The sequence below is a fragment of the Rutidosis leptorrhynchoides genome, chromosome 3, assembly GCF_046630445.1.
Source record: "Rutidosis leptorrhynchoides isolate AG116_Rl617_1_P2 chromosome 3, CSIRO_AGI_Rlap_v1, whole genome shotgun sequence".
Taxonomy (NCBI): domain Eukaryota; kingdom Viridiplantae; phylum Streptophyta; class Magnoliopsida; order Asterales; family Asteraceae; genus Rutidosis; species Rutidosis leptorrhynchoides.
In genome coordinates, this window is record NC_092335.1 from 101,189,564 (window position 1) to 101,261,652 (window position 72,089).

General features: G+C 30.8%; 1 protein-coding gene, 1 long non-coding RNA gene and 1 pseudogene across 5 annotated transcripts in view; all 3 read right to left on the reverse strand.

The window, feature by feature from the left end:
* Positions 1-35,974: 35,974 nt before the first annotated feature.
* LOC139896578 (uncharacterized) lies at positions 35,975-39,866 on the reverse strand. The gene is made up of 6 exons (XM_071879225.1): positions 39,551-39,866; positions 38,260-38,760; positions 38,030-38,161; positions 37,497-37,630; positions 36,927-37,400; positions 35,975-36,668 (listed from the first exon to the last, which is right to left on the reverse strand). The coding sequence occupies exons 1-6, from the start codon at positions 39,753-39,755 to the stop codon at positions 36,036-36,038; spliced, it is 2,079 nt and encodes a 692-aa protein (XP_071735326.1). The 5' UTR covers positions 39,756-39,866; the 3' UTR covers positions 35,975-36,035.
* Positions 39,867-43,581: 3,715 nt separating this feature from the next.
* On the reverse strand, positions 43,582-49,825 carry LOC139896579 (uncharacterized; annotated as a pseudogene).
* Positions 49,826-70,506: 20,681 nt separating this feature from the next.
* Positions 70,507-72,089, reverse strand: part of LOC139896580 (uncharacterized) — a 2,896-nt gene continuing 1,313 nt past the window's right edge. The window contains exons 3-4 of one of the 4 annotated variants that reach the window (XR_011776281.1): positions 70,966-72,089; positions 70,507-70,734 (exon numbers count right to left, since the gene is read on the reverse strand). The exon at positions 70,966-72,089 is cut by the window's right edge and continues 159 nt beyond it. This is a non-coding gene — a long non-coding RNA (uncharacterized lncRNA). Of the gene's footprint in view, positions 70,735-70,759 lie in introns of those variants that run through there. The other 3 variants (XR_011776280.1, XR_011776279.1, XR_011776278.1) reach the window with 3 other exon arrangements.

Below are 72,089 nucleotides of genomic sequence, written 5' to 3' on the forward strand. Positions count from 1 at the left end.
AAACTATAAACAGAAGTGTTCTAGTAGCAGTTAAACGATCGTATAGTAGCCTAAACAAGAGACTATAATTAGCAGTTGGGTATGATGTTAATCAATAACAGAAAACAGAAGGTGTTTGATGGAATGGTTTCGATGGTTACATGGGTTGTGTGATGGTGGTTTCGAGAATTGAAAGAAAGAAAATCTAGCGAGTGATAGTTGCAGCAAAGGCTGCAGTTTTACGCTGAAATGGAAACAAGTTATTAGAGAACAAATATAGCAGTGAGGGTAGTGACTTATGGTGATTTGTGAAAGGTGTGATTGATCATGAATATGATTGTGGGTTTGTGATAGGTTAAGAGAAGTGGTGGGTTGTTTAACTCAAGGGTGACGTGTGGTTTTACTTAAAATATAAACGGTAGACACAACAGTGGCATAAGTGGTGTTGATAGAAGGTGGTCTAGTGTTGGTGGGTTCACGATGGGGTGTTAGGGTGGTTGATGGTGGTATCAGTTTCAATTAAGAGAGAGAATGAGAGAGATGATTGGTTTCAAAGGTAGTCGATGGTGTTGGAGGATGGTGATGGTTTATTAAAGTAAGGAGATAGATGGTGGTTCTATGCATCCGAATGTATATGTATATATATATGAAGATGAAGATGTGGTGATTTACCTTGGTGATGGAGAGCGGTTTTACGTAGTATAGGTGGCGGAGGTTTTGAGAAGAGTTCATAAGAAAGAAGGTGTTCGTTCATGGTGTCGATGGTTGATCGTATAAGTGTTTGTTTATGAAGTGTATGTATATGTAAATGATAAATCTATATGTGAGGTGCAGGTGATTGAGATTTCAAGTGGGTTTAGTTGTTTATTGATTGGGAAAAGAATTTAAGTAGTAAACAACTGTTATATAACAGCTGCAATTTACACTGAGATTATTTGTTAAATGATTGTAATAGAATTAAAGGACGCTCGATGCTTTAATTTGTAGGCTGCTCTTGGTAGACACTTAACAGAATTTCAACATCAAGATAAAGGAAAGAAGAAAAGCAGATAATGATGCTTATCACTGAATGGCATCAAGTATATATATCCAAATTGATCAACAGAATTGTCAAAGCAGAATTGTCAAAGCAATCGTAAAAAAATATAAAAAGGACATCAGTTGGTATTTGAATTTGTTGTGTTCCTGGATGTGAATCTTTGATTAGTACGATTTGAAGATAGAAAAATCAATTTAACACAGATGAAAACGATGTGCAACTGAATTCAATAATTTCTGTACTTATATATATATTTAATCATATTTACATGTATGTAAATATATATTTGTATAAATATTAGTATAAATATATATATAACTATACATATATCAATATTTATATATATATATATATATATATATCTGTATTTAATATATATTCGTATATAAATATATAATATTTATTACGTAATACATATTTGTATATATATATATATATATATATATATATAATAGTATATATGTAAAAATATATCTGTTTTTATATATATGTATATATATATTTTCTGTATATTATAATTAATCTTTTTAATTAATCAATATAACTATAATAATACTCTTATTGTTGTAAATAATAATAATAACACTATACACTAATAATATAATAATTTATATTTATCACACTTGTTCGTGAATCGTCAGAAATGGTCAAAGGTTAAATGCATTCATGAAAAATAGTTCAATCATTTTGGAACTCAGTTTAATAGACTTTGCTTATCGTGTCAGAATCTTATAAAGATCAAGTTTAAATTTGGTCAGAAATTTCCGGGTCGTCACAGTACCTACCCGTTAAAGAAATTTCGTCCCGAAATTTGAGTGAGGTGGTCATGGCTAACAATAAAAATGTTTTCATGACGAATATGAGTTGATAAATAGAGTTTTATCCTTTTTTGATTATGTGATGACCCGGAAATTTCTGACCAAATTTAAACTTAATCTTTAATGTTTCCGACACGATAAGCAAAGTCTATGAAGTTGAATCCTAAAATTCTTGAACTATTCAAATACCCTTCGATTGTTCTCAACGATTTGCGAACAAATATATGTAAATAGATACATATATATATACTATAACTTGAAAACGTAACAAAGTGTTATGAAAACGATACTGTGCATTAACCTTATTGGTTTGATTATCTGATTTATATATTTAACTACGGAGTTAAAAGATTATGCCAAACGATTGAATTAAAATATATTTATTGAGTCCCTTAAAGATTATGATATTATTACGAGTCTCTGTTGTGAGGTCCACGTTGATTTGGGAAATCGTTCATTTTTAACGATATTCGAAATAAATGGTAAAGTGTTAGTTTAAATAACGTAATTTGGACACATACAATAATAAGGAATAATAACTGTTGGAATTAGATATATGAATAACTTGCGACGTATATTTAAAACGTGTTTTTAAATATTAACTTGGTTACAAAACGTTTTGATTTAAAACAATATTATTAAATATACTTTGTTAGATAACGAGCCATTGATTTATAGAAATAAATGACCAAAACACTCAATTGTATAAGTTATATCTTAAGTGGTAAAGTTTTTGAATAAATTAAATCTATATTTTGACAAAGGTACGAGTCACGAAAGGTAAAGTGCCAGTTTTCTTAGTGTACGAAAGGGCGTTCGAAAAAATCGGAACCTGGACATAAGTCGAGTGACAACGTACGACTTATCGGAACAAAAATTACAAGTTAACTATGCACGTGAATTTAATATAATATATAATTAATTATTTAAATTAAATATATTATATATATTATATAAAAATATGTCGACAAGCTAAAAGTTAAACAAATGTGAGCTGGATCAGAGGGTCATGCGATCGCATGGCCTTGATGCCCAAAAACCATGCGATCGCAGGGTGGGCTGGGACAAGTCAGGTACTATAAAATGTGAAGCCTGGTGATCGAATTCAATATATATTTCATCAATCTATCTCTTGCTCCGTATTATATTTATATATTATTATTATTATTATTATTATTATTATTATTATTATAATTATTAAGATTAATATTATTATTAATCTTATTATTATTATTATTATTATTATTATTATTATTATTATTATTATTATTATTATTAGTATTATTTTTAGTAATATTATTACATAAAATATTACGACGAGGTTATGAGCGTGTCACTTTCAAAATGGGTTTTCAAGCGGGATAGAGCTAAGAAAATTATGGGTTATTACTAGGGAGGTTATGGGTATTGTTCGAGGGTTTTGCTCGTGAGTCAAACTAGTTTTTATCATCTCCGTTGCGTCTACGTACTTTCCTGCAATATTGAATCACAATATTGATACGTGAGCATTCATATCTTATCTTTTATATATTAATTGTGTATCCATGTCTAGTGCTCGAGTATATATATTTATGCATGCTTGTATGCTAAATTTCTTCGCTAAATAGTTTATGATGAATCACGAATTAAATACATATATTACTGATAAAAGGTATATGATATGCATGTTTTTGGAAAGCTGACGAAAAATCAATAACTTTTCATTTAGATATCGAATAGTTTCGATGAACGGATTAAAAGATATGATCAACTGAATTATGATTGACGTTAATTAAAATTGCTTTTGAATCTGCAATTAAGATTTAAACAACTTGTTTACGAGATTGATAAAATGGATTTTTTAAATATTACCAGCCGAGTAAATGAATTCTTATATAAAGCACGTCTCGTTTTGTTGAACTATTATCAAAATTGACTTTTTGAAACGACTTTGGATAACTTTTGTATGTCGATCTCGAGCATTAGGATTGTGATACACTATGACCTGACCTAGCATGATAGACATTTATTGACCAACATATGTTCTCTAGGTTGAGATCTACGGTTATTGATATTCCGAGTTTCGGTCGCATTTCGGTGAACGACTTTATATGCTGCTAAGGTAAGTTTCATATGCTCCCTTTTTAATTGCTTTTGCTATATATATTTTGAGCTGAGAATACATGCACTTTATTTTAAACGCAATGGATACAAGTACATACTTAATTCTACACTAAGTTTGAATCGAAAATCCCTTAGCTTTGGTAACTAGTAACTGCCAGTTATAAGAACTGGTGAGCGCGAGTAGTTGTATATGGATCGATAGGGCTTGACATCCCCATCTGTTCCAGGTATAGAAACCCTAGCCTGAACTATAAAACAGACGTATGCTATTTGAGTTTAGTACACGTTGGATTGAGTGTATTGTACATGTTGGTTGCATGTATGTTAAAACAGGGGTACTTATTATATATACGTTAAGTTTAGTTACCAGGGTGCTCAATCTTGTAGAATATTTTGATAAACGTTTCTGGATGAAACAACTGAAATCTTGTGATCTACCTTTATATACAGATTATACGAAACAATAAAACTATAAACTCACCAACCTTTGTGTTGACACTTGTTAGAATGTTTATTCTCAGGTTTCCTAGAAGTGTTTTGCTGTTTGCTTATATGTTAGACAAGCTATGTGCATGGAGTAATACATGGCATATTTTTCAAGGAAACGTTGCATTCACCAAATCATTACCATGTATCTTATTTTGACTGCATTGTCAACGGAAGTACTATTGTAAACTATTATATTACGATGATTGTTTATATGTAGAAATCATCAGATGTCAAAAACCTTGGATTTAAATATTCATTTACGGTGTGCCTTTTCAAAAGAATGCAATGTTTACAAAACATATCATATAGAGGTCAAATACTTCGCAATGAAATCGATGAATGACGTGTTCGTTCACATGGATTTGGAACGATCGTCATAGTTGGTATCAGAGCATTGGTCCTAGTGAACCAGGTCTTGCATGAATATGTCTAACTGATAGTTGTTAAGATGCATTAGTAAGTCTGGACTTCGACCGTGTCTGCATGTTAAAAGTTTTGCTTATCATTTCTTGTCGGAAATTACATACTTATCATTCTTAAGTCTAGACACGTTTTCCTGCATTTATTGCATAAATAGTGTATAGATAAAAAAAATTCATATCTTAGCGTATCTGTTACTGTAAACTTTTCCTGACACCTTTCGAAAATTTCTCCGTGATTTATGGAATTTGGTATTATATATACATATGTAAATTATGTATTGAAGAATACCAAACTAAATTCTAAAATCTAATTCATATCAAAAATCATCTCCCTAATTATACAAGATGGATCCCGTATCTAGTTCAAATTCCTTAAACTCCGACAGCTATTTCGATATGGATATTCACCTGAATTCTGAAGACAGTGTAACCGGAATGGATCAACCAATCAGCCATCACCTATTCTGGATGAATTGGGGATGGGTTCGTAGCCTGCTTAGTCATTGGAGACAAGAAGAAGGTGATCCCTTCCATCCACCACATTGCCCTCTTGGCGAAGAACCTGAAGCACTTACCGGCGAACCTATTCGAGACACCATTTTCTCTCTCATTTCCAGAGTGTCTCGTCACGATTATATATTATCTCAAATTCTAGATCTTATTCGTCCACTTGTCCGAACCGACAATCACCCCGGTGTAATAGAAGAAGTCAACGAGCTTCGCGCTCAGGTAGTGGCTTTGGAGAATGTGGTGCAAAGGTTACAAGCACCAGCAGCAGCACCGGCAGCAACAGTACCACCATCAGCAACACCAACAGTACCATCACCACCACCACCAACAACATCCGCATCCCACACCTCAACATCACAATCTGTACCTCGAACATCAACGTCATACGCACCATAGATACCAAGGAATACCAACAACAACAAACGATGAAGTATTGATTCATAACTTCATCGAAGAAATATTTTTCAGAGAATATGTAGTTTCTAAAAGTTTTAGAGATTATATATTCTAGTCCTAGTCGAAAACTAGATGAGATTAATATTATGTTAACTCATTAAATTCATGGTTACATCTAAGGAAAATATATATGTAGGTATATTTTCATAAAGATTGTAATTAAGAAAATTCTTTTGTACAAACTGTTAATGGTGAGAATATTTTAACGGGTAGGTAATACCCGAGAGATATATAAATTCACAATTAATATGTTACATTCTTCGATTCTGATTCAACAAATCATCAACTATACTCACTACTTTCACAACAATATATATTCTTTTATAAAAATTAAAGCAACCATCCTCATCCAAATTTGATTACATATTTTGATTTTGACAAATCAAAATCCAAGTCAAGATTTAACAAAAGACATCATTCTTAGATTCCTACATCTTTCGAAGCTATACTTTGACTTCAAAACTGTGCTAGAACATCATAGAACCCAGAAAAGTATTTGTATCATTCAAATTCCTAGAACATCATATGAATATTAACGATTACAATCTATGTTCAAATCCCTCGAAATTCCTGAAGACACTTCAAATAATGAATCATCGAGATGATGATCCAACCACATGTTACCGCAGTCTTGTACCTAAAAAACCCTCGAAATCAAAGTCATAGTTAAACACGTATCCGTGTCAGATCCTTTGGCATTTATTAGCTAAAATAACTTTTCAATCCCTTTTCAAAATAGACAGTTTCGTCACCACTCCAGCAAATCACCTTCAATTGTTCATTCGAATAAGCCTTATTATAACGATTACCCCTTCATCATTTTTACCGGGGAACCTTTCATATTCCACTACATTAGCAGTAAACTTATCAACAACTTCATTGATCATTAAGCCTCTCCGAAAAATCACGATAATTATTCATTGAAACTCTATCAAGTACCCATATACAACTTGTAACAACAATTGTCATACCAACTACTGGGAATTAGCAAATCAGTATTTTGAATTTCGTAGCAATTTTTCGTCAACAGTTATATATATACATATAACGTTTACCTTCAAGACTTACAGACTTCGAATGTGAAGTTTCTGAAAAACACCCTAAACTACGAACTAGTTCTCGAAATCTTGAAAAATGCTGATAAAGCAGCACAAACTGTAAACGACTTTAACAGTCAAAAGTTTGATGATAAAGAGTAGTGTGTTGGAAAAACACAGAAAAAGAGAAAATTTAGTACTGGAAAACGAATTGAGAAAACCATGAAGGAGGCTGTGGACAAATCACAAAGACTAAACCTGCCTTCAAAGAATCCAAATGATTCAGTGTCTGCTGAAGTCATTAACGAATACCTTGCTCCTGACTCTAAACCTTTACTAACAAATCTTCTTCATCATTCTTCAGTATTAGAAATTCTAAGATATCATCGTATCTTTCATTATAAATATCTTCGATATTCCTGAAGATATTTTCACAACTATTCTTATCTGAAATCATTTATCTCTTTGCGCTATTTAAAAAGAAACTATTTTAGTTTCTAAATCCTGAAAATTTCGAAAAATGGATGTTTTTGAAGTAGTTGTTGGGAATTGAAGCATGAGTTAGTATAATATAATGACACTTGATCAACGTGATTATATTACACCAAGTCATGCTGAGTTTCTAATGGAACGTGATAAAGGTTCATAGATCCCACCCTCATCATGAACAATGTTACATAACTCTTTCATTCCATATAATCTTTAAATATATCAAGAAAATATATTTCTTGATGATTCGGTCTTTTCCGAATATTCTGGTAATTTGCCAAATCAAGATCGTGCAATTACGATTTCTTTCTTAGAACATTAACTATGTTCATCCAAAACTCCATATCTACGAATTCTGGACCATTATTCGCTTGACTTAAAGTCAGGAAGAGAAAACGAAAGCATGAAGCTCCGAAATATAATGGAAAATATAAAGCCCTATAACAACCCCGAAATTACAAACCGTGTATATCAATGCGTATAGCAATATAAAGACACGAGAGAATGAAAAACACTATAACTCCAAGGTAATGATAGAAGAAAATAACTTCCTCTGGTGGTAGATGAAAAAGAAGAATGACAGATATGAAAGTTAGGAGTATATCAAGAATCAGAACTGGATGAAGCATTTCACAATCTTTTGGAAGTATGAAATGAGGAAGAAGATATAGGAGTGGTGAAAATAATGAAACGGAAGTGGTTAATTTATAGCAAAATATCAGACATAGCAATCGAGGCAGATTACGCATTTAATCAAAGAAAATCCTAATTTCTACAAATTCTAAAGAATCAAATCTTATTTAGATTATGAAGATTTTCTATTCCTTAAATTTCGGAAATCAATCGTTACTACGTCAAGAGATAAGACGCATCTCTATTCTCCATTTCACTCTATTACGATAACTTCCCTCATGCGCTTCGAGTAATTGAATTGTTTTATCCATATTATTCAACGGTGATAAAAATTCTATTTATCAACTCATATTCATCATAAAAACATTTTTATTGTTAGCCATGACGACCTCACTCAAATTTCGGGACAAAATTTCTTTAACAGGGAGGTACTGTGATGACCCGAAAATTTCTGACCAAATTTAAACTTAATCTTTAACGTTTCCGACACGATAAGCAAAGTCTATGAAGTTGAATCCTAAAATTCTTGAACTATTCAAATACCCTTCGATTGTTCTCAACGATTCGTGAAAAAATATATGTAAATAGATACGTATATATATACTATAACTTAAAAACGTAACAAAGTGTTATGAAAACGATACTGTGCATTAACCTTATTGGTTTGATTATCTGATTGATATATTTAACTACGGAGTTAAAAGATTATGCCAAACGATTGAATTAAAAGATATTTATTGAGTCCCTTAAAGATTATGATATTATTACGAGTCTCTGTTGTGAGGTCCACGTTGATTTGGGAAATCGTTCATTTTTAACGATATTCGAAATAAATGGTAAAGTGTTAGCTTAAATAACGTAATTTGGACACATACAATAATAAGGAATAATAACTGTTGGAATTAGATATATGAATAACTTGCGACGTATATTTAAAACGTGTTTTTAAATATTAAATTGGTTACAAAACGTTTTGATTTAAAACAATATTATTAAATATACTTTGTTAGATAACGAGCCATTGATTTATAGAAGTAAATGACCAAAATACTCAATTGTAAAAGTTATATCTCAAGTGGTATAGTTTTTGAATAATTTAAATCTATATTTTGACAAAGGTACGAATCACGAAAGGTAAAGTGCCAGTTTTCTTAGTGTACGAAAGGGCGTTCGAAAAAATCGGAACCGGGACATAAGTCGAGTGACAACGTACGACTTATCGGAACAAAAATTACAAGTCAACTATGCACGTGAATTTAATATAATATATAATTAATTATTTAAATTAAATATATTATATATATTATATAAAAATATGTCGACAAGCTAAAAGTTAAACAAATGTGAGCTGGATCAGAGGGTCATGCGATCGCATGGCCTTGATGCCCAAAAACCATGCGATCGCAGGGTGGGCTGGGACAAGTCAGGTACTATAAAATGTGAAGCCTGGTGATCGAATTCAATATATATTTCATCAATCTATCTCTTGCTCCGTATTATATTTATATATATATATATATATTATTATTATTATTATTATTATTATTATAATTATAATTATAATTATAATTATTAAGATTAATATTATTATTAATCTTATTATTATTATTATTATTATTATTATTATTAGTATTATTTTTTAGTAATATTATTACATAAAATATTACGACGAGGTTATGAGCGTGTCACTTTCAAAATGGGTTTTCAAGCGGGATAGAGCTAAGGAAATTATGGGTTATTACTAAGGAGGTTATGGGTATTGTTCGAGGGTTTTGCTCGTGAGTCAAACTAGTGTTTATCATCTCCGTTGCGTCTACGTACTTTCCTACAATATTGAATCACAATATTGATACGTGAGCATTCATATCTTATCTTTTATATATTAATTGTGTATCCATGTCTAGTGCTCGAGTATATATATTTATGCATGCTTGTATGCTAAATTTCTTCGCTAAACAGTTTATGATGAATAATGAATTAAATACATATATTAGTGATAAAAGATATATGATATGCATGTTTTTGGAAAGCTGGCGAAAAATCAATAACTTTTCATTTAGATATCGAATAGTTTCGATGAACGGATTAAAAGATATGATCAACTGAATTATGATTGACGTTAATTGAAATTGCTTTTGAATCTGCAATTAAGATTTAAACAACTTGTTTACGAGATTGATAAAACGGATTTTTTAAATATTACCAGCCGAGTAAATGAATTCTTATATAAAGCACGTCTCGTTTTGTTGAACTATTATCAAAATTGACTTTTTGAAACGACTTTGGATAACTTTTGTATGTCGATCTCGAGCATTAGGATTGTGATGCACTATGACCTGACCTAGCATGATAGACATTTATTGACCAACATATGTTCTCTAGGTTGAAATCTACGGTTATTTGACATTCTGAGTTTTGGTCACATTTCGGTGAACGACTTTATATGCTGCTAAGGTGAGTTTCATATGCTCCCTTTTTAATTGCTTTTGCAATATATATTTTGGGCTGAGAATACATGCACTTTATTTTAAACGCAATGGATACAAGTACATACTAAATTCTACACTGAGTTTGAACCGAAAATCCCTTAGCTTTGGTAACTAGTAACTGCCAGTTATAAGAACTGGTGGGCGCGAGTAGTTGTATATGGATCCATAGGGCTTGACATCCCCGTCTGTTTCAGGTATAGAAACCCTAGCCTAAACTATAAAACAGACGTATGCTATTTGAGTTTAGTACACGTTGGATTGAGTGTATTGTACATGTTGGTTGCATGTATGTTAAAACAGGGGTACTTATTATATATACGTTAAGTTTAGTTACCAGGGTGCTCAATCTTGTAGAATATTTTGATAAACGTTTCTGGATGAAACAACTGAAATCTTGTGATCTACCTTTATATACAGATTATACGAAACAATAAAACTATGAACTCACCAACCTTTGTGTTGACACTTGTTAGCATGTTTATTCTTAGGTTTTCTAGAAGTCTTTCGCTGTTTGCTTATATGTTAGACAAGCTATGTGCATGGAGTCATACATGGCATATTTTTCAAGGAAATGTTGCATTCACCAAATCATCACCATGTATCTTATTTTGACTGCATTGTCAACAGAAGTACTATTGTAAACTATTATATTATGGTGATTGTCTATATGTAGAAATCATCAGATGTCGAAAACCTTGGATTTAAATATTCATTTACTGTGTGCCTTTTCAAAAGAATGTAATGTTTACAAACGTATCATATAGAGGTTAAATACTTCGCAATGAAATAGATGAATGACGTGTTCGTCCATATGGATTTGGAGCGATCGTCACAGATTAATATAGATAAAACGATTCAATCATGTGAAGTATACGAGTGAAGCTATCACAAAAGAGTGAAATGAGAAATAAAGATTCAACTTGACTTTTGATGTAGTCACTGTTGAATTCCGGAATTCAAGGGATTTAAAGAAAATCTTCGAATCTTTAAAAGATTTAATTCTTCGGTAATTCAGGAAATTAGGATCTCTCTAATTAAATGCGGAGATCTGTCTTGATTTCTTTATCAGATTTTTCATTATAATTTAACTTCTTTCGTTCCATTACTTTTACCATTCCTATACTCAATTCCCAAATTCAAAAGATTGTGAAAATGTTTAATCCAGTTCTGATCTTTGTCCTTATCCTGACTATCGCCACAATCATTCTCCTTTTCCAACTTCCACCAGAGGAATCTGTTTTCTTCTACTTCGCCCTTAGGGTTATAGTGTTTTTAATTCTCCCGTGTCTTTATGTTGCAATAAACATTGACATACACGGTTTGTAATTTACGTGTTGTTATCGAGCTTTATATCCTCCTTTATATTTCGGAGCTCCATGCTTTTGTTTTCTCTTCCCGACTTTAAATCAAGCGAATAATGGTTCAGAATTCGTAAGTATGGAGTTTCGAATGAACTTAATGTTCTAAACAAGAAAGAACGTAATATAACGATTTGATTTGTCAAATTACCAGAATCACTGAGAATAGAACTATCAAGAATATACTTTCTTGATATGTTCAGAAGTTGAGCAGAATGAAAGAGTTATGTAACATGGCACATGATGATGTTATGATCTGTGAATCATCACGTCTCATTAGAAACTCAGCATGACTTACTGTAATATAATCACGTTGATCAAGTGTCATTATATTATACTAATTCACGCATCAATTTCTTTACATTTCTCCAAAATTCATTCATAAATTAAACTTAGATTTTACAGAAGTTTCCAATATAATGAAACACAGGAAGCACGTAGAGGTATATAATTTCGGACGAGAATATTTATGAAATATCCTCAAAAATATCGAAGATATTTATGATGATATTTTGGAATTTCCAAGTTCGAATATTGATGAAGAAAAATTTTCCGCAAGATTTTAACATGACTTCGGAGAAAGATATTCTCTAAAGATTTCAACGGATCTAGAATTACCTGGATTCTTTGAATATAGGGTATGGTCCTTGTATTTGTCCTTGGTCCCCTTCGTGGTTAGCTCAATCCGTTTTCCAGTTCCAACTTTTCTGAGCTTTTCCAACATACTATTCTTTATCATCAAACTTCTGACGATTTAGGTCGTTTACGGTTGTCTACAGTTTCAGCTTTTTCAAAGTTCAATGTATTGATTCGTAGGCTGGGTGCTTTACAAAATTTCAGAATTGAAGATCGTAATTCTAGGAGATAAATGTTATATGTATACATATAACTGTTGATGTAAAAATGTTACAAGATTCAAAATAATGATTGAAGCTTTTTGGTATGACAATTACCGTTACAAGATACAGATGAGTATATGATAGGGTTTTAATGAACACGTATAATGGTTTTTCGAAAAGACTTAAGCCAATGAGTATTGAAGTTGCTGGTAAGTTTACTGCTAATGTGGTGGAATATAAACGGTTCCCCGATAACGATAATGAAGGGCGATCTTATATATCAAAGTTATAGTAGAGTTCATTCGAATGAAAAGTTGAAATTGATTTGCTGAAGCTGTGACAAAATTGGCTACTTTGGAAAGGGATTGCAAAGTTATTTTCGGTAATACCGACGCCAAATGAGTTAGCACATATACGTGTTAAACGTTTACTCAGTTTCCGAGAGTTTTTCAGGTGCATCACTATATGCATAAATCTTTCGTTCCGTAGATGAAGTGCGGATGGTTCATCCTCTCGATTGAGGTGTTTTCAAGAATCATGAAAGGTTTGAACGCAGATTGTAATCGTCAAGATACAAATGAGGTTTAAGATGAAATCAAGTGGAAAACTTGAAAAATTGTTTAGTTTCATAAGTTATAATCAATATTTTAATTCATTTTAATTATCCAATGTTGACAGTCCACAGTTAGCAGTCCACAATTTGTAGTTCAACAATTCATATATAGTTTAATATATAATATTCGAATTAATTAATACATATCGTGACCCATGTACATGTCTCAGACTCGATCACAACTCAAAGTATGTATATTATTATAGAATCAACCTCAACCCTATATAGATAACTCTCGCATTACTGCATATAGAGTGTTTACGGTTATTCCAAATAATATATATAGATGCGTCGATATGATATGTCAAAACCTTGTATACGTGTCCCGATATTTAAAGTGCGTAAAATAAATAACAGAAATTAAATGACGATAAATAAAACTGCGAGAATAAAAAATTGCGATAGTAAATTGCAATAAATAAATTGCGATAATTAAATTGCGATAATGTAATATGGAATTAACAGTTAGTTAGGAACAGTTAGCTAGGATTTTGTTAGCGTGGATTCTTAACACAATTTCTCATAGTTAATTTGTTTGTTTCTAACAAATTTTATTTTGTTCAATGTTTTCTTCATTATGCCACTTGTTGGATTCTGATAGGTCAAAATCCAAATATGAAATTGAATGAAAATGGTTATTCTGTGTTGAACGGATTCATACTTCTGTGGTTGTATGTAGGATAGTAAATGACGATTGAATCAGATTCGAAGAATGTACAGTGTAACTTATTAATGTGAAATCTAAATATTTCTAGGGTATTACCTACCCGTTAAAATATTTTCACCATTAACAGTTTGTACAAAAGAATTTTTTTTAATTACAATCTTTATGAAAATATACTTACATATATATTTTCCTCAGATGTAATCATGGACTTAATGAGTTAATATGATATTAACTCATCTGATTTACCGTTAGAACAAGAATATATAATCTCTAAAACATTAGAGGTTACATAACCATCATGTTGAACGAAGATAAATGATGTAGAACGTCATGTAGAATGGTGATTATACTCGAGGTACAGAATGAGATGTTGAGGCATGGATTGTTGATGGTACTGGTGCTGTTATTGATGGTACTGTTGGTGTCGGTGATGTTGCTGAAGCTGATAAGTTTTGCACCATGTTTTTTTTTTTAAATTGATTACTAGAGCGCGAAGCTCGTTGACTTCTTCCATTATTCCGGGATGATTGTTGGTCGAAATGAGTGGATGAATAAGGTTTAGAATTTATGGATAGAATATAATCATGTCGAGCTACTCTGGAAATGAGGGTGAAAATGGTGTTTTGGACTGGTTCACCGGTAAGTGCTTCAGGTTCTTCGCCAAGAGGTGAATTTGGTTGATGGAAAGGATCACCTTCTTTTTGTCTCTAAAGATTAAGTAGGCTACGAACCCATCAGATGAATTGGTTGATTCATTCGGGTGACACTGCTTTCGGAGCTTAGGTGAAACTCCATATCGGAATAGCTGTCGGAATCCGAGGAATGAGGGATTCATCTCGTACAATCAGATGAAAGATTTTCGATATGAAAAAGATTATAGGATGTAGATTAGTACCCTGCAATACATGATTTACATATGCATATATAATACTAAAATCCCATAAGTTACGGAGAAATCTACGGAAGCTGTCAGGCAAATGTAACAATAACAGATACGCTAAGATATGAATTTATCTATACACAGTCTATGCAATAGAGGAAGTAAGATGTGTCTAGACTTTAAGGATGATAAGCAAATAATTTTCGACACGAAATGATAAGCAAAACTTTTGACATGCAGACACGGTCGAAGTCCAGACCCACTAATGCATCTAAACAACTATCAGTTAGACACACTAATGCATGACCTGGTTCACTAAGACCACCGCTCTAATACCAACTAAAAGGACCCGTTCATATCGATTATAAATGATTCACAATAGTTGATTACATCGTGAGGTTCTGACCTCTATATGATACATTTTACAAACATTGCATTCGTTGTTAAAAGACATACTTTCATTACATCGACAGTTTACGGCATGCATACCATTTCATAGTATATCCAACTATAATTGACTTAATAATAATCTTGATGAACTCAACGACTCGAATGCAACGTCTTTTGAAATATGTCATGATTGACTCCAAGTAATATCTCTAAAATGAGCAAATGCATAGTGGAAGATTTCTTTCATACCTGAGAATAAACATGCTTTAAAGTGTCAACCAAAAGGTAGGTGAGTTCATTAGTTTATCATAAATAATCATTTTCATCATTTTAATAGACCACAAGATTTTCATTTTCAGTTCTCATAAATATACGTCCCACGCATAGAGACAAAAAATAGCATTCATATGGATTGAACACCTGGTAACCGACATTAACTAGATGCATATAAGAATATCCCCTATCATTCCGGGACATCCATCGGACATGATAAAACAACATCAAAGTACTAAAGCATCCGCTACAACGGATGGGGTTTGTTAGGCCCAATAGATCTATCTTTAGGATTCACGTCAATTAGTAGACTGGTTTATTAATTCTTAGGCTACCAATCAAAGGGGGTATATTCGGCTTCGATCATTCAACCATATAATGTAGTTTCGATTACTAGTGTCTATTTCGTAAAACATTATAAAAGCGCATGTATTCTCAGTCCCAAAAATATATATTGCAAAAGCATTTAAAAAGGGAGTAATGAAACTCACAATACTGTATTTTGTAGTAAAAATACATATGACGTCATTGAACAATTGTAGGGTTGGCCTCGGATTCACGAACCTATATCATTTATATGTATATTAACATATATAATGGTAATTGAACAAATTTAGGTATTATTATTAATTGTTATTTTAGTAACTTGTACGTTTCATTAACTATATTTATTTTTATATACATTAAATAGATAATTAATATTTATTACAAACATATTAATATAGATATGTTTTATGTAAATAATTTATTTTTATATAGAAAATCTTTATTTGATATATTAATAATACTAATAATAATAATGATAAAAATAATAATATTAGTGTTAGAAATAATAAAAATGATAATAAAAATAATAATGATAAAAATAATGATAATTCTAATAATTGAAAGGACCCGTTCATATACATTATAAACGATTCACAATAGTTGATTACATTGCGAGGTATTTGACCTCTATATGATACATTTTACAAATATTGCATTCGTTTTTAAAAGACAATCTTTCTTTACATCGAAAATTGACAGGCATGCATACCATTTCATAATATCCACTATCCAACTATAAATTGATTTAATAATAATCTTTGATGAACTCAATGACTCGAATGCAACGTTCTTCGAAATATGCTATGAAAGACTCCAAGTAATATCTTTAAAATGAGCAAATGCACAGCGGAAGATTTCTTTAACACCTGAGAATAAACATGCTTGAAAGTATCAACCAAAAGGTTGGTGAGTTCATTAGTTTATCATAATCATTTATTTCCATCATTTTAATAGACCACAAGAATTTCATTTCCAGTTCTCATAAATATACGTCCAATGCATAGAGACAAAAATAATCATTCATATGGTGAACACCTGATAACCGACATTAACTAGATACATATAAGAATATCCCCTATCATTCCGGGATCCTCCTTCGGACATGATATAAATTTCGAAGTACTAAAGCATCCGGTACTTTGGATGGGGTTTGTTAGGCCCAATAGATCTATCTTTAGGATTCGCGTCAATTAGGGTGTCTGTTCCCTAATTCTTAGATTACCAGACTTTAATAAAAAGGGGCATATTCGATTTCGATAATTCAACCATAGAATGTAGTTTCAATTACTTGTGTCTATTTCGTCAAACATTTATAAAAGCGCATGTATTCTCAGTCCCAAAAATATAAAGGGTAAAAAGGCAAATGAAACTCACCATACTGTATTTCGTAGTAAAAATACATATAACGTCATTGAACAAGTGCAAGGTTGGCCTCGGATTCACGAACCTAAATTAATTATATATATTTATGTGTTGGTCAATATTTATCTAACAAATTAGGTCAAGTCATAGTGTACCACAATCCTAATGCTCGAGACTAATATGCAAAAGTCAACAAAAGTAAATTTGACTCAAAATAATTTCCAAAAATCTATACATGATTAATATATAGTTTAAATATCGTCATTTTATATTTTTAAATATTTTTAAAAGATTTATTAGAGTAAATAATATAATTTATTTATTAATAAATAAAATTTTATATTAAATTTATATAATAAAATATACTTTTATATATATTAAGTAATAAAATTTATAGGGTTCATTTAATATCATAAAGATAATATGATAGGTATTATTAAAGTAAGTTATTACACGTAGTAAAATATGTTTGTATCACATATTTATTTGATAAAATAATATCTATAATGTTAGTAAGTAAAAGTTGTATTATTTTATAATAATAATTATTATTATAAAAATATCAATATTTATAATTACTAAGATGACATTATGATAAAACGATAATTCTAATTATGATAACTTTAATATTTACAATAATTTTTAATATTATCTTTAAAATAATAATTCTATTTAAAATAATAATAATAATAATGATATTTTATAGTAACAATGACATTTCTATTAAAATGATCATTTTTATTAAAATGATAGTTTTAATACTAACGATACTTTTAATAATAATAGTAATAATAAAAATAATAAGAACGATAATTTTATCTAAATCAATATCTTATAATATTTTAATTTCATCATGATACTCTTACCCATTATTTCCTAATCGTTTCGTTTAATAGCTTTTAATCGTCTTTTATATCGTGTTCATAATAATGATAATAATAGTAATCAAAATAATTAGGTGTTACAAATATTTGTTTTAATTACACTAATATTAATAATGATAGTTACTATAACATTATTAACGATAATACTAATAATTATCTTAATGATAATATAGTAATAATAATAATAACAATAACAATAACCATTTTTAAATAATGATATATATATATTAATAATGATAATAATAATAATAATACCAATAATAATAATAATAATAATAATTATAATAATAATTGGATAATAATAATAATACTAATAATACTTTAACGATAATAACGATAGTAATAATAAAAAAAAATAACATTTTTTAATGATAAATCCCTTTTATTGATAAAGATAATAATAATGATAATAATAAGATAAAACTAGAACGACGATAAAAGCGACGATAATAATAATCATTTTTAATAAAAATATCGAAAATTCAATTGATTATAACTTCTAATCCGTTCATCGAAACCATTCGATATCTAAAGGAAAAGTTCTTAATTTTTCGCTAGTTTTCCAAGGACATGCATATCTTATACCTTATCTCAACCGCAAGTGTAACTAATTCAAGATCCTAACCTGTCTAAGAGCAATATCAAAAGTACAAGCATGCATAATCCTAAATACTCGAGCACTAGTCAGGGATACACTACTAGTATGTAAAAGTTAAATTATGAGTACTCACGTATCAATATTGAGATTCAATATTGCAGGAAAGGTACGTAGACGCAACGGAAATGATAAACACTATATTGACCTCACGAGCATACCCATGAACCATACTCAATCACCTCCATAGTTATAACCCATAATTTCCTTAATCCTATCCCACTCGAAAAACAATTTCGAAATCACTCGGACAGCACTCCGTCGTAATATTTTATGTATACTAATAATATCTTGAAATAATACGGAGTAAATATATATATGTAAATCGATTGAGAGAGTTTAGAGAAAAATATTTTCAAGTTTCTATGAAATAATGAAACCTATTGAATTCTATTTATAATAGATTTTTGAATTTTTAAAGTGAATTATTAAAGTATGAATTATTAAAGTGAATTATTAAAGTATGAATTATTAAAGTGAATTATCAAAGTATGAATTATTAAAGTGAATTATTAAAGTATGAATTATTAAAGTGAATTATTAAAGTTAAAGTAAAGTAAAAATAAAGTAAAGGTAAAGTTTAAGTATAGTAAAAGTATAAAACTATGTACGTATAATACGCGTATAAATATATATAATATTAATTTAAATCGTTATATAAAATTAATAAAATAAAATATAAATATCGTTATCTTTATCATACTAGTTAAGTAATGAGTTGTCAAAAGTGGTTCTAGATATTTATAAAAGTTATATACGTTTTAATAATAAAGTTCTTTTTAAACTGAAAACGTTTTTGTACGTTTGAAACTAAATAGATCAATCGAGTCTTTATGAGATTCAATCTTCCACTATCCTTTGTCTAGTTCTCAATGATTGACAATTTGTTCTTATTTATAAATCACTTTACCATTTTCCGAATATTGTTAAAATGGAAAGATTTCTCAAATCAACATGGGCCTTTCAACAGAGACTTGTAATCATAATTCAATATATCTGATAATTCAATCATTTGATCTTATCTTATAATTCCATTGATAAACATTTTGAAACAGATACAATCATATAAAGTATTTAATCTAATATTTTGTTTACGTTTCAAGTTATAATATATATATACATATACATATATAATCATATTCGTTTAATGATTCGTGAATCGTTGGAACTTGGTCGAGGTTGAATGAATGTATGAACATAGTTTAAAATTCTTGAAATTTAACTTTACAAATATTGCTTATCGTGTCAAAAACATATAAAGATTAAAGTTTAAATTTGGTTGGAAATTTCCGGGTTGTCACAGTACCTACCCGTTAAAGAAATTTCGTCCTGAAATTTGAATGGAAAGGTCGTGAATGATAATAAGTATGTTTTCATGATGCATACGGGCTGAAAATTAGAGTTTTATCATCAGCGAATAATTTGGATAAACAATCCATTTATATGAAGAGTACGAATGAAGCTAACATAGAAGAGTGAAATGAGTAAGTGTAGATTCATCTTATCATTTGACGTAGATATGATTGATTCCCAGATTTCAAGAGAATTGAAGAAAATCTTCTTAATAAGATTTGACTCTCCGGTAATCAAGGGAATTAGGATCCGCTTTAAATGCGATCGTCCATTTTAATTGTTCCGTCGGAGATTTTCTTATAAATTCACCTCCTTCATTTCCTTACAACTCACACCTTCTGTTGATGCATTTTATGCAAGTCCCTAGACATCTATCCACGTCCATTGCAGGTACAACAGTTTACAGGCCACCATGATTGCTCGTTATTATCCTATCCGTGTTTGTATGTGGTTACAGGAACTGCAGGAACGAGATTTAGATGTTTGACTATGTTAGACTTAGTCAGACGTACGAGTGAAGCCTCACTAGTACGGCTGACAGGCTCATACGCACGGTTGATGCTGAGCTAAGTCACAATTACAACCTAAATGAGAAGACACGAGTGAGTGATCACCAGTACGGCTGATGAAGCCAACTCGTACGTGTGATGAATGAATCGTATGGGTGAGTCAACAGCAGGGGTATATAAAGTCTTATGTTCTTCATTTTAGGTTAAGCCTCTCATTTGTTACACACACTCAGATCTAGTGAGCTCCTCCGATTCTCTCTCAGTCCAAATCACCCAGGTGGTGAATAATAGCTCTAGGTGTTGATCTAATCACACTTGATTTAGTTGTGGTTTGACTAAATTAATCAAAAAAAAAAACTTAACATATTCACCAGAGGGTTTGATTCACTTATTCCGCCATTGTGTGAGTTAAATCTGTTGATTTCTAAGTTCCTAGTCATGTTTCATCACCTTCTATTCTTTCCCCCTCAACTCATATTTTAAAGTATTCATCAATATGCTCCATCCAGTTCTGATTCTCGATATACTTCTAACTTTCATATCGGTCATTCTTCTTTTTCATCTACCGCCAGAAGAATCTATTTACTTCTACTATACTCTTGGGTTTATAGTGTTTCTAGTTCTCCCGTGTCTTTATATTGCTATATGCATCGATATATATGGTTTATAATTTCTGGTTTATCGTTGGGCTTTATATGTTCCCTTATATTTCAAAGTCTCTGCTTCTGTCTTCTATAATCATTATCATTCACAGTTAATGCTCTCTTTTATTTACTGCAATTTATACCCCAATTTCTATTTCAGAGTTTTGTCCTTTCGTTTCTTCTTCTTGCGATTAAGCACCGCTTGTAATGGTCCAGAATTCACAGATATGAATTTCGGAATGAACATTGTTAATGTTCTAGGAAGAAAATTGTGATGGCACGATCTTGACTTGTCAAATTACTAGAATACCTTGGAAAAGGCCGAATCATCAAGAAATATTTTCTTGATATTTTAGAGGTTAAATAGAATACAAGAGTCATATAACATGGCACATGATGATGTTATGATCTGTGAATCATCACGTTCCATTTAGAAACTCAGCATGACTTACTGTAATATAATCACGTTGATCAAGTGTCATTATATTATACTAATTCATGCTTCAGTTCCCAACACTATTTCAAAATATTCCTATTTTAAACTTGAATATTTCAGAATTTAGAAACTAAAATAGTTTCTTTTATGATGTAATACAGATAGCGCGAAGAGGTAAATGATTTCAAATAAGAAAAATTAAGAAAATATCTTCAGAAATATGGAGGATATTTATAATGAAAGATTTGATGATATTTTAGAATTTCTAATATCAGAGGATGATGAAGAATATTGTCCACAGGGGTTTAGAGTCAGGAGCAAGGTATTCGTTAATGACTTCAGCAGGTACTGAATCATTTGGATCCTTTGAAGTTAGGTTCAGTCTTTGTAATTTGTCCACAGCCTCCTTCCTACTTTGATCAATCCGTTTTCCAGTTCCAAAACTTCTCTTTTTCTGCGCTTTGCCAGCACACTTCATCATTATCATCCAACTTTTACCGTTTAAAGTCGTTTATAGTTTTTTGCTGCTTCATCAGCATTTTTTTTTCATTTTCGGAGAACCAATTCATAGGTCGGAGTGTTTTTTAGAAACTTCACATTCAAATTAAGTCCAGAAGATAGACGTTATATATACACATATAACTGTTGGCGTAGACATGCTGCGAGATTTCAAAATACTGATTGCTAATTCCCAATGATTCGTATGGCAATTCTCATTACAAGATGCGAATGATGGGGTTTCAATAAATAATTATAATGACTTTTTGGAGAGGCTAAAGTCAAAGGGTAATGAAGTTGTTGGTACATCTGCTAATAATGTGGTGGAATGTAAAAGGTTCCCTGGTAACGATGGTGTATATCTCAAGTTTATAATAAGGTTAGTCTGACTGAAAAGTCAAAGTTGACTTGCTAGAGCTGTGACAAAACTGGCTACTTTGAATAGGATTCGCAAAGTTATTTTTGCTAATAAATGCCAAAGAATCTGACGAGGATACGTTGTTTAAACTTTTACTTTGGTTTCAAGAGTTTTTCGGGTACATAACTGTGGGTAACATGTGGTTGGATCATCATCTCGATTGCTCATCATTCGAAGTGTCTTCAGAAATTTTTGAAGGGTTTGAACACAGATTGTAATCGTTAACATACATTTGATGTTCTAACACAGTTTTGAAGTCAAAATATAGCTTGTGAAAGATGTAAGGATCTTAGAGTGATGATTTTGGTCATATCTCGAGTTGAATTTTGAGATTTCAAAATCAGAATATGTAATTAAATTTTGAATGAGTATGGTTGTTTTGATTTCTATAAAAGAATGTATATTGTTGTGAAAGTATGGAGTATAATGGATGATTTGCTGAATCAGATTCGAAGAATGTAACATATTATTTGTGAATTTATATATCTCTCGGGTATTACCTACCCGTTAAAAAAAATATTTTCACAATTAATATTTTGTACAAAAGAATTTTATTACAGTCTTTATGAAAATATATATATGTATATTTTCTTCAGATGTAACATAGATTTAATGAGTTAATGTTAAATTAAACTCATTTGATTTACGGTTGAAACTAGCATTGAATAATCCCTAAAGGCTTTAAAAAGTACATAACTTTTACGCAGTATTTCTTTAATGACATTGAAATTATGAATCAATACTTTGTTATTTGTTGATGTATGATGTTCGGTTCGTAGATTTCTTGTGAATTTCGCAAAGTACGAATGATGTTATCTGAAAAGTTTCGGGTACATTGATGATGAAAGTGTGAAATCAAATATATACTTGATTTATTATGAATTGGAATTTGTTGAATTGCGACAGAGATTGTAGTTAACGCTGGTTAAGTTGCGGCCGAAGGACGTACATTATTGCATATTTGTAAATATGAATTAACCGAGTAGTTAAGATTCACACACAATAGCTTAGCACGGAAAGATTTATTTCAAAATATATATATATATATATATATATATATATATATATATATATATATATATATATATATATATATATATATATATATATATATATAATATACATATAATTTCTTCAGAGGGAATGAGTTAATTCTTCATAACTCGTTGTTACAATATACACGTTATTGATTCGTAATGATGTCCACAGTGATTCTTGAAATGACGGAGTTTGTGATGTTATCGGTGTTGTTGATTCGGATGTTGACTGTACTGACGATGCTGGTAACGCTGACGGTACTGTTGATGCTGTTGGTAAAGCAAGTTTAGCTTGTTAATCACACACCATTTTTGTCAGGGTTTCTACTCTTCCTTCTATCATTTTGGTTCGCTTAACTGATTTATGGTTAGGGCTAGATTAGATAATCTCTAAGACTTTAGAGATTACATAATCGCCGCGGAAAGTTTCTCCAATGAAGTTATGAATTAATACTTCGTCAGTTATTGTTGTTGGTACTCCTTGGTATCTATGGTGCGTATGACGTTGATGCTCGTGGGACAGATTGTGAAGTTGAGGTTTACGACGCGGTTGTGGTTGGAGGTAGTAATGGTACTGTTGGCGTTGATGATGGTGGTACTGGTTATGCTGCTGATGCTGCTGCTGGTGTTTGTAATCTCTGCACCATATTCTCCAAAGCCACTACCCGAGCGCGAAGCTCGTTGACTTCTTCTATTACACCGGGGTGATTATCGGTTCGGACGAGCGGATAAAAAAATTTAAAATTTGATGTAATATATAATCGTGACTAGATACTCTGGAAATGAGCGAGAATATGGTATTTCGGACAGGTTCGCCGGTAAGTGCTTCAGGTTCTTCGTCAAGAGGGCAATGTGGTGGATGGAAGGGATCACCTTCTTCTTGTCTCCAATGATTGAGGAGGCTACGAACCCATCCCCAATTCATCCAGAATAGGTGATGACTGATTGGTTGATCTATTCCGGTCACACTACTTTCAGAGCTTGAATGGGATTCCATTTTGGAATCTGAGTGACTTGAACTGATGACAAATTACATTTCGTACGATTGGATAAAGGATTTTTTTTTTTTCAATATGAAATGATTTTGGCTAACGGATGGTATTCTAATTACATAGTATATATATATATATATATATATATATATATATATATATATATATATATATATATATATATATATATATATATATATAGATCAAAAGATTTCGTAGATTACGGAGGACTTTGCGGGATATGTCAGGCAAAGTTTAAAGTAACAGATACGATAAGATATGATTTAGCAGATATGCTAAGATATGAATTTTTGTCTATACACTATTCATGCAATCAATGCAACAAGACGTGTCTTAGACTAAAAATGATAAGCAGGTAATTTCCTGAGAATGATAAGTAGTTAATTTTTGACACAAAATGATAAGCAAAACTTTTGACATGCAGACACGGTCGAAGTCCAGACTCACTAATGTATCCTATCGACTTATCAGTTAGACACACTAATGCAGACCTGGTTCGCTAAGACCACCGCTCTGATAGCAACTGAAAGGACCCATTCATATACATTATAAATGATTCACAATAGTTGATTACATTGCGAGGTATTTGACCTCTATATGATACATTTTACAAACATTGCATTCGTTTTTAAAAGACAATCTTTCTTTACATCGAAAATTGACAGGCATGCATACCATTTCATAATATCCACTATCCAACTATAAATTGATTTAATAATAATCTTTGATGAACTCAATGACTCGAATGCAACGTTCTTCGAAATATGCTATGAAAGACTCCAAGTAATATCTTTAAAATGAGCAAATGCACAGCGGAAGATTTCTTTAACACCTGAGAATAAACATGCTTGAAAGTATCAACCAAAAGGTTGGTGAGTTCATTAGTTTATCATAATCATTTATTTCCATCATTTTAATAGACCTCAAGAATTTCATTTCCAGTTCTCATAAATATACGTCCCATGCATAGAGACAAAAATAATCATTCATATGGTGAACACCTGATAACCGACATTAACTAGATACATATAAGAATATCCCCTATCATTCCGGGATCCTCCTTCGGACATGATATAAATTTCGAAGTACTAAAGCATCCGGTACTTTGGATGGGGTTTGTTAGGCCCAATAGATCTATCTTTAGGATTCGCGTCAATTAGGGTGTCTGTTTCCTAATTCTTAGATTACCAGACTTTAATAAAAAGGGGCATATTCGATTTCGATAATTCAACCATAGAATGTAGTTTCAATTACTTGTGTCTATTTCGTCAAACATTTATAAAAGCGCATGTATTCTCAGTCCCAAAAATATAAAGGGTAAAAAGGCAAATGAAACTCACCATACTGTATTTCGTAGTAAAAATACATATAACGTCATTGAACAAGTGCAAGGTTGGCCTCGGATTCACGAACCTAAATTAATTATATATATTTATGTGTTGGTCAATATTTGTCTAACAAATTAGGTCAAGTCATAGTGTACCACAATCCTAATGCTCGAGACTAATATGCAAAAGTCAACAAAAGTAAATTTGACTCAAAATAATTTCCAAAAATCTATACATGATTAATATATAGTTTAAATATCGTCGTTTTATATTTTTAAATATTTTTAAAAGATTTATTAGAGTAAATAATATAATTTATTTATTAATAAATAAAATTTTATATTAAATTTATATAATAAAATATACTTTTATATATATTAAGTAATAAAATTTATAGGGTTCATTTAATATCATAAAGATAATATGATAGGTATTATTAAAGTAAGTTATTACACGTAGTAAAATATGTTTGTATCACATATTTATTTGATAAAATAATATTTATAATGTTAGTAAGTAAAAGTTGTATTATTTTGTAATAATAATTATTATTATAAAAATATCAATATTTATAATTACTAAGATGACATTATGATAAAACGATAATTCTAATTATGATAACTTTAATATTTACAATAATTTTTAATATTATCTTTAAAATAATAATTCTATTTAAAATAATAATAATAATGATATTTTATAGTAACAATGACATTTCTATTAAAATGATAATTTTTGTTAAAATGATAGTTTTAATACTAACGATACTTTTAATAATAATAGTAATGATAAAAATAATAAGAACGATAATTTTATCTAAATCAATATCTTATAATATTTTAATTTCATCATGATACTCTTACCCATTATTTCCTAATCGTTTCGTTTAATAGCTTTTAATCGTCTTTTATATCGTGTTCATAATAATGATAATAATAGTAATCAAAATAATTAGGTGTTACAAATATTTGTTTTAATTACACTAATATTAATAATGATAGTTACTATAACATTATTAACGATAATACTAATAATTATCTTAATGATAATATAGTAATAATAATAATAACAATAACAATAACCATTTTTAAATAATGATATATATATATATATATATTAATAATGATAATAATAATAATAATAATACCAATAATAATAATAATAATAATAATTATAATAATAATTGGATAATAATAATAATACTAATTATAACTTTAACGATAATAACGATAGTAATAATAAAAAAAATAACATTTTTTAATGATAAATCCCTTTTATTGATAAAGATAATAATAATGATAATAATAAGATAAAACTAGAACGACGATAAAAACGACGATAATAATAATCATTTTTAATAAAAATATCGAAAATTCAATTGATTATAACTTCTAATCCGTTCATCGAAACCATTCGATATCTAAAGGAAAAGTTCTTAATTTTTCGCTAGCTTTCCAAGGACATGCATATCTTATACCTTATCTCAACCGCAAGTGTAACTAATTCAAGATCCTAACCTGTCTAAGGGCAATATCAAAAGTACAAGCATGCATAATCCCAAATACTAGAGCACTAGTCAGAGATACACTATTAGTATGTAAAAGTTAAATTATGAGTACTCACGTATCAATATTGAGATTCAATATTGCAGGAAAGGTACGTAGACGCAACGGAAATGATAAACACTATATTGACCTCACGAGCATACCCATGAACCATACTCAATCACCTCCATAGTTATAACCCATAATTTCCTTAATCCTATCCCATTCGAAAAACAATTTCGAAATCACTCGGACAGCACTCCGTCGTAATATTTTATGTATACTAATAATATCTTGAAATAATACGGAGTAAATATATATATGTAAATCGATTGAGAGAGTTTAGAGAAAAATATTTTCAAGTTTCTATGAAATAATGAAACCTATTGAATTCTATTTATAATAGATTTTTGAATTTTTAAAGTGAATTATTAAAGTATGAATTATTAAAGTGAATTATTAAAGTGAATTATTAAACTATGATTTATTAAAGTGAATTATTAAAGTATGAATTATTAAAGTGAATTATTAAAGTATGAATTATTAAAGTGAATTATTAAAGTATGAATTATTAAAGTGAATTATTAAAGTTAAAGTAAAGTAAAAATAAAGTAAATGTAAAGTTTAAGTATAGTAAAAGTATAAAACTATGTACGTATAATACGCGTATAAATATATATAATATTAATTTAAATCGTTATATATAATTAATAAAATAAAATATAAATATCGTTATCTTTATCATACTAGTTAAGTAATGAGTTGTCAAAAGTGGTTCTAGATATTTATAAAAGTTATATACGTTTTAATAATAAAGTTCTTTTTAAACTGAAAACGTTTTTGTACGTTTGAAACTAAATAGATCAATCGAGTCTTTATGAGATTCAATCTTCCACTATCCTTTGTCTAGTTCTCAATGATTGACAATTTGTTCTTATTTATAAATCACTTTATCATTTTTCGAATATTGTTAAAATGGAAAGATTTCTCAAATCAACGTGGGCCTTTCAACAGAGACTTGTAATCATAATTCAAAATATCTGATAATTCAATCATTTGATCTTATCTTATAATTCCATTGATAAACATTTTGAAACAGATACAATCATATAAAGTATTTAATCTAATATTTTGTTTACGTTTCAAGTTATAATATATATACACATATACATATATAATCATATTCGTTTAATGCTTCGTGAATCGTTGGAACTTGGTCGAGGTTGAATGAATGTATGAACATAGTTTAAAATTCTTGAAATTTAACTTTACAAATATTGCTTATCGTGTCGAAAATATATAAAGATTAAAGTTTAAATTTGGTTGGAAATTTCCGGGTTGTCACAATAATAATAATAATAATAATGATAGTTCTAATAATAAAAATGGTAATTTTTATAAAAAAAATAAGTTTCAATAATAATATCACTTACATTAAAAATGATAATAATAATAATAATAATAATAATAATAATAATAATAATAATAATAATAATAATAATAATAATAATAATAATAATAATAATAATAATAATAATGAGAAATAAGTAAATTACCTCAAAGGAGTAACGCTAAAAAAAATGCCCAAGTCCGGGTTTTAACTCGCGACCTCCTGCTAACTCGATGACATCCTTAACCACTCCTCTGATCATGCTTTTTCTGATTATAACTAGGATTTAGATTTATTAAACCTGTTTTTCTGTTTCTACTTCTTCCTCTTCTAAAAAAAATAAAATGCAAAAGCCCGGGCTCGAACCCGAGACCTCTTGTTTAAAACACTTCCTTCCAAACCATTCTTCCAACTGTTTCTTTCTGAAATAAGTCGGACCTAAAATCTATTAACCCAATATTCTCTTTATTCTTCATCTTCTATTATATTAATCATCATTATCATTATCTATATCGTAATTCATCTTCATTTCTGATCATCTACTCATCATGCTAACCATCCTATATCATAACATTAATATTCTATCATCATAATCATGATCTTAACATCACCATCATCTTAAATCGTTCTATCATCATATAAAACTCAAAACAATTCGTAACATGCCCTCTCATTATAAACTAATACTTCAGGGCCAATATGCAAATCTAAGTAGCCCATTTATCGTAATATAGGATCTGGTAACCATTAAAACAGAATATGTGTGTATCTGGATTCGTTTGTCCCCGCAAAAATAAAAAAAAATATAGTAGTAGCAATTATCACCGAATTCCTTTTCTATTGGTCTGCCACATTCCTCAAATTGGTTGTCTATTTCATCATGGGTCCTATCCTCTTTATAAAAATCTTCATATTACTTATTATCATTGTATTCTCACATCACAGTACCGTTATCATTATTTATCTTATCATCATCATAATCGGTTGAGTGTGATATTGGGTTTAGTTTTGGTGGTTGGCTCGTTCAAAACAGAATTATGCAGCAGGTATGTGTTGTCGATTAATAGTATAGCCAGAAAGGAATAACCCATCGATTCATATAGTTTGTGCATCTTTGCTAGTTGTGTTTTCGAATAATAACACAAGTGTAGTAGCAGAAGACAAAAGTAGCTGGCACGAACTGCAGTAGCAGATTAGGTGTCTATGAATGAGCCGTGGAGGTGATTATGTGATACTAATTACGGCTGCAACATTAAACTATAAACAGAAGTGTTCTAGTAGCAGTTAAACGATCGTATAGTAGCCTAAACAGGAGACTATAATTAGCAGTTGGGTATGATGTTAATCAATAACAGAAAACAGAAGGTATTTGATGGAATGGTTTCGATGGTTACATGGGTTGTGTGATGGTGGTTTCGAGAATTGAAAGAAAGAAAATCTAGCGAGTAATAGTTGCAGCAAAGGCTGCAGTTTTACGCTGAAACGGAAACAAGTTATTAGAGAACAAATATAGCAGCGAGGGTAGTGACTTATGGTGATTTGTGAAAGGTGTGATTGATCATGAATATGATTGTGGGTTTTTGATGGGTTAAGAGAAGTGGTGGGTTGTTTAACTCAAGGGTGACGTGTGGTTTTACTTCAAATATAAACGGAAGACACAACAGTGGCATAAGTGGTGTTGATGGAAGGTGGTCTAGTGTTGGTGGGTTCACGATGGGTTGTTAGGGTGGTTGATGGTGGTCTCAGTTTCAATTAAGAGAGAAAATGAGAGAGATGATTGGTTTCAAAGGTAGTCGATGGTGTTGGAGGATGGTGATGGTTTATTAAAGTAAGGAGATAGATGGTGGTTCTATGCATCCGAATGTATATGTATATATATATGAAGATGAAGATGTGGTGACTTACCTTGGTAATGGAGAGCGGTTTTATGTAGTATAGGTGGCGGAGGTTTTGAGAAGAGTTCATAAGAAAGAAGGTGTTCGTTCATGGTGTCGATGGTTGATCGCATAAGTGTTTGTTTATGAAGTGTATGTATATGTAAATGATAAATCTATATGTGAGGTGCAAGTGATTGAGATTTCAAGTGAGTTTGGTTGTTTATTGATTGGGAAAAGAATTTAAGTAGTAAACAGCTGTTATATAACAGCTACAATTTACACTGAGATTATTTGTTGAATGATCGTAATAGAATTAAAGGACGCTCGATGCTTTAATTTGTAGGCTGCTCTTGGTAGAAACTTAACAGAATATCAACATCAAGATAAAGGAAAGAAGAAAAGCAGATAATGATGCTTATCACTGAATGACATCAAGTATATATATCCAAATTGATCAACAGAATTGTCAAAGCAGAATTGTCAAAGCAATCGTAAAAAAATATAAAAAGGACATCAGTTGGTATTTGAATTTGTTGTGTTCCTGGATGTGAATCTTTGATTAGTACGATTTGAAGATAGAAAAATCAATTTAACACAGATGAAAACGATGTGCAACCGAATTCAATAATTTCTGTACTTATATATATTTAATCGTATTTACATGTATGTAAATATATATTTGTATAAATATATATATAACTGTACATATATCAATATTTATATATATATATATATATATATATATATATATATATATATATATATATATATATATATATATATATATATATATATATATATATATATATATATGTATATATATATATATATCTGTATTTAATATATATTCGTATATAAATATATAATATTTATTACTTAATACATATTTGTGTATATATATATATATATATATATATATATAAATAATAGTATATATGTAAAAATATATCTGTTTTTATATATGTATATATATATTTTCTGTATATTATAATTAATCTTTTTAATTAATCAATATAACTATAATAATACTCTTATTGTTGTAAATAATAATAATAACACTATATACTAATAATATAACAATTTATATTTATCACACTTGTTCGTGAATCGTCGAAAATGGTCAAAGGTTAAATGCATTCATGAAAAATAGTTCAATCATTTTGGAACTCAGTTTAATAGACTTTGCTTATCGTGTCAGAATCTTATAAAGATCAAGTTTAAATTTGGTCGGAAATTTCCGGGTCGTCACACGGGGTTCTAACGAGAATGTGATGTCGAGCTATTCCCTCTCTTCGACATAAATTATTGAAGTCTTTACCACAAAATTCAAGTCCGTTGTCGGTCCTCAACTTTTTGATCTTCTTGTTGGTTTGGTTTTCTATTAGAGTTTTCCAATCTTTAAATGTGGAGAATACCTCGTCTTTTTGTTTTAAGAAGAACGTCCATACTTTGCGGGAGAAATCATCAATGATTGTTAACATGTAACGTTTTCCACCCCTTGATGTGACAGGGGAAGGCCCCCATAGATCCGAGTGGATGTATTCGAGAATTGCCTTGGTTTGATGGACACCAGAAGAAAAACTAACCCGTTTTTGTTTTCCGAATACACAATGTTCGCAAAATTCAAGCTTGCACGTGTCTTTGAGGAGTCCCTTCTTGACTAGGATATTCATACCTTTTTCACCCATATGTCCTAGTCGATAGTGCCACAATTTAGAGTCGTCCGAGCGTGTTTTAGATGCGGCAATGGCAGTGGCACCAACAATTGTGCTACCTTGTAGCACGTATAGTCCATCAGTTTGTATAGCTTTAATTGAGACAAGTGCACCTTTGGAAATCTTCATAACACCTTGTTCACCTGAGTATCTATAACCATTTGCTTCAAGGGTGCTAAGCGAGATTAGGTTTCGTTTCAAATCAGGTACATGTCGCACACCGGTCACTGTTCTTACTACTCCATCGTGCATCTTTAACTGCACGCTGCCTTTTCCGATTACAGGACAAACAGTATGATTGCTCATGTATACGTTGCCACCATTTATTGTTTCGTAAGTGGAGAACCATTCTTGGTGTGGCGTCATGTGAAAAGTGCACCCTGAGTCGACAACCCATTCATCTCTCGATCTTTTAGTATCGATAGCCAAATATACGTCCCCGTCTGATTCTACCTGAGCGAGAGCAGCCTCAGGTGGTTTATCAGTTTGCTTCTTATCACCATTAGTTCCAGCCTCACGTTCCAACTTATTCTTTAATTTATAACATTCCGAAACTAGATGACCTGGTTTCTTGCAATATTTACAAGACTTGTTTTGGTGCTTACCTCGTGACTGTGATCGATACTTCTTATGGTTGTTCCGACTACTTTCTCCCCGTTTACTAGTGCGGCCCCTAGCCATGAGGCCTTCGCCACTCTCGGGCTCATCATCGTCATCATACTTTTGTTTTGACAACAAGGCTGACTTTACATCATCAAAAGCAAGTGTCTCGTGATTACCGTATAGCATGATTTCCTTAAAGTGCTTGTATGATGCAGGTAATGAGATGATAAGCAAAACTGCCTTGTCCTCGTCTTCTATGGTGACTTCGAGATTTTTGAGATCAATTAGTATGCTGTTGAATTCATCAAGGTGATCCTTGATATTAGTACCCGGTTTCATACGGATGGTGTATAAGCGATCCTTTAACCGAAGTTTATTTGCAAGGCTTTTAGTCATATAAAGAGTTTCCAGCTTGGTCCATAAGCTCGCAGTAGTCTTCTCGTGAATTACCTCTCGAAGCACTTCACGAGATAAGAATAATTGAATAGTGGCAAGAGCCTTTTCGTCTAGCTCTAGCCACTCTTCATCGGACATGTTTGCTGGTTTGTTTGTTACCCCGTTTAGAGCTTTCTTGAACCCGTGATGGGTGAGCACAGCTTGCATCTGTACCTTCCATATTGCAAAACTAATCTTGCCATCGAACTTGTCTACGTCGAACTTAGTAACCATCGTAGCAAGGCTCTGATAGCACTTGTTAGAGATTAATGGTATGCGGAAGCAAGGATTGCAGACAATGATTAACAATAAAACTGGTAACATAAACAATAAAGAACACAAACGATTTACGTGGAAACCCCCAACTTAATGAGAGGAAAAACCACGGGCAACGACCACGAATAATTCACTATATTCAAACGATTACAATACTTCACCGGTATATAGGCCGTATGAAGGAAATAGCAAAACTGAAGTTAGCTCAGAAAAATATCGAATGCAGAAAATATGTGAATCATAAAAATTATGGGATTGGAGCATGTATTTAAATACATGAAGGTAGCATGCGTATGATCAGATAACCACAAGGGTTTTCCTCCATCGAATTGGACTCCTAATTGTATTTGCATTAGGAGAGCTTTACTTGGACTCCTAATTGTATTTTCATTAGGAGATCTTTACACAGCCCAACCCACTTGTCCAATTACTTTTGGGGCACGTATCCAACACTGTGCGTCATGTATACACAATAAACCAGTCTAGGTTGCTGATTACAAATGTTTATATAAAAATTAAAAAACATGTTTTAGTTTCAGAGTATGAGGTCGGATCACTAGCCTCTCACATAGTCCGAACATGAAAAACCTTCTACCGTTATGTTTTGATTTCAGTATTGCGTTGATAAAGTAATTAACTCAAATTTTATATGTCAAAACACATCTATTATTTTAGCATCATTCGTTACGTATCATTCTCGATTCTATTCGGTATCAAAGTCCACCTACAAACCCCCTAGTGGGCATTAAGGGGCGTTTACTATGGATATGGCGCTTAAGCGCATACATGGTGGAGCAATGGGCACGATAAGGATGAAATGGTGAAACCCACTTTGTTTTCCTTCATCTTTGACCATTAAAAACTATTGAATATAGCAATCTAATTATGCACACGTTTTCTATTATGTGTTCTTATTGTTGGTTAAGTTGTGCAGGTGTGGCTGAACAAGACTGCTGGTGATCTGTGTTGATTATCTGAAGTGTTTGCAGCTATACTTGTTCAAGATGGTTTTGAAGGTCTCAAACTCTTTGTGCATCTCGTACTTTTCATGTTTAATCAACATATCTGATATGGGGGTTAACTTGAAAGGTACATAGGAGGGACATAGTTGAGTTTGAGTTATTCCAAGGGCTAAATATGCCAATATTATAAACTAGGATTATTTCTGGTCAATGTTTATTGTCGGTTCATTAGAGTATAAATAGCTGGATTTAGGGTTAGGTTTACACAATTCATTCATTCGTTCTTTCCCTATCATCTGTATCCTTAAAACAATTGTTAAAGATAAAGTTGGTGGTTGTGGTTAATTCATCTAGTTAAAAAATTGGTTATCTGTGTAAAGTGTTATAGATTTGTTACAAGTTGTTTTTGGTTTCCTGTTATTCACTCGATCTAAGTTCAGTAAGATTGATTTCATTCTTGTTAATTAAACAAGAATCAAGTGTTAAGTTGTTGATTACACAATTCTTCAAAAACAACTTTAATACGAAGGTAAGTAGGTAACCGGTGCACTTCGAAGCTTAAATCCTTTCTTTTCCGGTGTGCGCTTTAGTTTGATTGGGTCATTTACTGTCTAATCTCACCCACAACCTTTTACAACATTTTTTCACGACCTTTACCACCATAGCCTTTTTCATTGTCTTTACATTAACAAATTTGATTGATAAATAGCGAATATCATCAAACCAAACATGTTCCTGCAATTCTAACGACTGAGCCAGCTAGCTCGATCTGTTTTGGTTCAACATATTTAAAAACGGTGGAGAGTTTTGTCCAAAACAGATTTAACCAAATCGTGTAACTACAGGAGTGCATCTATCTCGAGTTCACAATAAATAAATATGATATAAAATAACTTAATCTTTAAACCATAAACTCTTAGCAATATACTTGCAGGTACCCTTTTTTAAAGAATTCATCTTTCATGTCATATAAAATGGGTTGATGCTCTACAGCCAGGGTGAGCTTTATTTATTCCCAAAAATCTACAATGTCTTCCAGTATATATCTATTCCTTGCTTTAAAATCTTTATTAATGTTGTGTGCACCCCGACATATTCCAAGAACGTTAAGGATATATTCGGATATGAGTACATAAACTGAATAGTGAATATTAAGTTATCGAATATAAAAAGCAAGTACGGTAACAAAACATATTCATCTCAGGAAAAATACTATAAATATGGTGTACAAAAACATGTTACAGATTACATTTGAGAGGGACCATCTACATCATAAAGAGGCAGGTTACACCTTGGGGTTTTCATAGTAAAGAACATGTTTAGCGGGCTTAAAGAGGTACCTAGAGCCATATGTCGACCGAATTACATCAACAAACAAAGAAAATTGCAACTTAAGATAGAGAAGGACTGGCATAACAGCAAATACACCAATAAGAATTGGAATCCACAGAAAACCCTTATCGTAAAGTGCGAAAAAACTGACCCCAAAAGCGAGTGTCATGGTTGTTATAGATAGGAAGAGAGTTGCAAGACCTAACATCAACTTGTTGGGTAATGATTCCAAAAAATCACGTTCTGCATATCGAGACGTGAGGATAGCTAAGAACATGAGAATGGAAGCTGAAGACGAGAATAGGGAAATGGCATCTGCCACAACAAAAACTACAAGGGTTGCTTTCGAACGGAACATTGGGATACCAGTATTTTGGTCATAACCCCCTGGTATAGTAAAAGCTGCAGCAAATACCATTGTTGCAATAAGTGCTGCGACAACCATACATTGATTTGCCGTGTCTTTCATCCATTGTTCGCCTTGGGTAACTAGATCTTTGTGTTCTAAAGTGAATAACTCGTATGGTGTTAGACCATCTTTGTTCTTCCGTTCTCTATAAGAAGGAGGAATCATAGCCTCTACTTCCTATTGAACAAACAAATTAGCATAGTCATATACTACTTTATAGGCAAACTCGTCATTAAACAGGTCAAGAAAACCATATTGAATAACAAATCAAAATGGGTCACTTTTTAGCACGGTCAGAACACATCTATGTGGGTTGATCCTCAATAAGTTCTACACAGTTGTTTCTCATAAAAAAAATAGAAATATTAATGTTTTTTTTTTTAAAGGCATAAGTCATTAATGTGTTAGTTATGGATAAAGAATATATGTACATACCTTGAACCACAATAGTTCTCTTTGCATTTGTAAAGCGACTCCTGACACGTCTTGTAGTCGCTTTTGCTTTGCGATCTTCCCAACTAAATGCAACATATTGTTATTATTTGGATCTTTTAGAGGAGTTATCAGATCTTTCATAGAGCCTATCTCATACAATAGGTTGTAGATACCCTCGTGGCGATGTTTGACGGCAATGTGAAATATACTTAGGTGGTCATCGTTTACCTTCCATATCAGATCAGGATATTGGCGGATGAGCTCAATTAAAAATTTAGTATTCCCCATTTCCGTGGCAACAAAGAGTACCCGATTAGAGTATGTTCTTATTGCCGATGATGGTACATTTGGACGTACTGAGGTTGTGGTGTCAGTAGGTGCTTTGATTAAGTTCTGAGTTTCAACATGCATTTTGGCTATATGTTCTGAAATGAGTTTTTGTAGCTCCAGAGCTTGATCTGGATTGCTGTCTTTCTTAATTAAGTTCTGAATTTCAACATGCATGTTCACGATACGTTCAGAAATTAATTTTTGCAGTTGAAGTGCTTGACCTACATTTCCAGAAGAAGCTGACTTTTCGTCTTGCTTTGGATCAAGTGGCCCTCTGATTATATCATCAATTGATCTCTTAGGCCTTTTCGCAATATCTTCCCAAATGAATTTTAGTAAGGGAAGTGCATTTTGTTGTTTTGCTGGAGGCACGACTTTAAACCAATATATGCAAAAACTGGAAACAACCACAAACAAAAGAAGCCAAGTTGGTGAAACCAACATATAAAACTTAGATACTAATAATTGATGGATCTTGACTCAGAACTTTTGTAGCACATTCCATGGATCTCGATGGTTCTACTTGACAAATCGTGTTAAATATGTACTAATTTCGATTCAAAAGTACTAGATTATGATGTCAGAAACCAACGTGCAATACTTTGATGTTAGACGATTTGATGTGTAACATTACAAACATTAAAACTACAGATGTTTACCTGACTTGATGGTTCTCGTGATGGCAGATTGTTCGGTCTTTACCTTACCCAATTCTTGATGCTCGTTTTGAGGCGGTTGAAGATTTATTAACATCGAATTGAACAGATGTTTACCCAAATTGATGGTTCTTGTGAATCTATTATTACTTTTTGCTTCAGGAAAAGCTTCAGGTTTTCGAGCCAAAATTCCAAGTACAACGCTAGTACCAAGTTTCGGATGCTTTTTAACTATCTTTAGTGCAATGTCTGAAAAAGATTGACAATCACTTTGTGAGATCGAGCAATTGTGCGGTTAGAAAGCATATAGATTTTTGTACATTAAATAATGAATGGACATAACTTACCAAACATATCATTCTCGACACATTTCTCAAGCAGCCAACCACGATTCAGAAATGTCCAACCATCGTCCATCAACTCTTTCGAATTTTCGTACATATACTTGACCACCTCATGATGTCCAAACAAGGCAGCCGCATACAACGGCATCATACTCTTATTAGAACCGGGGATTATTAACAAGGCCCTATTCTTTTCCAACATCATTTTAACAGCGTTAATGTTTCCAGCTACACCTGCTAAATAGAAGGCGGTGTTGTAATTTTCATTTTCAAGAGCCAAGTCATCTTTGGTCATCATATCCAGTAGACTTTTTACGAACTCGTCTACATGCTTGGGACCTTTTGCAGATGCTGCAACGTGAAGTGCCGTTTCCCCATTTTCGGTGATACAATACCTTACCAACTCTGGTTCCTTATCAAGAATGGATTTAGCGGCTTTCCAATCACATTTAATCGATGCTTCGTACAGAGGGACACCAATTTTGAGGTAATCTGTTCTAGGTCCTATAAAGTAATTCAAAAAGCAAGTAGTTATTTACATATTCGTCTCAATAAATTTTTCACTGAATTGCAGGGACAAAATATATTATGAGTCATGTAAAAGCTTATATCAAGTTTTTGGGACATTATGGTTTATTCAGTTGTATATATTTGAAATAAATTTGGTTACTAATACTTATTGATATTAATGAGACGAACTCAAGACGGTCTTGAATCCGACTCAAGCCAAGCTCGATCATGCAACATGAAGCCTCGTTGAGTTATCGAGCCACACTTGAGTTTAGCCTAAAGTGCCCATTTCGAGCTCGAGTTCAACTTTGCTCATTTGCATCCCTGATTAATGGTTAGCTTATATCCTTCAATATTTGGTTCCAGAGCCGAAGCCAACATTTACCGATAAGTTAGGGTGACATTTCCCGAAAAGTAAATATCAAGTGGATAAAAGAATTAAAACATACTCTATTATAGTATTCGTATCTAAGGGATGCTAGAATATATAGTTAGGGATATTGACCATTAATTTAAAAAATTTTATACAATATAATAGGCTTATTTAAAGAGTTGGGGTGACAAAGCATCACATGCATCCCCTATTTAGGCCTCTGATTGGTTTAAAAAGTTTTATTCAACTACATATTAAGATATCTTCTGGTTTAATTAGTGAAAGAGAATTACTAATTCCTAATCATCCTTCTAATTAATAATCAATACATCTATAAAAGTCAACGTCACTAGTAGTGCTGTCGTGTGATATAACAGTAGCAGTAAATTATAAAGAAAGACAGAAATTTACCAATAAGAAAATCACGACAACCTAGATTGGGTGTAAATCGTTCATTGGTATTAGCATTTGAAGCAACTGATTTATTGTTGATTTCCTGCTGCTGATTCAGTTTAGCATGAGCTGCCGGTATGTTGATCCCCTGCTGCTGTTGCTGGTGAGTAGTTAAGGGTTTCTTCTCATTGATTGAGTCTAATTGAACACCTTTTTGCGCCATCTGCACAATCACGTCATTAATTTTAGCTTGGATTAAATTATAGTTAATGATTTTATTGGATAGTACCTCTGCTAGCGAGCGAGTAAGCAATTATGATGATTGATTTGTATTGTAATTGTAATTACATACTCCGTATATATAAAAAAAAAGGAATAATTCTAAATGATACTGATATTCATTATTATCGATTGATAATTCATTACAACCAATCAGTCAAAAAGAGCCCATGAAACATGAAGTGAGACATGCAATTGAATAATGTAGCTATTTTGTCGGTTATGCTCCACTTGATTATGTAGTATGTGACTAACTGACTATGCGTACATGCCAATGTGCCGATGCCAACTAATACTGTTTATTTTATTTATTTATTATTATATTATTATTTTTTTTTGAAAGACAAACAAACACTCATACACGAATTTAAACACGAATATATACATGTCTACTACAAGACCCGAACCCCCAACCTATAGGTTGAAGGGGTCACCTCGATACCGCTAGGCCAATGACATTTAGTAACTAATACTGTTTATTAGAATCAATTTAACTAAACAACTCTAAAAAAATTATCATTTCTGTTAAATTTCAATATTCATTAATATCAATTTCTTATTTATTTTTTTATGTCTCCATTAATTACAAATATGATATATATATATATATATATATATATATATATATATATATATATATATATATATATATATATATATATATATATATATATATATATATATATATATATATAATCTAGTAAGAACTTTTAGTGTGAGAACTCTGGGAACTAAAAAATACACTGAAATTCGAACAAAAAAGGGACACGGACGAAAAAAAGGGTACGGACGAACAAAAAACACGGTAGTCGAGCAAAAAAACAAACACGGACGAACAATTTTTTTTTGTTCGAATACAAAAATGTAGAACACATTTTTGTTCGAATATCAATATTTTTGTTCGCTCGTGTCACATTTTTGCTCGAATTTCTCTTTTTTGCTCGAATTTCAGGGTATTTTTGTGTTCTCAGGGTTCTCACACAAAAAGTTTTCATTTGATCCCTATATATATATATATATATATATATATATATATATATATATATATATATATATATATATATAGTGATAGGATCAAGAGGGAAGTAACCAATCGGGGGGAAGCAAAAACTTTTTTTTTTCATTTTTTGAAAAAACTTTGTTCACGAATATTATAAATGAGATGAAAATATGAACATTTAGTAGAGACACTTTTTGATAAATGTTTTATTTTGGCCGGAAAACGCTCGAAGAAGTAATATATAGCAATTATCGTGTTTTTTGAGCGTATGTTGAGGTTTTAGCTATTGAGGTTTAGATATTAGGGTTTAGATATTAGGGTTTATAGGGTTTAGATATTAGGGTTTAGAAATTTAGGGTTTAGGGTTTAGATTTAGGGTTTAGATTTAGGATTTAGATTGAGTTTTTAACACGAACGGTTTAGGGTTTGGTGTTTTGGGTTTATGGAATAAACTCAAAACCCAAAACCCTAAACCCTAAACCCTAAACTTTAAATCGGGCTAAATTTTACTTCACAAAACATGAAGAAGAAAAACGTTCATATTCTTCACGAACAATATTATCTTGAATGTTATTTTTGTCGATCGTTTTCCCGCCTAAATAATAACATTCATCACGAATTGTCTCTTCTAAATGTTCATATTTTCGTGTGATCTTGATGCCGGAAAAAAAAATTCCAAAAAAAAAAATGAAAACAAAAAAAAAATTTACTTCTCCCCGCTTCCCCCCGATTGGTTACTTGCTCATTCATCCTGCCCCTATATATATATATATATATATATATATATATATATATATATATATATATATATATATATATATATATATATATATATATATATATATATATATATATATATATATATCGGTCACTAAATATGTTATAACAAGTAAAAAGATTGACTCACTCGTTGTTGCGAGAAATCGTTTGTAACACTACATAATTTCACTATATATTGAACATTCTTTAACTAGTTTGCAATTTAAATTTAAATAAGCATATTGATTATTGGTAAATCTAGAAAAACAAAACGTTACCCAACCCACATAATATGGACACTGGTGGGAAATAGATCACAACAATGCATAATTTCACCGTATATATTAAATATTATTATTTTAATAATTTAAAATAAAATTAAATACACATATCGATAATTAGTGACAAGCCATATGCTTTTCATTACCGAACTCACATAATTTGAGTACTTTTGCTTATCAACGGTACAAAGTGAGTCTTGTTTCGCTGAAAATAATGAACACGCAAAGAGGAGGCATTTATAAATAAAAAAAGAAAAGAAAAAAAGGTTACAAATATGCCACTCTAAAAAAATACATATTTGTCACCGTAAAAAGAAAATACAAATCTGACATTGTAGTTAACCTTATTTTAACTACTGAACTGCATGATAAACAAACAAAAAGCTGATGAATAATATGAATAAATATAACATATAAAAATTAATTACAAAAAAATAAAAAATAAAAAAAAATAAGTAGGAACCATTTAGGGAGTTGAAAGAGTTGAAAGGGATTGTGAGATGGGTGAGTGGGTATCAAGGTGTCAGGTGGCAATTTGAGTGTTATGGATGTGGTCAAAAGTGAGAATAAGAATTATTTTATCCTGGGTTGGGTTATGGCCCTACGGAATTAATATAGCAAACCTTATACTACTTGATTGTCAAACGGGGTCGTTTTGAGAAATACGACATTAGCACAATGCATAAGATGAAGCAAAACTCCGCTTCTTTTAGTATATATACTACTTGATTGTCAAACGGGGTCGTTTTGAGAAATACGACATTAGCACAATGCATAAGATGAAGCAAAACTCCGCTTCTTTTAGATCACAACAATGCATAATTTCACCGTATATATTAAATATTATTATTTTAATAATTTAAAATAAAATTAAATACACATATAGATAATTAGTGACAAGCCATATGCTTTTCATTACCGAACTCACATAATTTGAGTACTTTTGCTTATCAACGGTACAAAGTGAGTCTTGTTTCGCTGAAAATAGTGAACACACAAAGAGGAGTCATTTATAAATAAAAATAAAAAAAGGTTACAAATATGCCACTCTAAAAAAATACAAATTTGTCACCGTAAAAAGAAAATACAAATCTGACATTGTAGTTAACCTTATTTTAATTTTTAACTACTGAACTGCATGATAAACAAACAAAAAGCTGATGAATAATATGAATAAATATAACATATAAAAATTAATTACAAAAAAAAAAAAAAAAAAAAAATAAATAAGTAGGAACCATTTAGGGAGTTGAAAGAGTTGAAAGGGATTGTGAGATGGGTGAGTGGGTATCAAGGTGTCAGGTGGCAATTTGAGTGTTATGGATGTGGTCAAAAGTGAGAATAAGAATTATTTTATCCTGGGTTGGGTTATGGCCCTACGGAATTAATATAGCAAACCTTATACTACTTGATTGTCAAACGGGGTCGTTTTGAGAAATACGACATTAGCACAATGCATAAGATGAAGCAAAACTCCGCTTCTTTTAGTATATATACTACTTGATTGTCAAACGGGGTCGTTTTGAGAAATGCGACATTAGCACAATGCATAAGATGAAGCAAAACTCCGCTTCTTTTAGTGTAATAGGATTATATATTGTGTGTAATAATTGAGTAAAAACTAGTAAAACACTTATATTTACATGTGCTGATTAACCAAAAGTTTGAGTTTTAGGAGTATTAACATGAACAGACAATAGTCAATCAATACTCTAAAATGCAATAAGCATTTCAACATTTATAACGTTGTTTTTAAAATAACGTAAGAAACATTTTTGCATATAATCGTGTTCATACTTCAAGTTGTACAGTGATACCACGCACGCCCAATAATGTTAGCACAAATCTAAGTGACTTTGGGCCAGCAGACAATGTATTAACACATGAATGCTAACTAACAATTAATAAAAACATATTCATCTAGAAAAAATACATTTTTCAAGTAACAACCATTTGATAAATCACACAAGTACTAATATAAATGCAATAAAATTTCAAAAGATAAACTAGATCTTACAGAGAGAAAAGATGACGGTCACACCTTCGGGTTTTCATAGTATAGAACATGCCTTTGAGGCTTGAAGAGGTACTTAGACCTATATGTCGAGCGAAATACATCGAAAAACAGACGGTATTGCAAAAACACATATAGGAGGCCTGGCAGCACAGCAAATACAGCAATAAGGATTGGCATCCATATCCAACCCTTGTGGTAAAGGACGAAAGAGCTAGCACTAAAAGCGATAGTCATAGTTGCTATAGATACGAAAAGAGTCACTAGACCTATAATCAACTTGTTTGGTAATGATTCTAAAAAATCACGTTCGGCATAACGAGAAGTGAGAATAGATAGGAACATGAGAATTGAAGCTGAAGACGAGAATAGAGAAATGGCATCTGTCACAACAAAAACTATAAAGGCTCCTTTTGTTACGAAAAAAGGGTAACCATTATTTTGTCTGAATCCTCCTGGAATTGTAAAAGCTGCGGCAAATACTATAGTTGCAATAAGTGCTGCAACAACGATACCTTGGCTAGCCGTTCCTTTCATCCACTTTTCACCTTGTGTAACTAGTTCTTTGTGCTCCCTGGTAAAAAGTTCATGTGGTGTAAGATCATCGTCATTTTTCCGCTCTCTATAGGATGGAGGAATCATAGCCTCTACTTCCTAAAACATAAACACGCTAGGATGGTTATAGACTACTTTAAAGTTAAGTTCCCTCTTAAAATGTTGTGAAAGAAGAAAATAAGCATGTGTTAAGAATCCGTGAAAAAAGGAGATGAATTTATATACCTGAAACCATAGTAGTTCTCGTTGCATTTGTAAAGCAACCCCTGATACATCTTGTAGTCGTGTTTGTTTTGCCCTCATCCCTACTAAATGCAACATATTGTTATTATGTTCATCTTTGAGAGGAGTTATCAAGTCTTTCATTGCACCTATCTCATACAATAGGTTGTAGACACCCTCATGGCGATGCTTGGCGGCAATGTGAAATATACTTAGATTGTTATCATTAACCTTCCAAATCAGATCAGGACATACACGAATTAGCTCAACCAAAAAGGTAGTATTGCCTATTTCTGCAGCAATGAACAATACTCGAGAAGAGTAGTATGTTCTCTTCTTTTCAATTGCAACATGCATATCCACAATATATTCTGATATGAGATTATTTAACATACCAACTTTCACATCCATATTATTCATTATACTAGCATTTAAATCCATTCTAGTGTGTATCTTAATTATGTTTTGCTTTTCATCATGCAAGCTCATAATACGTTGGGAAACGCGCTTTGACAGAGCTTGATCTCCTTTACGGACTTGCTTATCTTCTTGATTGATTACCTTTTGGTTTTCAAGAAGCAATTTCGCGATATGGTCTGAAACTAGGGCCTTTAACTGCAAATATGTATCTACTGCATTGTTAGAAGTTGAAGTTGATGGTTGGCCGTTGTTTATCCTCTTTGATTCAGCCTCAAGTTCATCAAGATGTTTTTGTATTTGAAACCTTATAGAGGCAGACGTGTCCTTCTTATTAATCGGATCCGCTGCTCCTCTAATTATGTCATCGATTTCCTTCTTAGAAAGCTTTGATATATTTCCCCATATGACCTTTAGCAATGCCAATGCCTTATTTTCTTTTTCAACCTCAGCAAGTAAAAAAAATCAGATTTAAGATACCAAATATTTACTTGTAAACTAGTCAAATAGAGATAGAGATGAAATAGAGATAGAGATGCTTACCCCGAATGAAGATTCCCCATAGGATATCAGTTTTGTTTGCAATAAATGCATCAGGTTTCCGTGCCAAAACTCCTAGTACATTCCCATTACTAGCAAGGATTGGGTGCTTATTCACGATCCGTAGTGAGATATCTAAAAATGATTTAACGGCGTTAATATATACTCATTTACTTCATAGATAGATTGATGGATAGCTACATCTAAGTTAATCATATACTCTTTACTACGTGACCACATTATTATAATGGAGGGAATGAAAATGCAAATGAAGATACTAAAGTGCATACCGAACATGTCATTCTCGACACATTTCTGAACAAGCCAACTACGATTCTGATCTGTCCAGCCATCTTCTTGCAACTCATTGGAATTATCGTACAAATACTTGACCACATCATAGTTTCCAAACAAGGCAGCAACATACAATGGCATCATTTGTTCATTACCAGGGATTTTCCGCAAGTCCGGGTTTTTTTTTACCATAATTTCAACAGTTTCAACATTTCCGGCCGCAGCTGCTAAAAATAGGGCAGTGCTGTGATTATTATTAACCAGAGCTAAGTCTTCGATCTTCATCGACTCCACCAAACTTTCCACAAACTCTACAATTGATTTGCGACCTTTTGCAGAGGCTGCAACGTGAAGGGCAGTTTCTCCATTTTCAGTGATGCTATACCTCACCAACTCTGGTCTCTGGTCAAGAATGACTTTAGCAGCTTTCCAATCACATTTTACAGACGCTTCATAAAGAGGAACACCAAATTCGAGGTACTCTACTCTAGGTCCTTTAAAAGTAAAAAAGAAAATTAATGTAAGTACTTAGTTAGTACATTATATATTCATCTGAATACTCTTATCATGACTAACAAAACACATCTAACTAACATTATATTCGGGTTGAAACATTAAAATTGAACGGTATATTTATATAATCAAAACATAGATTATTAGATTGTTTAATATATATGACTCTGAATATCAGTTCCGTGTTTAACTAACAGTATATTCGGGTTGTTTTCTTTATTGCTATGTTGCCTTGTTAGACTTGTATTCGTTTAGTGTCTGGTTTTATAGTTGGTTTGTATTCTTGTTTGTTTGGGCTTGCTCGTTTGCTGTTGTGTTTGTGGGGTTCTTTCATCGGTTGTTGAAAGGCTCCTAGTTTCTAATTATAGTTTCGTTTTTCGCCAAAAAAAAATTGATGCATAAAGTAAACACGCCATTAAGTACGTATAATAGTAGGGCTGGCACGTTGTATTTAGTGGCTTTGAATTCAAACAACAAATTAGGCCCTCAAACATAGATAGTGATCTAATATGTGTTACGTCTTTCTTTCAAGTACTTACATGAACGATAACTGGTTTGATTAATTAGTGTTTATCCGAGACCCATTTTTTTTTTTTAAGTAATAATGTACCTCTTTCGAATACATGTACATATATACGAGACTGCTTCTTTTATCCCGAATCTATCAACCATTATTTCATTTCTCATATGTCTCACTTTAGTTGTCCGTCAAACACATGCAACATAAAAATGTAACATAATGCGTAGTAATTGTACTTCATTACATTATCTATTAGGGTTAAAACTAGAAGGGCAAATGGCCCAAAAAGTTAACATAAGTTACCAAATTTGACAATCAAGGTAACCCCAAAAAAAGATGCCCGAAAAGGATTTCAATTTAATTTTTGCGCAAGAAAATGATTGCGTGTTCACATTTTTTAAAATTGAGATAATATCCAATGAAAAAAAAAATCTAAAATCGCGAATTACTTCAAATTGAAACTTGGAACAGATTCCTAGTGCTTCGATTAGCATTTGTTGTGAAGCAACTTGTTCCAAATCATCACGTAAAATAGCGAATCGAGATGAACAAGTCGTTTTGTTCAAACGACTTGTTTAACGGAATTCGTTTTTTTACGTGATGATTTGGAACAAGTTGCTTCACAAGAAATGCTAATCGAAGCACTATAAATCTGTTCCAAGTTTCAATTTGAAGTAATTCGCGTTTTTAGATTTTTTTCATTGGATATTACCTTAATTTTAAAATTTTTAAACACGCAATCTTTTTCTTGCGCAAAAATTAAATTGGAATCCTTTTCGGGCTTACACGATTTGGGAGTTACCTTGATTGTCAAATTTGGTAACTTATGTTACCTTTTTGGGCCATTTGCCCAAACTAGAAATAAGTTATATAATTTCACTTTTGTTTCAATATATGCTATACAACAACAACAACAACAACAGAACCAATTTCACATGTGTGAGGTATGGGAGAGGTGCGACGTAGACAATTCTACCTCTATCCTAGAATAAATAGAGATTATTTCTCCACCCCGAGTGAAACACTCACAAGAGTAGAGAAAATTCTCTCTCTCTCTCTCTATTCGACAGATAAAGAGATTGCTTTCAAAAAGACCTCCGGCCCAAAAAGTATGGAAAAAAACTAAGGTAAAATAATTAAAATAAAATGAAATAAATAAATAAATAGGATAAAATAAATACAAACATGATAAAAAGTATATAAAAAAAAAAAAAGACGCCATGAAAATGGTAGAATCAAATTTTCATGGTTTTAAATCAAGCATGGAGTTCAATGTAGCCCCTAAGCGGTAGTCAAGTCGCCAATAAATCGACGTTTGATGTTGCCTCAATGTAAGCTATATAACATAAATAATATCACTATAGGTTATAAACTTTCAGAAAATATATCCACGTCAACAAAACGTTACCTGCTATCGGTTGTATCGGTAAACTGTTTTCTTTTAAAAGATGACAGTGAATAAATATAATTAACGTTAAAACTATAAATATGTTATATATTTTGTCTTTTGTTCCAATGTAGGCTATATACCCAAAAAAATATTATAGTAGGTGATTTAAATACCAACCCTAATCCTACGTGGAATGATAACTCAGCGCCAAGTAGGGTGACACGTCATCACGTATTTTTGTTTCAGGTTAAAAAGGTTTAGTCGTTTATATTAGTACACTTTTTGAAAGTTTACAAACTACGGTGAAATTATTTTAGGTATATAGCCTACAATAAGACAAAAGTAAAAGTATATGGTCTATTTGTTACTTTAACACTATAATATCTATTATCTATTATCTGTCTATAATATCAAATTAGAAAAGTGGCCTGGTACCGTAAATATTGATTAATATAGTCATTTTACAGTTTCCCTTTTTTCATTTTTATATTTTTTTAAAAACACAACTTTTAAGATAAAAAAAAAAAGTTAAAATGTTTTCCCTGTACGGGTTCATAAAACTTGTTAACAATATAAAATAATAAAATAATAATGATGATAATGATTACGCGGTATAATAAGTAGGTGTATTGAAAGTGTACAAAAGACGTTATTAATATATAATTATTATAGTTGACTGGGTACATTAAGTAAAAAAGTCGGGTAGATTTAGAGTACCCCTTTATTTATTTATTCCCTCAACTTTTTTTACAATCTTCATTTATGACTTTTTTGTTTTCTTCACTACAACTATTTTTTACATTTTTTCCACATTTTACTTTCAGTTAACTAAAGTATTCAAATTGGGTAAGTATTAGTTAGTTTAATTATTGATAATTAAAATAAATTATGTGTGTTTGATCTATAAAAATGAATTATTGTATTTTTGATTACGTTAGTCTCACATCATAGTTATACCATTTTAATTGGAAATTAGAAACATATAGTTATTATGTACATAAAAAAAAAAAAAAAAAAACCCGCACTTAGTTGACCCCTGCTTTTTGATATAACAAAATGGGAAGGAGAAAGAACTATTTTAGTAACTAAAGTTGGCGATTAGCGATTCAACTTCTGACCATTTGGTAAGATTAACTGGAAATATATAACTGTGAAGTAGCAAAATACGAGTAACAATTATAAAGGAGTTGCAGATAGTACCGTTAATTAGACCTAGATTCGGTTCTCGTATCGTGTTAGCAGGTGGAGCAACCGGAGTGTCATTATGCACCACGATTTCAGATAATTCCTCACCTTCTAATTCCATCTGCTCACCTTCTTCTCTTATCTGCACACCTTCTCCTTCCATCCGCACACTGTTTCACAACTAAATCATTAATTTATTAAGATTAATCTCTTTATTGTTTCACAAAAGACTAGAAAGTACTCCGTATTATTGATTGTAATTGTAACAACCTATGGATCAGATAATTTTGTGCAACTATCTGTAACAAAATAAAAGCTCTTCACTATAAAATACTCCGTATATATGGAAATATGCATTATGTGACTAATTTATAGACATTCTTAATCATCGTCAACGTCAACGACAGCTAATGAAGGACCTGGCAAATTTCAAAATTTATTCTATATCATTTTATAAAGACAAAATTATGTAGTTGATTGCTAAACAACAACAAGAACAATAAACAACAACAAAACCCAATACCACATACCACATTAGTGGTGTGTGAGGAGATGAGAGGTAGAGAAAGTCGTACCTCTCTTTATTCGACGGATAAAGAAATTGCTTCCGAAAGAACTTCCGGCGTTTAAGTAGGAAAAAGTAAAAAAAAAAAAAAAATGCTAAAATAAAAATAATAATAATATACGTCATGAAAATAGCGAAATCAAATTTACATGGATTTTAAATCCTGCCTGGAATTTAATTTAGGCTCTAAGAGTCAATCAAGTCGCCAATAAATCGACGATTGATGTCGACTCAATAGAGTCGTGGTAGTTGGTTCCTAAAGTTTGTCCAAAATTGCATAAATGACTAAAGTATTTTCTTGACATGCATGATCCTAAAGTTTGCACATGTTGCTTGGTTGATACCTGACACTAACAGACGTTAGACGTTAGTAAATTCAATTAATTGCCCCATGTGCACCTCACACGATGGTGTTTTTGTCTTTTCATCATTTCATCATTTCTGTTATAAACCTTTATCCGGATTCATAAATTTATTTTTATTTTTGTTTCAAAATTTTATATTGAATGCGAATATATGATAGTGTAGTTTCGTTTCGATAATAATTTATGATCGCAAAACATATATGAAGTCACTACATTTATCAAACAACAGTGACTCCTATATATTTTTAAAAAATAATAAGACTACTTTTCTCTTATTTTTTCTTCACCTTCATCTTCATCATCATCATCATATAAAAATGATAAATCCTATTTTTTTTTTTTAATCTTTATTATCTTTATCATCTCACTTACAATCACCCTAGTCAGGGGCGGTACTATGTGTATGTATAAGAGGGCTATGGCCATCCTTTAATTTGGGCTTCTAGTGTAAAAATTACTCATATTTTAAGATAAATTTATAATATTACCTTTATGGCCCTTTAAAAGTTTATAAATTTAGCAATAGCCCTCCCAAAATGGTTTTTCACCTTCCGCTACTGACCCTAGTTATATAAACCTTCGTCTTCATCATCATAATTCATGTTCTCCATAGTCCACAGGTGACACTAGCATACCTACGGGATCTGTACCAACCTTCCCTTCAGTCATGGAAGCTTTGGCATATTCGTGCATCTACCTTGTTAACAAATAGTCATGAATGCAAACATCCAGCCTATTAAAATCGAATGTGATATGACTTTAAAAACAACTCATCATGTGCTGAAACCAACACTAGTTTTACGAAATAATAATGGTTTTACATGAAGAAATGAAGGTTCCTTTGAATAATATTTTCACAAAAAAGTAACAAAATTATGGAAATATTTTTGCAAATTATAAAATGATCAGTGTGCAAACATATGTTATCTACTTAATGTTGCAGAAAATGAGAAAAATATTAGTAAGTTTACAAGTTTAATAATAAGTAAAAGCAATATAAAAAAACTCGGCAAACAAAAATCATATAAGTGATATATATACACACATCTTATCAGCATCTCAATTCTGCGCCATGAAATTAAAGCTGACAAAAAATGAATGATTTAGTGATTGTGATTGGAATGATGAAGAGAAAGGTTTATAAATTAGGGTTATTGTAATTGAATTGATGTAGATGAAGTTTAAAAAATTAGAATTGTTTATTTTGACATCAGAAGAGAAAAGAGGAGAAAAATAGTCATTTTTTGAAAAATATATTGGTAGTCCATGTGGTTTTATAAATGTACGGTGCTGGTCTTAAACTTAACGCCAGTTAATTCCTCTCGTTAACTAATTACATGGCGTTAGGTTTGAAATGCCTCGTTCATATCGATTATAAACGATTCACAATAGTTGATTACATCGCGAGGTATTTGACCTCTAAATGATACATTTTACAAACATTGCATTCGTTTTTAAAAGATAAACTTTCATTTCATCGAAAGTTGACAGGTATGCATACCATTTCATAATATATCCAAACTATAAATGACTTAATAATAATCTTGAAATGTCCCGTTCATATTGATTATAAACGTTCCATATTAATTGATTTCGTTGCGAGGTTTGACCTGTATATGAGACGTTTTTCAAAGACTGCATTCATTTTTAAAATAACCATAACCTTTATTTTATCAATACAGGTTTCAAAAGCATTACGTAGATTATCAAATAATGATAATCTAAAATATACTGTTTACACACGATCATTACATAATGGTTTACAATAGAAATATATTACATCGACATATGTTTCTGGAATGCAGTTTTTACACAATATCATACAAACATGGACTCCAAATCTTGTCCTTATTTTAGTATGCAACAGCGGAAGCTCTTAGTATTCACCTGAGAATAAACATGCTTTAAACGTCAACAAAAATGTTGGTGAGTTATAGGTTTAACCTATATATATCAAATCGTAACAATAGACCACAAGATTTCATATTTCAATACACATCCCATACATAGAGATAAAAATCATTCATATGGTGAACACCTGATAACCGACATTAACAAGATGCATATATAAGAATATCCCCATCATTCCGGGACACCCTTCGGATATGATATAAATTTCGAAGTACTAAAGCATCCGGTACTTTGGATGGGGTTTGTTAGGCCCAATAGATCTATCTTTAGGATTCGCGTCAATTATGGTGTCTGTTCCCTAATTCTTAGATTACCAGACTTAATAAAAAGGGGCATATTCGATTTCGATAATTCAACCATAGAATGTAGTTTCACGTACTTGTGTCTATTTTGTAAATCATTTATAAAACCTGTATGTATTCTCATCCTAAAAATATTAAATTTTAAAAGTGAAACTATAACTCACTTTCACAGATATTTCCTTCCTCGAAAATAAGACTTGGCCACGGATCGATTCACGAACCTATAACAAATATGTACATATATATCAAAGTATGTTCAAAATATATTTACAACCATTTATATTATATTTTAAAGATTTGAGTGTATTAAGTCAGCTGTCCTCGTTAATAACCTACAACTAGTTGTCCACAGTTAGATGTACAGAAATAAATCGATATATATTATCTTGAATCAATCCACGACCCAGTGTATACACGTCTCAGGCTAGATCACAACTTAAATTATATATATTTTTGGAATCAACCTCAACCCTGTATAGCTAACTCCAACATTACTGCATATAGAGTGTCTATGGTTGTTCCAAATAATATATATACATGGGTCGATATGATATGTCAAAACATTTGCATACGTGTCTATGGTATCCCAAGATTACATAATATATTAGAATACATGTATAATACAATATAAGTTAGTTAGGATATGATTTGTATAGATTTGTTAAACATTTCCCGTAGCTAAAAAGATCAAAAATATCCAATCTTGTTTTACCCATAACTTCTTCATTTTAAATCCGTTTTGAGTGAATCAAATTGCTATGGTTTCATATTGAACTCTAATTTAAGAATCCAAACAGAAAATGTATAGGTTTATAGTCGGAAATTTAAGTTACATGTCAATTACTAAAGAGGTAGTCATTTCCGTCGAAAGAACGACATCTTGATGACCATTTTGAAAAACATACTTTTACTTTGAGTTTAACCAAGATTTTTGGATATAGTTTCATGTTCATATGAAAAATCATTTTCCCAGAAGAACAACTTTTAAATCAAAGTTTATCATAGTTTTTAATTATCCAAACCAAAACAGCCCCCGGTTTCACTACGACGACGTATATCCGATTTTATGGTGTTCATCGTGTTTTCAGGTTTTAAATCATTAAGTTAGCATATCATATAGATATAGAACATGTGTTTAGTTGATTTTAAAAGTCAAGTTAGAAGGATTAACTTTTGTTTGCGAATAAGTTTAGAATTAACTAAACTATGTTCTAGTGATTACAAGTTTAAACCTTCGAATAAGATAGCTTTATATGTATGAATCGAATGATGTTATGAACATCATTACTACCTCAAGTTTTCTGGATAAAACTACTGGAAATGAGAAAAATGGATCTAGCTTTAAAGGATCCTTGGATGGCTTGAAAATTCTTGAAGCGGAATCATGACACGAAAACAGTTCAAGTAAGATTTTCACTCGAAATAAGATTGTTATAGTTTTAGAAATTGAATAAAAGTTTGAATATGAATATTACCTTGAATTAGAAATATAACCTACTATAAATAACAAAGGTTCCTTGATCTTAGATGATTACTTGGAATGGATTAGAAAGCTTGGAAGTAGACTTGCAAACTTGGAAGTATTTTTGATTTTTATGAAACTATACTTATGGAATTTATGAAGAACACTTAGAACTTGAAGATGGAACTTGAGAGAGATCAATTAGATGAAGAAAATTGAAGAATGAAAGTGTTTGTAGGTGTTTTTGGTCGTTGGTATATGGATTAGATATAAAGGATATGTAATTTTGTTTTCATGTAAATAAGTCATGAATGATTACTAATATTTTTGTAATTTTATGAGATATTTCATGCTAGTTGCCAAATGATGGTTCCCACATGTGTTAGGTGACTCACATGGGCTGCTAAGAGCTGATAATTGGAGTGTATATACCAATAGTACATACATCTAAAAGCTGTGTATTGTACGAGTACGAATACGGGTGCATACGATTAGAATTGGTGATGAAACTGAACGAGGATGTAATTGTAAGCATTTTTGTTAAGTAGAAGTACTTTGATATGTGTCTTGAAGTCTTTCAAAAGTGTAAGAATACATATAAAAACACAACATGTATATACATTCTAATGGAGTCGTTAAGTCTTCGTTAGTCGTTACATGTAAGTGTTGTTTTGAAACCTTTAAGTTAACGATCTCAATTAATGTTGTTAACCCAATGTTTATAATATCAAATGAGATGTTAAATTATTATATTATCATGATATTATGATGTATGAATATCTCTTAATATGAGATATACATTAAAATATCGTTACAACGATAATCGTTACATATAAGTCTCGTTTCGTAATTCTTGAGTTAGTAGTCTTGTTTTTACATATGTAGTTCATTATTAACACACTTAATGATATATTTAAATATCATTTTATCATGTTAAATATAGTGTATCAATATCTTAATATGATACATATGTATTTAGTAGCCGTTATCATAACGATAATCGTTATATATATATCATTTCGAGTTTCTTAACTTAGTAATCTCATTTCTTATGTATATCACACATTGTTAATATACTTAGTGAGATACTTACTCATCATAATCTCATGTCAACCATATATATATGTCTATATATACCACAACATGTAGTTTTCACAATTTTGTAACGTTCGTGAATCGCCGGTCAACTTGGGTGATCAATTGTCTATATGAAACTTATTTCATTTAATCAAGTCTTAACAAGTTTGATTGCTTAACACGTTGGAAACATTTAGTCATGTAAATATCAATCTCAATTAATATGTATAAACATGGAAAAGTTCGGGTCACTACAAATCTTGTTGAAATCAACGACTCGAATGCAACGTCTTTTGAAATATGTCATGAATGACTCCAAGTAATATCTCTAAAATAAGCAAATGCACAGCGGAAGATTTCTTTTATACCTGAGAATAAACATGCTTAAAAGTGTCAACCAAAAGATTGGTGAGTTCATAGGTTTATCTTAAACAATAAAATTCATAATTTTGATAGACCACAAGATTCAAATGTGCATGATACAAATGAGCCCGAATCCTATACCCTCCAGTAATGTACATGCGATTTATTTTAAATACAGTACACATATCTTGTGTACGAAACTACTTTTCAACAATTCTTTATAACCGTACACATATCTCGTGTACAAAATATCATACACATAACCTGTGTATAAAAATCATTCTCTCGATACATAACGTTCGCTTTGCTTTGCTTGCTTGGTAACCGACCTTAACATTTAATGCGCATCATAAATATCCCCAAAATAAACAGAACTTTCAGTCTGTAATAATATATAAACCTCGAAGTACTAAACACCACGCCCACTAGCTCTTCCGTCTAGTGAACATTCAGGGTGGGGGTGTTAAATCCGGTAGCTACCTTTAGGATTCGCGTGAATTAGGGGCCATACATGTTTCCTAATTCTTAGGTTACCAAGTTATAATAATCAAGGGAAAATATTCCATCAATTAGTGGCAATTATAATGTCCAACTAATTCAATAATAATCAACAGAACTTCTGTCTGTATAATAATTCATTCGAGGAATGTTTTGCTTGTGTCTATCTCGTCAAACATTTATAAAAGCATCTCATGTATTCTCAGTCCAAAAATATAGATTTCAAAGGCATTTAATAAAACAGTTGTAAAAACAGCGCATGTATTCTCAGTCCCAAAAATATAAAGAGTAAAAGGGAATTAAATGAACTCACGATATTGTATTTCGTAGTAAAAATACATACGACGGAACTGAACAATGCATGGTTGACCTCGGATTCACGAACCTATATCATTTGTATATTCATTAATACATATAATTGTAATCGAATAAATTTATATGTATTTAGTTATGTATTAAGATTAATATTTATATATATATAATTTTATTAATACTTATCATATATTATAATATTTATTTGATATATAATTTAATTAATGTTATATCAATATAACTGATATTATATTAGTTAAAATAAAATTTTATGTAATATTAGTATACTTATATAATAAATATATTCTTATATAATTTTCTTTTGTTTGTAAAATATTTATGATGATAGTACCAGAATAAGGATATTAATAGTTATAATACTAATAATAATAATAATGATAGTAAAAATAATAATTTCAATAAAGCTGACAATTTTGATAATAATGATAGGATAAAATGATAGTTTTTATAAAAATAATATTTTTTAAAAATAATGATAATTTTAATAAACATGATGCTTTTTATAGAAATTTTACTAATCATATTACTAATAATACTAATATTAATGTTGAATGATAATTCTAATACTAACTATTAATAATTATGATACTTAGTACTAAGAATAATTTTAATGATAACCAATGGATAATTTTAGTAAAAATGACAATAGTAATAATATTTTTTAATAATAACAATACTAATAATGATAATAATCATATCATATCAATGATAATATTAATAGTAATACTTATGTTAATAATAATAATAATATTAGTACTAATAATTATAACAATAACAATAATAATGATAATAATGATTATATTACTTATAAGCATGATAATAATAATTATAATACTAATACTAATAATAATAATAATCATAATAATAACAATAATAATAATAATCAGAATAATAATAACAATAACAATAATAATCATAATAATAATAACAATAATAATAATAAAAATTTTAAAATTGAAAACTACATTCAAAATTGCTTTAAAAAAAAGTTGCCACAAGCCGGGCTCGAACCCGAGACCTCCCGTATACCCATCCTTCCATCAAACCAGCTGGGCTGTTGCCCTTTATCCGAATAATATAGAATCCGTTTTTATTTAACCCGTATTATTTTGTGTTCTTCTTCTTCTTCTTCTTCTTCATTTAACTTAGTCGACCCAAAGCTCGATTTAACAACAAACACATTATATATTGGTTTTAAGACTTTCATACGACTTGTAATCAATCTATATGGGTCTTTAAATTACTTGAAAACAATATATATATATATATATATATATATATATATATATATATATATATATATATATATATATATATATATATATATATATATATATATATATATATATATATATATAACAGCTATACGGCTGTCGCTGTTTTTCAAAAAAAAAAAAAATTGGTTTTTGATTTTTAGAACGTATTGGACAATAATTATAACATGAAATAGTTTTCAAATCATATATAGAAACTATTGGAATCGTCAATTTAACTTGAAACACAAACACAAACTCGAATTTGATTGAAGAACAATATTTGACTTTTTGTTTTAAAAACTTTGACTTCGAAATTAGAATTCGATAAAAAGAATTGGAAGCTCAAATTTTGCAGATAGTTTTAGTAAAAGATTCTTAACAACTCTGCATTTTTAGATTTTACAATCGAAATCGAATTCGAGTTTTGGCAGAAAACTTCAAGAACAGAGAAGAAGAAGAAGAACACGTTTTTATTTTTATTTTTATTTTTATCAATGAATATTTGTAGTAATCAATATATAACCAATAATTTCATGTTCTAAATCTTGATTGAGAATTACTTGTAACCGAATCCGACAATTACAAAAATCAATTACAGTAAAGATAGTGATGGTAAACTGATTTTTGTTTTATGTTTAGAAATTCGTACATGTTTATTATAAATCTATAATTGTATTATTAATATCAATAATACTGATAATTTAAATAATAATGCTACAGATACTAATAATAATAATAATAATAGAATTAATCATAATGATAATAATATCAATAATACTAATAATAATAATTATATTAATAATAATACTAATATTAATAAAAATAAATAATTATAATTATAATAATAATATAAAAATGATAATAATAATAATATTATTGATAATACTAATAATGATTTTTAATTATAAAGGTAATAATATTTAAGATATAACAAGTTATATGTATCCAATTTCATCTCCATATATTTTTATTAGAAATAATAATATTAATATTACAGATATTAATATTAACATTGACATTAATAATAATAATAAAAGTAATAATAATAATATAACAGTTTAAAATTAAACTTATACCTAAATTTAATATACTAATATTATATATTATTATTTATGTTATTTTTACTAATTATATAATGTATTCTAATATAACATATCTTGTATATTTATTATATATTATAATATATATATATATATATATATATATATATATATATATATATATATATATATATAATATAACAGTTTAAAATTAAACTTATACCTAAATTTAATATACTAATATTATATATTATTATTTATGTTATTTTTACTAATTATATAATATATTCTAATATAACATATCTTGTATATATATATATATATATATATATATATATATATATATATATATATATATATATATATATATATATATATATATATATAAGCAACTTAACTATTCTATATATTACTTTAAATTTTCAATTCAATTCAAATGATAAATTTGTATTATATTAAATTAATATATACACTTATAATTATATTTATACATTTATATTTACGTATATATATTTATCTACATATTTATTTACACACAATTGTTCGTGAATCGTCGGAAGTAGTTAAAAGTTAACTGAATTCATGTAAAAAAATTTTAGACTCGATATTACAGACTTTGCTTATCGTGTCAAAATCATAATAAAATCAAGTTTAAATTTGGTCAGAAATTTCCGGGTCGTCACAAGGTTTAGGACCAGCGTCGTGTATTTATCAAACTACATGGATGGCCGGTATAATTTTAAAAAGAAAAGGACAACCGATATAATTTTAGGTAATTCACAGAGACTAATGGTATAATTAACTCTAAAAGTAATATATATTGTGAATTAATTTTTACTTTTTAATTCTAATCATTTTTAGCTTAAACTTAAAAACATATTTATATAATTTTAATGGATGAAACTCATAACAATAAATTTTTTTACTATATATTACATAAATTATTTATCATAACACATTATAAGATGCTCTGATATAAAATACAATGCTAGTAACCAGACACGAAACTACAATTAAAACTAAACAAAACATCGTCAAAGTTCACAAACTAATGACTAAACAAACGATTGTGTGTATACAGAGGTTTTTTAAAGGATACCATTAATGTCGTGTATTAAACATTAAGACACTTATATCAATATATCAATACTAACGCTGTATTCTCGAGTTTTTTTTTTGAGCTGAAAGGAATGGAAAGGAAAGGAAAGGAAAGGAGATGAGAGTGTTTTACTATCTTTCTCAATCCGTCTAAATATGGACAGAGAGTGTTCTTAACAAAAACATAATGTACTATCCTTCCTAATCATCTACTATCCTTTCCTTTCCGTTTAAAATAAAAACTCAAGAATCACTATTATTTTTTAATTCGCCTGTTTCCTTTCCTTTTCATTCAAAAAAATCTCGAGAATGCAACGTAAGTAAAGTAAGAATTCAATCCGTGTGTACAAGAGTTTAAAAGCTAGTTATAATTTAAATTATAGATACATTATTTCATTATACATATGCTAATTGTAATTGAACTTTTGGTCGTTAAACGACACCCCCCACCCAAAATTTACAAAACTGGCCCCCAACTATCTTTCAAACTTCAATTTTTTCATAGGTAAAAACCGTTAAATCATTATTCTATTAAAAAACTTTAACCAAACTTCTCAATAATTTTTATGGGACCGTATATTCCCGCTCGCCGAGCGTTAAATTTTTTCAGCACCACCGTTCAAATCGGAATAATTTTATGAACACAACGCAACTAACTATACGCGAAACGCATACCTTTTAAAAAACACTAAACACACTGAAATCTAAAACAGAGCTTAACACATGTGCCGTTTTTGTTTCTATAAATCCTAACACTACGTTAACTATGAATATACAACCCGGAAGGCCTCGCCGCAACGCGCGTGCCGATCCGAATCTCGTTATGATTATGATTACTAGTTAAAGACCCACGATTTCGCGGGGTTTTTGAAGGGTGACAAGAGTATATTATATGGTAATATAAAGGGCGAAATCATTTATTAATACCATATTATATTGTATTTGTTTTTTTGCTTTGAATTTGGTTATCCAAACAATCTAACAATTGAAGATAATCAATATGAAGTTGATGTTTCCATAAGAATACAATTTGTAACATATTTATATTGACAATTTTTTTTAATATACAGAAGAATAAGATTATACAAACATAAGATCATACATTTTAGTCGTTTGGTTGCATCTCGTATTTAATGATAAGATCTGTAGCATATCAAAATTACCATCATTCGTCGATTGGCATATCTAGCTTCAGAACAATTGAATTAAAGGACTAAATAAATTTTTTTATTACAGTTTTTTTATTACATTCATTAGCAACAATTTTACATCTTTCGGAAGTTAATAGATACGAATTCTAGTTAAATTTAGAATTAAATGACGAAAAATACTTTTCATTGAAATTGAAATGGTTGCGTACCTAGGTTTGTCAGGTTGGTACAAGAAAGATAACTTGTCGATCGTGGAGATCATTGTTGGGCTGTGCATGTTGGTTTTCTTCATTCCTTTACTCTGTATCTGATTCTTGAGCCAATTCTTCTTCACTTTGATTTTCCAAGTAAATTAAACTTGAGCTACTTTCATTTTCATTATTTTCATCATTAACGATATGATTATTCTGATACTGGTAATGGACATCAATGTTAGTTTGGCCAGTGTGATCACCCGGACTTCCCAAGTTTCTAAAGCTGAAATAAAAACAGGTATAGTAATATTAACATTAACATTAACATAATATTGGAAAAAACATTGTAATTAGATATGATGTGTGTAGACAAAGGAAAATACCACTTGATGTAATATGTTTGATGCAAGATGGAAAACGCATGTTTTGTGTCATTGTAAGTCGTTTAACGTGAGTTGATGTATTATTGGTATGTGTTGCTTCAACTTAAAACTTGGTCAAACACATTTCTTTATCATAAATCGTTAAATACCAATAAGCTTGTTATTACAGTTGATAAAGGCATTCCTCTTTTTAACTGTTTTCTTAAACTGTTCACGGACAAAACGTTTGGAAAGTTGATGTAGCTTAATGATTGTACAAAATAACGTTGATCAATATGTAAACTTTGAAGTTGAAGTACTATAAACAAATGTATTAAGTGATAACTGTATTAAGTTTAGAGAAATACCAATTGTTCTTTTTCTGTGTGAACGATATGAACAATTAAACGTGATAGAAGGCTGACAGTTTAAATCATATTGTCAAATTAATTGGCATTGGGTCAATTGGGTTATTTTTTTTTTTTTTTTTTTTTTTTTTATCTAATATGGGTTGATTGGAGAAGTTTTAATCTTAATTTCTTTAATGGGTCAGTTGCAACATACAAGTAAAATACAGGAATCAAATGGGTCAAAAGATAACCCAATTTGTACTTTAACTTTCAGCTTCATCAACATATCTCGCTCCCTAAACACTAAACCCTAAATCTAAACCTTAAACTTACTTGACCCTAAACTCTAAACACTAAACGCTAATCAATAAACCCTAAAACCTAAACCCTATAATCTACACCATAATTCATAAATTTTAAAATGTAAACCCTAACCTTAAACAATAAACCCTAAACACTAAATCATAAACCCTATACACTAAACTCTAAACCCAAACCCTAAACTCTAAAACCTAAACTAACCCTAAACCACCAACGCTATACCTTACACACTAAACCCTAAACCTTAAACTCTAAACCTTAAATCTAAAAACTAAACCCTAAACTATAAACCCTAAACCCTAAACCATATACCTTAAACCCTATACACTAAACCATAAACCCTAAACCTAAACCATAAAACCTATACCATAAACCCTATATCTATACTATAAACCATAAATTGTAAAAACAAAACTCTAAACCCTATATCCTAAACCTTAAATCTTAAATTCTAAAATCTAAACCTTAAACCTTAAAGGCTAAACCATAAACCATAAACCCTAAACACTAAATCCTACACACTAAACCTTATACACTAAACTCTAAACCCTAAACCATCAACTCTTAAACTTATACAATAAACTGTAAACCCTAAACCTTCAACTTTAAACCCCAATCCTTTTTAGAAAAAGGTGGCTTAATTAACGAAAGAAAAATTGAACCAGATACATTCTTACCTAAACTTTAAACCCTAAGCCATAAACCATATACCCTAAACCCTATACACTAAACCATAAACCCTAAACCTAAACTCTAAATCCTATACACTAAACCCTAAACACTATTTATACTCTAAACCTTAAACCTTAAACCTTAAACCTTAAACCATAAACCATATACCCTAAAACCTATACACTAAACCATAAACCATAAACCCTAAATCATATACACTAAACCCTAAACCCTAAACACTATACTTATACTCTAAACTTTTAAACCTTAAACCCTAAACCATAAACCATATACCCTAAACCCTAAACCCTATACACTAAACCATAAACCCTAAACCTAAACCCTAAATCCTATACACTAAACCCTAAACACTATATTTATACTCTAAACCATAAATTGTATAAACAAAACCCTAAGCCCTACACCCTATATCCTAAAACCATAAACCATAAATTCTAAAATATAAACCTTAAACTTTAAAGTCTAAACCATAAACCCTAAACATTAAACACTAAACCCCATACTCTAAACCTCAAACTCTATATCTAAACCATTAACCCTATAAACCCTAAACTTAAATCCTATACACTAAACCCTAAATCATAAACACTATATTTATACTCTAAACCATAAATTGTATAAACAAAACCCTAAACCCTAAACCCTATATCCTAAACCTTACACCATAAATTCTAAAATCTAAATCTTAAAGTCTAAACCATAAACCCTAAACCCTATACACTAAACTATAAACCCTAAATCAACCCTAAACCATTAACCACCAACCCTTAACCTTACACCCTGAGCCCCAAACCTTAAACACTATACCTTAAACCCTAAACCGTAAATTCTAAAATCTAAACCCTAAACCCTATGCTCTAAAACCTATACCCTATACACTGAACCATAAACCCTAAACCCTATATGTAAACCCTAAACACTAAACCATAAACCATAAACCAAAAAACCCTAAACCCTAAACTTTATACCCCAAATTCTAAAGCCTAAACTCGAAACCGTAAACCCCAAACCCCAAACCCTAAACACTAAACCGTAAACCCTATACACTAAATCGTAAACCCTATACACTAAACCGTAAACCCGATACACTAAATCCTAAACCCTAAAACATAATTTCTAAAATCTTAACCCTAAACTCTAAATCCTAAACTGTAAACCATTAAGCGTAAATCCTAAATAGCAATTCATTAACCTTAAACCAGTAACTCTCAACGTGAATCCTTTTTATCCATTAAGCTTATATTAGTTGTCAAAATGAATCTAGTTTGTACTATAAGTATATATAATTAGAGTTGTACCAAAAATACCAATGACCCAAAAACCAACTGCATTGTGCACTCTGACCCAAAGATGTTATCCAAAATCATTTTTGACCCGATATAATATAGCAGTAACAAACATGACCCAAATCACATATACAGTGTCAAATTCGACCCATAATGAGATACTTTTAACATGGATCCCTATTAGAAGAGCCCCCATTAACCCTAAACATGTTGAAATTTGAATGAAGCTGCCCACAAACAGAATGAGGTAAAAACTGAAAAAATAATAATAAATAAAGCTATATGTGTCTATTGTACCCATTTTCTTATAAATGAGGCAGTCGGTAATGAAATACTGCTATCGGGTGAAGCAGCTATAATAATAAAAAGTTTGCGAAAAAACAAAGCATGATAAACAAGTCCAAGGTCACTCAAAAGCCCGCAGCGAAGCGGGAGTTTTTTCCTCGTTCTAACTAAAGATCAAATAAGAGTTTTTGATTTGATTAATAATTTTTTACAACATTTAATGGAATAATGCTATTATATTATACAAAACTTCTGGACACTCTATTCAACATTACCCAAGATGAAATTATATTACAAACAAAGCGCTTTCAAAAGATGCAATGTGAACAAACCTCGCATACCAGCTTAATGTGTTAAGGGAAAATGGCACCAAAATGCATTGAACTTTCATCAAAATCCTATTGTATGCATTCAACTTTCAAAAGTCCTATTGTATGCATTCAACTTTATATTTTCTCCTATTGTATGCATTCAACCTGTTATAACAGGTTACCTTCTAGGTCACCTTCTAAATATTTACATCTTTAGTCCCTCATATTTGTAAATTCTAATTTCATTAGTCCTTTTGTTAAACAAAACATTTATATCTTCATAAATAGTAGAACATGTTATATCGGAGTATATCTTTAGTCCTTTTGTAAATTCTAATTTCATTGTGTTTTTGTATTGTCTTTATCAAAAATTATCATCAAACTTTTAACATAGTAGAATATGTTATATAATTTTATGAATGAAATATTGATAGATCTATTAATTTAAATGTTCCTTTGTGTGTCTAATAAATATGGTAGTCGAGTATAACTATAAAAGTCCTTCAAAATGTCGAGGCTTTGTAATGCTTCCACTTATGCCATGGTGCTTCCACATTCAATTCGTCTTTTGCATTTTCTTTTGGTTTTGTCCATGCATTTCTTCTTTTTGTTCTTTTTTTTTTTTTTTTTTTTTGTTTTTGTCAAGTCTAAGATTACAAGGTTGTCTGGTTCTCGTTCCCACTTGGCCTGCAAGAATCTTTGCGTGATGTGCTCTCCTGTCATTGAAATGATGTTATACCACCTACCTCTACAGTGATGCATATGACATTCAATTTAATAGATAGAATTGGATTTTCCTTCTTGATACAACCATGAAATTGAAACGTTTAAGCTACTAATAATGGAGTTTTGTCATCTTAAAGAGCTAATAATCTTCTCCCTTGTATCTTTTTGAGTTAAAGTTCTACATGCTTTTGTTGCCTAACTTGTATAATAACACATTAATGGTCACCACACTTAGTTTTTTTTTCTTCCAATAAAGTTGTAATGTTGTAACCAAAGTAGTTACTGATCTATCTCAATGTCTCAAATCAACATGTCTTAGAATTTTCGTCCCATCACACAAGAATCAAGTGTTTTCGTAACTTCTAAGTTTTGTAGGAACCTGAATTTAAGTTGTTGTATTTTATATATAATGGATGGTACTCCATTCACAACAACATAAACAATTTCTGTGACGACCCGAAAATTTCTGACCAAATTTAAACTTAATCTTTATATAATTCCGACTTGATAAGCAATGAATAACGTACCACGTTTATAGTAATATGGACGGGTCGTTTCAGTTGGTATCAGAGCGGTGGTCTTAGCGAATCAGGTCTTGCATTAGTGTGTCTAACTGATAGTTGTTAGGATGCGTTAGTGAGTCTGGACTTCGACCTTATCTGCATATTAAAAGTTTTGCTTATCATTCTTGTAGAAAATTACCGATTTATCATCTTAAGTCTAGACGCGTCTTACTTCAATTATTGCATAGATAGTGTATAGACACATATTCATATCTTATCATATCTATCACGGTAGACTTTGCCTGACATCTTCCGTAAATTCCTTTGTAACTTATGGGATTTTGGTATTAAATATACATATGTAAATTATGTATTAAGAATATCAATCTAAGTCCTAAATCTTTTTCATATCAACAATCATTCCTCTGAACGTGTAAGGCGGATTCTTCACAAAGCTCGAGTTCTTCAGATTCTAAAAGCTATTCCGATATGGAATTTCATTTAAGCTCCGAGAGCAGTCTAACCGTAATGAACCAACCAATTAGTCATCACCTCTTCTGGATGAATTGGGGGTGGGTTCGTGGACGAATTAATCAATTTAGACAATAAGAAGGCGATCTGTTTCATGAATCTAATTCGCCTCTCGGTGGAGAACATGAGGCACTTACCGGCGAACCCGTTCGTAACACCATTTTCTCTCTCCTTTTCAGGATATGCCGCAACGAGTATAATATTACTAATATTATTGAGGCTATCCGACCTTTACTCCGTATCTTGCATGGTGAATTATTTACTGTCATGAAAAGCAAAACTTCATTAGCAAGTGCATCCTACATCATTTCATTCCCTTTATAAAGCTCTTGACCTCTCTTTTTATTCAAGAAACTTTAAACATCTTCTTTCACAATACAAAACAAAATAAATTCTCATCATCTATACTCACATCAAACCACTACCACCACCAGCACCAGCAGTACCAACAACATCATAAGCCGCATTACGAGCATCAACATCATATTCACCGCAGGCACTGAGGGATACCAACAATAATGAGTGATGAAGTATTAATTCATTATTTCATTTACGTTGAAGAAATATTCCGCGGCGATTATGTAATCTCTAAAGTTTTAGGGATTATTCATTTCTAGTTCCAACCGTAAACCAAATGAGATTAATATAATATTAACTCATTAAATTCATATTACATCTGAAGAAAATATACATACATATATTTTCATAAAGACTGTAATAAAAATTCTTTTGTACAAAATTTTACTTGTGAAATTTTATTTTAACGGGTAGGTAATACCCGAGAAATACTTAAGTTCACATTAATATGTTACACTATACATTTTCAATGATGTTTCGACAATCGTTAATTATACTCTCTCCTTTCATAGCAATATACATCATTTCACAAAATTCAAGACAACCATTTTCCATACCAATTCAATTACATATTCTGATTTTGACAGATCAAAATCCAAGTCAAGATTTAAGAAGTGCCATCAATCTTAAATTCATACATCCTTCAAAATCATACTTTAAATTCAAACTATACTAGAACATCACTTTCATTCACAGAACTCATAAAGATATTCGTATCATTCAAGATTCACGACGAATTCATTATACGGATATTGACGATGACAACCTGCGTCCAAACCCTTCAAAATTCTTGAAAACACCTCAACTAAGGAACAATCGAACCAATCACACGATACATACGAAGAATATATGCATATAGATATGCATTCGGAGGACACTTGAACCTAAGTAAAGGTTCAACACGTATCCGTGTCAGATCCTTTAGCATTATTATTACCCAAAATAACTTTACAATCCCTTTTCAAAATAGCGAATTTTATCACAGCTCCAAAAAGACAACTTCGACTTTTCATCCGGAGTAGCCTTATTATAACCTTGATAAATACGTTGTCTTTTCGCCATCGTTACTGGGGAACCTTTTATATTCCACCACATTAGTAGTAAGCTTACCAGCAACTTTATTGCTCTTTGACTTAAATCTCTCTGAAAGATCACTATAAAACCTTGTCATGTACCCATCTACATCTTGTAACAATAATTCTCATACCAAACCCCAGGAAGCACCAATAATTATTCTTGAATCTCACATCATTTCTGCATAACGTTATTTCCTGGAATTATAATTCTGAAATCCGGAATAGCACTTCAGCCTACGAATCAGTACTATGAAGTTTTGAAAAAGCTGAATGAAGCAGCAGAAACTGTAGACAACCGTAACAGTCAAAAGTTGATGATAAAGAATATTGTGTTAGCAAAGAACAGAAAAAGAGAAGGTTTGGAACTGAAAAACGGATTGAGCAAACCCTGAAGGAGGCTGTGGACAAATCATAAGGACGAAATCTACCTTCAACGAATTCAAATGATTCGGTGTCTGCTAAAATCCTTAGCAAATACCTTGCTCCTTACTCTAAAACCCTTGCGGACAATATTCTTCATCATCCTCTTATCTTAAATATTCTAAGATATTATCGTATCTTCCATTATAAATATCCTTCATATTTCTGAAGATATTTTCATAACCATTCTTATATGAAATCATTTATTCCTTCGCGTTATCTGTATCACATCATAAAGAAAACCGTTTTAGTTTCTAAATATCTGAAACCTCTGAGTGTAAAGTATGAATGTTTTTGAAGTAATGTTGGGAACTGAAGCATGCGTCAGTATAATATAATGACACTTGATCAACGTGATTATATTACAGTAAGTCATGATGAGTTTCTAAATGGAACGTAATGATTCACAGACCATAACGTCATCATGTGCCATGTTACATGACTCTTACATTCAATCTAATCTCTAAACATATCAAGAACATATTCTATTGATAGTTCTATATTTTCCTTTGGATTCTGGTATTTTCACAAGCCAAATTGTGCTATTACAATTTCTCTCTTAGAGCATTAGCTATGTTCATTCCGAATTGCATATCTATGAATTCTAGACCATTATTCGCTTGACTTGAAGTCGGGAAAAGAAGACGGAAGCATGAAACTCCAAAATATAAGGAAAAATATAAGCACGAAGACAACGCAGAAATTACAAACCGTGTATATCGATGCGTATAGCAATATAAAGACACGGGAAAACTAAGAACACTATAAACCCAAGAGCATAGTAGAAATTAACGGATTCCTCCGGTGGAAGATGAAAAAGAAGAATGACAGATGTGATAGTCAAGAATATATCAAGAATTAAAATTGGATGGAGTATATTGACGAATGTTTTGGAAGTACGAAGAAAGGAAAAAAGTATAAAAGATGGGAGATGTGGAAATAAGAAAACGTAGGAGGTTGATTTATAGTAAAATATCCGACAGAGAAATCGAGACAGATTATTGCATTAAATCGAAGAGGATCATAATTTCCTTAATTACCGAAGAATCAAATCTTATATAGATTACAAAGATTTTCTTTAATTTGGAGATCAACCGTGATGACCTCAAAAGATAAGACGAATCCATATTTTCTCATTTCACTCTTTTACGATAGCTTCACTCATAATTTCGAGTAATCGAATTATTTTATCCATATTTCTCAATCATGATAAAAACCTATGAATCAACTTATATTCGTCATAATAACATTCTTATTGTTAGCCATGACGACCTCGATCAAATTTTGGGACGAAATTTCTTTAACGGGTAGGTACTGTGACGACCCGGAAATTTCCGACCAAATTTAAACTTAATCTTTATATAATTCCGACTTGATAAGCAATGAATAACGTACCACGTTTATAGTAATATGGACGGGTCATTTCAATTTCACTAGAAAGCTTTTACCAAATATGATAAGAAGCATATTAGTGTCTACTTGATTTTCACCGAAGACCTCTAGAAGAACAGAAGATGGTTTAATTTTTCATTTTTTGACTCGGTATTTATTATTGAGGATTGGTGGGTAACTGGCAGGTGAGGCTGTGACTAAAGGAGAGCCATCTTAAATACGCTTTGGTTTCTTGTAAGAGCTACCATTCCTTTATGGTACGTCCTTGTTACTTAGACTTCTTGTTTGTACATCATTTGTTGCTTTGTTCACCTTCACATTTTGGAAGGTTTATGTAGTTTGAATTTTATTCTCCTCATTTTATGTAGTATAAATCCCAATTATTCAACGCGTTAGTCTATATTTGTATCGAGTAATGATTCATACTTTATGCTAGTTGATGAATGTATGAAGATATAAATGTTTTGTTTAACAGAAGGACTAATGAAATTAAAATTTACAAATATGAGGGACTAAAGATGTAAATATTTAGAAGGTGACCTAGAAGGTAACCTGTTATAACAGGTTGAATGCATACAATAAGAGAAAATATAAAATTGAATGCATACAATAGGACTTTTGAAAGTTGAATGCATACAATAGAATTTTGATGAAAGTTCAATACATTTTGGTGTCATTTTCCTATGTGTTAATCATGACATAATCGAGGTTTCACATGTACATTAGAATTTGACCTAAGAATATTGAGTGGGATAATCTCCTAATAAACATAGGGAAAACTCATAGAGTATATTTGACATAAAACAAACCCATCATATACAACAAATCCAAAAACATACAATAATTAGATGAATACCGTGTACAAATTCTTTTTATTTCTATTTTTTATAGCTATGCATAATTTGGAATATGCCTATACAAGGATAATAACAAACAAATTAATCTATTGTAAATAGGGATCGGCCTTTTGACTGTTTGCAACCCTGAAACCTTGTTGTATCTTAACTGAGGAAGAATAATACAATAAATATCAGAGGAAGGATAATGTAATAAATATCAAAGTAGGTTTACACACAATCCGAATAATAATTTTATTATTTTTATACAAGTTTTGCAACTGTAATTTGATGCAATCTTGCCTAACTTTCTCCATAGGTTCAGGTCAAATCCACAAATCCCCTGGCAAAAAGTTGAAAGTGTTTTAATAAAACAACGCACGTAGGAAAGTGAACTTACCCAATATACTAAACTATCATTCATACAAGTCTGAACTGAATCAACGGGTCTTCGTCCGGTGATTAATTCCAAAAGCATGACCCCGAAGGAGAAAACATTAGATCCATCCGTAAGTTTTTCTGAAGCAGCATACTTTGGAGCTAGGTGCCTATACACGTCAAATTCAAGTCAAGAACGTTATCAAACAATGACTTATTTGAAAGTTGTTTGGAACGGTTTAAGTATTTAAAAGAACATTTTAGGAGATGAAACATAACCCGAAATGATCCATTCGTAAGTAAATGGGTCAAAACTGCAATATTTAACAGCAACTACAATATGAATTGTGTAAACAAATATATACCAAGCCGCTAGTTTAGGAAGTACAATGCTTTTTTTTTTTTTACAATTGTAAAAACCAAGTATTACAAATATAATGGCTTTGTTGTTATAAAATACACTTAAGTGGTATCTATTTTATTGAAAGAGACAATAATAATTCATCAATTTTAGTAAAACCTTGTAGTCAATCGATTCAAATATACGCATACAAGATGCAATGAAAGTACCTGCTTTGCTCGCTTTCCGAAAACGAACAACATAGTATCAATCACATTGCTCTTTCCACTGCCATTAGGACTAACAACAGCTGATAAACTTTGTTCAATAGTATCATATTCACATTAATTCATCAACTATCAAAATAAAACCCAAAAGGTCACACAAAAGTGATTTATGGTAATGTATAAGACCTCCTAAAACCGTTTATTACTGAGTTTTTAATCATGTTTGATGCATTGAAAAGTTCATAAGAAAGGATAAATATTTGGACCAGAAGTCTTTCAGGTCAAAACACAAGCTTCGGTTCGTCCTAATACAACCCATTCAAAACCATCACCAACCTTCCCTACCCATATATACATCTAGTGTAAAAAAAGAGGTGGTGTTCGTTGATCTTGGATATACAGAGAGAAGCAACATGAGGAAAGATACCCAACCCAACCCAATTCTGATGATGAATCTTCTAATTAGCATCCCTGCCAAATTATTGGTTGTTGCATTGATAAAAGTATGTATAACTCATCTATAAAATCAGTTTGATAACGTTTTTCATCATCATTATCATTATAAACGTATTAACTAAG

What these genes read in the sequence shown, in the direction of transcription:
- LOC139896578 (XM_071879225.1), bottom strand. Translation starts at nt 39,755, where the DNA reads ATGGCGCAAAAAGGTGTTCAATTAGACTCAATCAATGAGAAGAAACCC. An exon ending in CAAAGCAAGACGAAAAGTCA is followed by an intron (nt 37,401 to 37,496) that starts GCTTCTTCTGGA and finishes AACTTAATTAAG; the next exon opens with AAAGACAGCAATCCAGATCA. An exon ending in GAGAACTATTGTGGTTCAAG is followed by an intron (nt 36,669 to 36,926) that starts GTATGTACATAT and finishes TTTGTTCAATAG; the next exon opens with GAAGTAGAGGCTATGATTCC.